This window comes from Pyrgilauda ruficollis, unplaced genomic scaffold, assembly GCF_017590135.1.
Source record: "Pyrgilauda ruficollis isolate IOZ18807 unplaced genomic scaffold, ASM1759013v1 scaffold43, whole genome shotgun sequence".
NCBI lineage: Eukaryota > Metazoa > Chordata > Aves > Passeriformes > Passeridae > Pyrgilauda > Pyrgilauda ruficollis.
In genome coordinates this window covers 11,283,636-11,335,603 of record NW_024525823.1, presented here as the reverse complement: position 1 = coordinate 11,335,603, position 51,968 = coordinate 11,283,636, and the positions used below count along the sequence as shown (strand labels likewise).

General features: G+C 42.4%; 1 protein-coding gene across 1 annotated transcript; it reads right to left on the bottom strand.

The window, feature by feature from the left end:
- Positions 1–2,559: 2,559 nt before the first annotated feature.
- DCBLD1 (discoidin, CUB and LCCL domain containing 1) lies at positions 2,560–48,509 on the bottom strand. Its single transcript, XM_041478203.1, has 15 exons — positions 48,182–48,509; positions 32,867–33,079; positions 23,397–23,534; positions 22,775–22,826; positions 21,967–22,039; positions 20,183–20,316; positions 16,354–16,394; positions 14,874–15,089; positions 13,678–13,802; positions 11,997–12,144; positions 11,802–11,918; positions 10,239–10,329; positions 9,176–9,225; positions 7,505–7,624; positions 2,560–5,021 (listed from the first exon to the last, which is right to left on the bottom strand). Exons 1-15 carry the CDS (start codon positions 48,435–48,437, stop codon positions 4,504–4,506), a joined length of 2,292 nt encoding a protein of 763 aa, XP_041334137.1. The 5' UTR covers positions 48,438–48,509; the 3' UTR covers positions 2,560–4,503.
- Between the last annotated feature and the right edge of the window lie 3,459 nt (positions 48,510–51,968).

Below are 51,968 nucleotides of genomic sequence, written 5' to 3'. Positions count from 1 at the left end.
GGTGGGTAATATTACTGTCTGGGTCTTTTCTCCCTTTGTTTTATGGCAAACATCACCATCTTCTCTCCTATTTTCCACTCCTCATTAAGGAAGACTCCTGATGACTTCCCTGTCACTGCTCAGACATCACCCATTTGTGTGTTTCTGTATTGTTTGTTTTAAGTTGGTCTTGGTGTTTCTCTTCAGCCTACAGTTTTGGCTCCCTCCCTACCTTTTTGCCTGCTTTCTAGTAGGCAACATACATGTGTTTTCAAAGTCTATTATTGTCTGTTGTCATCTGATTTGGCTGAGAGACTGTTACAAGCTTTGAATAATTTATTATGTTTGTAAGTTTTCTCATTCTTTTTGGTAGCACAGATTTAGTAGGAGGAAGTGCTGGATATTCAGGGTACTGTTCCTCTTTGAGTTAGCCAAAAATAAAGATTATTAATATATTAATAATACAATGGAACTTTTCCAGTAAAGTCTATTAAAAATTCTGTGTCTAATCAAAATTATGGATTCTTGAGGTCTATTCAGGGTGATTATTCAGGGCACAAATGCCTTAGTAACACTACAGTGTCATTTTTGTTGACTTTCATTTTTTACCATGGCAAAAAAATATGTTGTGCTTTAACTTGATTAAGTTGTCTCCTTCCTGGATTTCTCTTTTTTATACTTGTGACTATACAAAAATAAACAGGATGATAATCTCTTAGATGTCACATGGCAGAGCAGTAGCTGTGCTGTGAGTGTCTAAGTAATGAATTAACTCAGCCCAGAACAAGAGGTTACTAAATAACCTTTGCCTACTGTAGATGGCAAAGGTTTCTCAGGACTTACAGCCACTTAATGTGAGGCAAAGCCTAAAGAAATTGGTGATGTTTGAATGAAAGTCTCCAAATTCTCATGTCCAGACTATACAATGAGATAGCACAGAAAATTAGATGTGAGGCATCCTCCTTATCATGGGTAGAAGGAATTTTCTCCAACTAAGGATGGCTTCCCTCTTGTCTTTATCTAGTTTAGAAATACTTTATCCAGCTGGAAATGCATGCTAACATTTTTTTGGTATGAGTTGTAGGTAGCTGACACCATTTTTTACACTTTCTTACCTCAAGAGCCGCCTCCTTCAGTTCCCTCGGTCAGATGTGCAGTTACAGGGCTGCCCCTGTTCCCAGCAAAGTCAGTGACCTGCTGTCAATACCAATGGCACAGGCAGGTCCTAAGTGCCAGGAGCAGTTAATATTTAACCTTCTTGTGGACTCTGGCTTGGCTTTTCTGTTCCAACCCACTAGGAGTGCCTGCTCGGGGAAGAAGTTTGGTATCAAAACACCACTGAAAGTCTCCCCTCACTGGAGGATCCGACTCTTTTCCCAATCTCTGTAGAGATGCTGGAGAGACATCCAGAGCTGACAGGCCTTCTGAGTGTGGAAATATCCCAAAATGGCGAGTACTCTAACCTTCACTGTGGAATAAAGGTTTTTAAACCTGTGACTTTTTATAAGGCTGCCTGTGCTATACCTGCATCTGGCTTTTGCAGTGAGGACAGGCTGATGCAGACAAGCTGGAGTTTGATGTATCAGCATGTAAAAAACCATTCAGAGGATGCACATGAGGATGGGCACTGGTAAGATTCAGGCAATCCTCTTTCATGCCTATACCAGGATTTTGTATCTCTATCACTATTAGGATAGAGAGATGTAGGGTAGGAAGTTCCTTTGCCTATCTGCTGCTAGGGTTGCTAAAAATTTCCTAGGGCAACGTGGAGAGGCCCAAGGCTTTTAGTGTTAACCATGCTCAGCACTCAGATGTGAACCATGAAGCACCACGGCAATGACCAGATGTGCTGCCTCTGTCCCTGTCAGCACTAAGCCGCTGTGAAGGGAAGCTGAAGATGTTTGAGGATGCATTTTAACCCAGCTTTGCAGGTTTATTGGTTACTTTTGACAGGGGTGGGGATGAAGGCAAGGTGTAAATTGAGACCAAACTTTCCATTAGGCTAAATCAGCTGTGTTAAGATGGATTTGAATGACAGCAGAAATGGGCAGATCCTGCCAAGAAGATTTTGACACTTGTACCATGCTGCAAATGTGCCAAGCACGTGGCAGAAATATGCAAAAAGTTCATTATAATACAAGTGGTGTCATCTGCTGCCTGGTGCCCTTGCATTGCTGTGTTCCTTAGCTGCCTCATTAGGTGGGGAGTAGGCCTGATTACTGACTTGTTTGTCAAGTGACAAGTCAGGCTAATTAGTTGTGTGGGCAGAGGATTGGTTTCAAGCTCATCAGGAGGGCATCCTCATCCTTTCCTCAATCATATGCATCCTGCAGCGGGGTTTGGCGCAGGAGTTTGTTAGTGGCTTCTTCTTTTCTAGAGCTCATGGACAGAAAATTTGGGCTAAATGGGGCACAGAGAGAATCTTTTTTTAGCCTGTCACACTGGAGCCGTGAATTGCAGCAGCGCAACTGGCACTTTTGCAGGGCGTAAGGAACACTTCCTTGTCACCCTGCAGGGTATGTGGCGGGAGTGGGCGTGCAGTGATAATCGAGTCACCGAGTGAAGTGGCAGGCCTGTGTGGCTGATTTACAAATACCAGTGTTCTTTATTTACACAGACATGTAAACAACAGAAGGTAAACAACACCGCCCAGCTCGGTCTAACAAACAGGCTGCTGCTGTTTCACTTCAGGACCTGAGGTGTTTTAGACATTTCACAGAAACTGTATTGACAGCAAACACAGGAAGGCTACGAGGTTACCTTGACTCTTTCTCCTCTGCACGGGAATCGCATGCACGGTGCGGCAGCGCGGGGGAATGGCACCACCTGAGGCTGCAAAACAAGGGTATGCAAAGAACCCACTCAGAGCTCGCCTTAAGTTCGCGTCTGGCCAGAGTCAGCAGTATTTGTGAGCAGTACCACTGCAACCAGTCTGTCCTCTGACAGCACTTTCCACCCAGAGATCTGAAAGCACTCTGTGAACAGACCGATCAATCTTCGTTGCTTCCTTTGCAAATCATCCCGTTTATAAACAAGGAAATAAAGGGAGGGCCTTCAAAGAGCGGCTTTCCCAGAGCTCAGGTTTTACTGGTCTCGTTTCCCAACCTTGTGCTTTAAGTATAGCACCATTCTTTCTTCACAGAAGTTTATTGCTTCTTGACATTTTAGGGCACGCTTTTGAATTCAAAGAAATGCCCCAAGCACTGGAGGTAGAAGGGCAGTGGACGGTCCCAGTCATGACCAGAAGCTGCTCTGCTCCAAAGCTGCCCCTGCTGAAAGAGGAGCCAGCTACTGTGCGATACATTGCACCCAATCCCAAGCTTTTTCAAGTTTGTCTGAAAACGGAACTAAGGGAAACATTAGCTGCAAAAGAAAAACTATTCAAAACCAACAGTGCTGATGTGCTGTCTTTCAGATTTAACTGCAACAGTAACCCATACACACACTGTGTTTCAGTTAGTTGACATACTTCTAACAGAAATGTTACACTAAATTTGTAAGACAGAAAAATACCTAGTGGAGAAATGAAGAGTTCAGGAAGTTTGCTGCTTTGTGCCAAGGAACAAATTTCCTTAAAGTTTTAGCAGCAAAAGAATGAGCTAGGGCTTGAACAGCATTGAATTCTCAGCTGTAAATTCTGTAAATTCACATTTTGGTTACACACACACTTCCTAAATAAATAAAAAAAAAATTAAAATAATTTCTCCAGATTAACTGGTATTGGATATGGTGTTTGGTTCTGATTTTTTGGCTTGATTTCTTTTTTTCCTTTTTTTTTTTTTTTTTTTTTTTTTTTTTTTTTTTTTTCCTGTTATGGAGTGATAGCCATGGCTTGAACCCAAAACCAGTTTCAGCCTTTCTACCTGTTTTCTAACATGAATTGCAAGTTCGATGGGCTCAGCTTGTATGCTAGATCAAATTCAAGCCTGTGAGAATTGCTGCTAAAAAAGCAGCTGGGAAGTTGTGTTTGAGCACAGTATTTAAATACTCAGCTGCCTTCTCTCATGCACATTATGCAGCAAGAAGTTTAACTTCTATCCTTCCAGATAGAACTACAGCCCTATTTTCAGCTATCATAGGAAAGGAGATGAATCAACACAACCATAAGATACACCATTTACAGCTGCCAGTACAGCAGCAGGTAAGATAAAGACAGAAAAAGAGGACTGTTTTTCTTAAATAGTCATTCCTGCAATCCTTTCAAACCCCCAGGTGAAAAGGAAACCTAAGAAATTCTCCTTAAATAAAAGCTATGTACAAATTGCACACATTGCAAATGGAGCACTGAGATCAGTTACAGAAAATAAGATGTACAGTCTTCACTGATAACATCTCTCTTGCTATAAACAGTGATAAACAGCATATGCTTTCTTCAGATGTCAGAACCCAGCAAGACAGCAATATTATGTACACAGGGCTTGTTTGCCTTCTGCCTCCCACAGCAGAGTCCCTCCAAACTCTGTTTTCACTTCAGAAAGCTGTGCGGTGACGTTCCGGCGCACCGTGCCGCTCCTGCTCGGCAAATCACAAGAGAGCTGTCATTGCTGTCTGGCTTATGGGCTTTAGGCAGTCTCTGGGCGTGGAGTAACCCTCGCCCCCCAGAGCAGTTTGCTGGGGCTTCTGGTAGTCTGTGCTGTAGCTCACGGAGGTCAGAACACCATTAACTTTGGGTTTGTCGTAGTTTATGACACTCTGGGGTGTCTGATAGTCTCCGTTCCTGGTGTCGGTTTTGCACGAGCTGGAGAAGCTGCCAGTGGTAAGGGAATGTATCTGAGATGAGGCGACAGGAACGTTGTAGCCGTTCTCAGGGGAGAAATTATTTTCTCTTGCTATATGCCGCTCTATGATGGGGGTGGCGTACTCGGGCTCTTGGCTGGTCAGGGGCAGAGCATATTCGTGCCTGTTAGCTCTGTGAGGGCAGTGATAGTGATTTTCAAACTCAGAACTCCCCCTTCTTCCTTCCTCTTTGGTGTCCATGGGGCGAAAAGTAGATCCTTTACGTGTTACCGTCCCAGTTCCGATCATGAGAGGCTGCTGATAATCTAAAAGGAAGCATGAAATGCTCAATAAGGCATAGATTGGTTATCTTATGTATATAGTACTTATGCATAGATAGGTATTTTATGTTGAAAAACTACTCTGTGATTGTATCGAAAGTGTGGTTACTGGGCATGTGAGGAAACCTTTTCCCAAGAGCGATCCTGTAACCTCCTTCAGCGAGCAAGAGTTGCAGAAGATGGCAGAAGCTCTTCCACAGAGAAGCTCCAATCTGCCACCTCTTTTTCTACTCCCTCCCTCCCTCCCTTTCCCTACCTACCCTCCCCAAATAAATTAACATGTCTGAAGTATACTTGAAAGCCCTAAAAAAGAGTGAGGTCAACAAAATATTAGCACCAAACTGGACAAAGGACATTGCATGAAGATCCACAAGCAAGAAGTTCTCCAAAATGAGTGTTCCACTTTTGGAATAATTAAAATGCCCAGAGGATTCTTAACGAGCCGGCTTTATTTAAAAGGCATCTCACAGCAGCTGACTGACAAGAAGGATGAAGTTAGGCAAAACGGCAGCCAAGAGAGTCAATGGAAGTGTGAAATGTGCTAAGCCAGCTCAGCACGGCTGCAGGCATGCCAAGGGGGACGAGCTTGGGGGGAGAAGCGGAAATGGTGCTGCTGGAGGGACTGGGCAGTCACCCAGTCAAGGGGGATGGCAGGGATAAAGCTGGCCTAAGGCAAACGGCCTGAGCAGGAGCAAGGAGTGAGATGGAGGAAACATGGCCTCAAGAAGTGCACGTTTGCACCTCCAGCTAAGGTAGGTGCCAGGCTGCCGTGTGAGGAGATCTGTACGAGAATGTTTTCTGAAAAAAACACGCAGTACTATTATGAGGAAAGTGAACGTTCTAACTTTCTCGCTTTGGCGCTGGTGACAATCTCTTACAGATACCAAGGGTGGCCTGAACAGCTCTAGTAAATGACACTGCTAAAGTATCGTGTTTTCAGGCAGGCGTGAAGAAGTTAGCTCGGTTTCTGTTCTGGCATCGCGGTTCATCTGACATGAGCGTCGAATTCGATCCCATATGTCCTGTGAATCTTTTTGGCAGTTTCTGGCTGTGTCCCAAACTTCAGCATGTAGGGTGAAGGTGTTATGATATTTCTCTAAGTAAGTAGTGCAGCGCTCCCCAGCATCACTGCCGCCATCCTCAGAAATCTCTCTCGCTCAGGATGGAGCATCGCGGCTTCCTCCTGGCTGCCTTTGGGAACCAGCAGGCAGCTGGGGGTCTGAAGTGAGGGAATTCCATGTAGCATGATAACCTATATGCAAACTGTGTGCTCCCTGCAATTAAATTATTAAGTGGCACATTTCTAGGTTGCATTCTTATTTCATGGTTTTTTAATTTTAAGGAGTCTGCAGGTGAAATGCTAAGGCTGGGAATATGCCTGAGCCAGGCTGACAGTTCAAACTTCCCACAAACACAGCAGGAGGGGATGGTGGAGAGAGCAAAGATTCCCCAGACATGGCCAGGGTACCGAAAAACCATATTTTGTGAGCAACCTTTATTCATTCTCTTTCCTTAAAGCTGCTTTATAGGTCTCTGCATATTTATATTGAAAGTTTCTATAAAGGATTGAAACTGTCTTTGAAAGATATTGAGAGAAGCACCATATGGAATTGCAGTAACCATCCATTTGTTTTTAAAATGTATTTTTCTGCCAAACACAATGAAGAAATTCTAAGGAATTTCTACGGTCTGGAGGCTAAAAACAGGAAACTAATCTTTCTTCAAGATTGCTGATCACTGATCCCATGAAATGGATGGTCTCACTAGCCTTACCAGACAGACTGGACTAGGCAGGGATAAGATGTGCTAAGAAGATGAATTAAAAAATCATCCCTTTGGGATGCAAATAGTACTGATGCTCTTTCATTGGGATTTGCTCTACCTAAACCTGGAGCCAAGGTAGCACAGGAGGAAGTGCTATGGTCAGCTTACTTCTTCCCTGCCTCCTCTTCAGGAAGCCTCATCTCCCAGATAGTTCAGGAAATCTGCACAGGGATCTGAGCACAACTTCCATCTAGGCATGAAATCCCACCGTAAACCAACTAAGTAATTTTTCTATTTGATCAGCAGCAAGGGGCATAATATTTTGTTCCATTTCCAGAGACACTCGTGTTTAAATAGAAACACAAAAATTAGTCAGCAAAGGGAAGCAATCCTACCCTAGGCACATTCTTGCACTTCATCCATGCCTGAGTGCCTTCCATCATTACCTTCAGCTGCAACTATTTCAGAGTCAGGAAATTTTTCCAACAACTCCACAAAAACAAAATTTCAAAACAGTGGGTCTTTCCCTCCCTAATATATTTAGCTACTTCACTATACATTTGGGATGAACATAAATAAATCTATTCCTGGGCCTCAGTTTGCATAAGAGCTGAAGCTTGTCACATTGCTGGGCCATCCCTCTCCCTGTTACTGGCTGTGCACTCAGAGCAAAAAGGGTGCATCTGAAGGGGAGCAGCTCTTACCTGCCATGTCACTGGTGACCAGATCCAGCTTTTGTGGTGTCTCCTTCTCGTTATTGTAGCTGATGGTAAATTCAGTTGACTGATGTCTGGTAAAGGGTTGCTTGATTTGTTTCCAACAACCTGTGAAAAAGAAATTAAAATAGAAGGCTTATCAACCAGTTAAATGCTTAGAATCAGAAGGCTTACCAGTAAGTTTAATTTTCAGTATACTCATTGCTGTCAATATATTGAAATAGTTGAAAAACATGACTAAAATGGGCTGTTTGTTTAAAAAAAGCCCCCTAAATATGGAGGGTGAAGGAAGAAGTGAATCATCAACTGGGATTTCCAAGTTTATATAAGATTTTTTGGCAAGAAGGGCTCAAACTCTGTAGGTTCCTACAGTGATGCCTTAACAAAGTATATTGATAAAATACCAACTTTAAGTCAGTTATGTTTTGGCATTGAATATGTGGTAAAAATAATACTTAAAATTTCTCCTTTTGCAGTAGATTGTGGCTTCAGTAGATTGTGGCTTTCAGTAGTGTGGCTTCAGATTCATTGGTATCTGAGCACCTGCATTCATCAATTAACTTGTTCTCACAACATCCTTGTAAGACAGAAAAGAAAAAATCCCCAGTGTCAGGGACTTGCTGGAGCCTGCACCAGGAGGTCTGGGGAGAGGTGAGTTTGACTCACAGCTTTGTAAGCCCCAAGCCTGGTTCACAAAGGCTTAGGAGCTTGATTTATGAAGCAGACATACAACAAATTAACTGACTGGGTAAGAGGCTATCTCCAATTTCTTGGGATTTGTCCTCATTAGCAAGTGAGAAAGGATTATGATGTGACCTTGAAAAATCATATTAGCAAATATGATGTTAAGTACAAATTAATTTTCTAATGAGGGCGAGCTGCAGTGGGTAACAGCATTCCTTTCACTGACGTCAGCACCTACTGAGGGATGAAATTTTGGAGCTGAGCTATTGCAAGAGACTTGTCAAGAGACATATGAAGTGCTCAGTGGTTTGGGTTTTTTATGGAAAGCCGAGTTTCAGAAGGATATTCCTCTACAGACCTGGCTGGCCAGGAAAAACATCCCAACTGCCAAGTTGATGGGAACCCCACTCTAGAAAACATTATTGAGCAAGACAAAGAAAATACTTCATCGGGATTTTGTAGTCATCTCCTAAAGCAGTGAGCTCAAGCCACTCCCTCATTCAATACAGGTCACTGTTGTTAGGCTTTATAAATACAGTTTCAGCTAGGGAGGGCAGTGAGAAGAAAATATTAAAGCCATAAAAAATTATTATCCCTTGCTCTCTTAGAGAAAGGCAATCCCCTCTGCTGTGGGGAAAAGAAAAGCAGTAATTTTCTGCAAAATAGGTATTTTGGAAGTGGGAAGGAAAAGGAGGGCACCTGGGAGCACTCTTACATGCTAATTTATACACTCTGTATAATAGATCTTTTGTTAATTGCCTTTCTGTCATAGAAACCAAATTATATTGTTTCTCAGGGCACTGTGCTAGGATGACACAAGTGGGACTATCATTTGCTGTTTCCCTTGTATGAAGAGGTGAATTTGAATGAGGAAATGTGGATGCTATTTCACAAGCATTAAATGCTTAGTTGCATAAACCCCTTCCTGCTGGCCCAGTGGCCAGGACAGGACAAAGTGCAGGATTCTCCACTAACCTGATTTCTGAGTACTGGATAATCCATAGGAAAGTCCTTTGGCTTCTCGCCTGCGAGGAGAGGAAAGGGTTTATGAACATCAGTACTTACAGCATTTCACCTTCATGCCTTAGCTCCAGCAGAGCCTTTTTATTTAGTTGCTGAGGACAAGGCTTCACTTCAAGTTCCTGGAGGCTGTTGTTTACTGGAACATCAGGCATGCAAACCAGCACTTTGACATTTTCTTTTTCTCCATCTATGCACAAGTTATGAGTGCTGGTGTTCAAATTTCCAGGGCTGGCACTCATCAGTTTGATGTGTCTATGTCTAGATGTGTCACTCTGGGCTGTGTTTGGGTCTGCTCTTCTGAATTCCTTGGCTACTTTATAGATTTACTGGGAATCCAGGGCAGAGCTGAGTGTCACTGGTGACAAAGCAGCATCACCAGAGTATTGCTTACACTTCCAAATCCCTGTCTGCTGACAGAAGCATTTCCTTGTTCAACATGCAAGTGCAGGTTCATAGGAATGGCCATCTAGCAGGAAGCACAGCTGGCAGTGATTCTTCCAGTCCTCAGTCTTGTGAGATGAAATAGCTTAAGTCTTAGCTGCTTACACCAGTGCATGTGCGTGATTCCACAGAGCTGAACTCTGCTTCCAGCCTGCTAGGTTAAGTGCTCTAACTTAAGGGACTGGGAAGCAGAAACACAACAGAAGGGAAATAAAGAAAATTATCCAGATAGATAGCTCAAATCTTCCTTCCCTTCACTGAATTTTTATTTGGCTTTGGTGTGGCAATTATCCTGTCTTTGACTGCTTTACACCTCAATGCTTGTGGGTATACGTAGGGTGAACAGTTGGTTATGCACAGTTCTGACCTGCTTTACCTTCATTTTTCTCTGACTAGGGGAGGCATACAGTAAGAAATACAATTTACAGAGACAACTGAGTTCTACTTAGAAGAAAGACTGACAAACAGGATCAATTCCCAGCTCCCTGGTAAGGAGGCTCTGGAAAGAGGGAAGAGTTGGACATGCTATCTAGGTACCCACAAATGCCTCCTTTGACAAAAATCATTATCTTACTTGCGTAGGGCTGCGCAGATACAAATTCCAGAGAACAAGAACAGAAACAGCACGATGAAGACGGGGACAATTATAGCTGTAAGCTTTAAACCTGTATGAGAAAAAAGAAGGGATAAAAGTTTAAAAGGTAAATTACTCTAAAGTTGGCAATTTTTACTACAGCAAAAGGTAGGTAATGCTGCAGGAATGCTTCTTGAAGAGAGCATGAAAATGTATAACTGTAAAACTAAAAGACAATCCTCAGCCATGGTAGCATGCCATGTAGCTGTGTGGAACAATGTTGAAACAAAGTAGTTGAATATACTTTCTCAAGGGCTACGCTTGACTTGGCATCTATATGCATCCTTACAAAGAGCAGTTCTTTCTTATTACACACTAGATGACTTTTAAAAAGCCACTCATACACACTCTGTTTGCAGTTGCTTATAAATCTGCCAAAGGAGACTGCAATTTTACATGCCAAGTAGCTGGCTCATGCTGAACTGGCTGAAACATTTCAGTCAAAATGGTTCAAAGATTCCATGAGGAAACCTAGGGAAAAACCTGTTTAGCCACTGTTAAATCCTAACACAACATGCTTTAGAGCAGGGATTTGAAAATTAGCAGTGGAGTGGCTCTTGTGTCAGGAGCGTGCCATTCCCTGTTTCTACAGACACTTCCCAGCTGTGAGAATAAGGCAGTAGAAGTGTCCACAGCGTATTTACAATTTAGCAGATGAAATCTCAGTAGATTTCATTTTCAGTGAATGTGGATATGGTTTAATCATACTGCTGCACAGATGAACTGAGCTTGCTTGCTCTTGGCAAGCAGTTTCATAGGGTTTTTTTTTTTCACTGATTTCTTCTTACAACTAGTTTTTTCACAGAGGTATTTCTACAACTCTCAGCTACCTAATGGGTAGTAGCATTTGGTACAGTGGGTCTGGCAATTTCTGCCTGGCTAGGAGCCCACCAAACAGTCAGTATAAGCACCAAATTTTGTTTGCTTTTTAAAGTCTAAGAAGTTAGCTCTACAACATTAAAGGATGAAGGCTGCAAATTCAGGGAGAATCACACAAATTAAGCATGTCTGAGCCCCCATAAATACAGGCATTATGGAAAAGTGTTTAATTACACAATCAGGCACAACTGTATGCTGCTTTCAGCTGGAAACTTGCTCTGGAAGGAGTCATGGTTGTGTGGAGAGAAGATAACACTTTAGTGAGACAACTGCTTCACATGCTAAAAAATTCTAAAATACAGGATGAGTGAGGAAGAACTCTCCCAAAAATTGCTACTGAGTGCTCACTGTATTCCCTTGAGCCACCCACCAAGCATGGCAAATCAACCAATATGACAGGGAAACCAAAGCCCAATGTTTAACACATCAAGGAAAATTAAGGCTTTCAATCTCTTTCTGTGCTTTAAGACAAAAAGAACCTATTGCTCCTCCCTCTTCTCTCTGTCATTATTAAAGTCTGAAGAGAAAATAAAAGTTTTGATTTGTGAGAAAGTTTAAAGTTCACTCAGACTGGGCTGAAGACATGATGCATCCTAGAGAAAATGCAGTGCTAGGTAGTGTTACCCAAGCTAGTTTCTTCGGAGGGGATGGGCTCTGTAACAGTCCTGTCTTCTTTTCCAAGGGAGGTTTCTGTGCTCTGACTCGGTTTCTGCCACATGGAATGCGTGAACGAACTGTTGGCTGCAAGAGAGAAGGGGGCATCAGTGGCACTGGGCAGCACAGGGGGCTTTAGAGGCACCATGCACTGCGTGCCCATACCTGGCATTATCCGACAGCCCATCAGCTCCAGCTTCAGTGCTATTCTTTGGTTCCAGGTCTGAGGGACAATCCGCACGTAACGGGCCACGATCGGAGGGATGAAGTTATTGCGCACTACGTCACCGGAGTTGGAGTTGCCTTGGAACACCTGCAACGAAAGGTGCACACGTTGTCTGCCCTGCTTTAAAACTCTCTTTCTTCAACGTGTTCCTGACATCCGACTTCAAAGATTTTCATCCTAAGACTAACACACTGATAACCTGGGATTCAGCCACAAGATTTTAGGAATTGAGAGTTCTGGAAAGAAATAATCTTTTTAGTTGTGCCAGATGATCACATTTTTCTGTTAGCTCAGAGGAGAAAGATTATCACCATTTCAATACTGTGTAATTCCCAGTTAATGTATGCTGATATAATGCTATAATTTTTTTATTTAAGAGCATTGCAGCACCCTTTCTTGGAAATAGTGAATAGAAACATAAAAAGGAAAACTTGAAGTGAACCATTTCTAGACATTTTAGTAAAATGGTCAGTTTTCTATATCAAGCTTGAAGATGACTATTAACTACATAGTTGTTACTGCATTTATATATTATTACCCAGAATCAGCTCAGCCCCTTGTGCAGAACAATCATCCTTGCAATATTAGTTCTTGGAGATGCTTCAGCCTGACCTAGGAAAACTTAAAACCCTGATGAGACAGAGAAGTGAGCTCAGCATGTCTTAGATAAAATGCCAGGCCATATAGGGTTCTGATGGGACAGGTTCTGTTATGCACCTTAGCTGAAACTAAGATTGTATGTGATACTTTCAAAGGATATTTGTATATAACAAGTTACTGTGGGAAACTGCAAGCCTGCATATTTTAAATAGCTAAACCTTTCCAGTTCACCCACTACTAGGCTGATTTGTCACTCTTTGGGCCAGCATCCCCTCAGTTTAACATTTTAAAAAATATTAACACCATTAATGTCGGAAATTCCTTGCCACGCAAGCTAAGAAAAGCAGGGCTAGCAGGAAAACTCTCTTCAGCTCTGCCAAGTTTTCAAAAACTGCCATCAGCCCTGAGGACGGCAGAGCCTTCTCCTGAGGCAAGCTGAGATCCCTCAGGAATGATGAGTGGAGGTCTGACTTTGAACACTGCGGGGACAGGGAGGAAGGCTTTTGGGATTTCTTTTGTTTGAAAGAAAACACAAAGTTTTCAGGGGAAAATGTTTTCAGACAAACTCCATCAGCAGCTCTGCCCTTCACCTGAGGGGTTGTTTCATTTGGCGGGGGGAGGTGAACTGACCATCCAAATGCTTTTGGAGCTGACCCTCAGCTTTGCTGGTGCCATACCAACAACAGCATCCCTGGCATGGGCAAACACTGAGCTGAGCTAAGGACTTGTCCCAACAGCTGCTGTACAGCTCCAATTACAGCACTTTTTTTAAAAAAGGGTGCAGACATACACATGCCTCCCTGTGTGTGTCCCACAGCTTCACCAATCCCTGGATAACTCCCTTGTTTTGACAAGCTCACTATCTACTCCATAGCCATAAATTACACAGGTGAAGACAGCCCAAGTCTAGACAAGTTTGAAACTCCTAATCATTCTTGACAGTGAAAGCCTGCCCTTCAATGTCAAGACAGCATAGGCATTATTGTTTTGTGTTTTCCTACCCTTCCCACTTTCCCTTACCTTTTCTTCATTGCTCAGAATCCCTTTGTAAGTTCTCCATTTTGAGTTGTTATTTTTATAGTTCATTGTAAATGTCTTCACATAAAAGTTGAAATTCATGGATCCAGAACCAGTGGTCTTAATCCCTTTTAAGAAAATGCAAGAAATATTTTCATTTGCTATGTGCCTGTTTTAAGGGAACATTTCCAAATGCAAACACAGAAGCCAAAACAATTTGGAAAACTTGGTCTTCAAGTAACGTGTTAGTTTATTTTTCAAACTGTGTTGAAATTGAGTTTAAAATTTGGGTGAAGAATAGAAATCTGTTTTAAATTGTGAACTTAGACCAATGGATATTTTTAACAGAGTACAAAAGGCTCAGGGAGCTGGGGCAGTTCAGCCTTGAGGAGAGATGACTGACGAGACCTCATCAATGACCATCAATACCTGAAAGGAGGGAGGGTGCCAAGAGGATGGAGCCAGGCTCTGCTCAGTGGTGCCAAGCAACAGGACAAGAGGTCATGGGCAGAATCTGGGAATGGGCAGAATGGAAAGGTCCACCTGAACACGAGGAAGAACTTCTTTACTGTGCGGGTGGCCAAGCACTGGAACAGGCTGCCCAAAGTGGTTGTGGAGGCTCTCTCACTGGAGATATCCAAGAACTACCTGGACGCAGTCCTGGGCTGTGTGCTCTAGGATTGCCCTGCTTGAGGCTGGACCATATGACCCACTGTGGTGCCTTCCAGTTTTACTCATTCTGTGATTCTGTGACTCCAAAATGAATAGTGCTTTTTGATATTATCGTCTGTATCGGCCATCTTTACATCTTTAGCAGCAACTGTAATTTACATTTTTGCAACTAAACCAGGAGATGGAAACAGGAATATCTTTCACCTAGGCCTTGTTTCAAAGGCTGTGACTTTCACATTTCTTACTGATTCCAGGTCATCTACCTAGACTCTACTGCTCCCTGTGTATTTTGTTATGTCAGCATCTTTACTGATCAGATATGCACAGTTGAGTTCAATCCTATATCCTCATAGGAAGACAAGTCTTGTAAACAGTTTCTTGTTTTAAACAGGAAAATAATATTCCTGAGCGCAGGACATTTCATTACATTTAACAAAAGAAGCATTGCATCAGTGCACTATCAGCTCTTCAGCTGCATTCAGTTTCCTCTCCAGCTGAAAGAGTCTAAAAACCAGAGAGCGACGTACCCGTTATTCTCTTCTTCTCTCCCAGGTCTATCTCCAGCCATTCGCGGGTGCTGCTGTGGTTAGAGGCCCAAGACCATCCCGGGACTTGTAGCCAAGCCTTGTCTGGGGACCACAGGAGTAGTTGCCCAAACTCATTGGTCTCCTCCCAGTAGGAAGATGCAGTAACCTGGCTCTTGGAGAGGAATCCCTCTTCCAGACTGAGAGATTTGTTGCAACCTAGGAGTCCCCACACAGACAGGCAGAAGGAGTTATTTTGCATTTTCACAGGATATTTTTATATTAGGCTAGCAACATTTGAAGACCACCCACAACAGCAAAGTCAGACATTGCTGAATCTAGTGCTAGCCTGATGCTCTCCATTAGCTGTGGTGTTTACCAGTCAATTTGTAGTGTATGATCCAGTACCAGAGTGCTGCAGTCCCAATCCTTTACCAGTCTAACTCCCACATACATGACACCTTCTGACTACATCTGCTATTTTTGCCATTTAGTTTTTTAATCTCTGCACTTTTGTCTCATTCCTGTGAAGACATTTTTTATTTTTAAATTTTTCCTTCTGAAACATAATATTTATGTTTTGAGATTGGCATTAACTAATTCTGCTGTACAAAACATATCACAGATGAAGGCACTGTACTGAGAGGAATACTTTACTGTAAATATTTCATGATTCCCACCTGCAATTAGGGCTAGGAAAGTTACTCATTAGAGAAGCTCCTTGATACTGCTGCCAAGATGTGATATCATGAAGATCATATCTGCGGGTAAGCACTACAAACTCCACCAAAGAACCCACAAAGTCTCTGCACATCAAGGTTCTTCAGAGAAAACAGGCCAGTGGAATATGGTTCAATGAAGTTAAAAATAATTCCTTGGCAGAGTCAAAGGCCTATACATGCTCTACAGTTTTCAGTAGAATAGTAAATTATTTTATCTCAAATGAGTGAAATATAATTCAAATGAACGAATGCGAACTTTCCCCCCTCTTTGCTGTGTTTTATGGAAATTAATGGCTTGACAGATTAAAAGAGGGTTTTGCATCGTGGAAAGCCATAAACAAAAATGCCTTCTGTATCAGTGCAATATAAATACATTTTCACTTCTCCTATGTTTTCTTTCTCTGCTTGTATGATGAAGATGGAAATTACAAATGTCTGAAGAAAAACTGCTTTCATTTTCTGTGGCCTAAAGTACATAAAAATGGGATTATCTGATTGTCATTTTTCATATGCTGGCACCAGAAATGTAACAGCAGAATACTATTTCTGTTTCTCATCTATGTGCGTATGACCGCACATATTCTGTGGGGTTTTTTTCTAGCTCATTTCAGATCCCTTCAATTTTTTTATTCACTTGCCAATTTTAAAAAACTGTTATCCTAAAATATCCTTCCTAGACACAGCCTGACATTCTCCTGATTATTTTTTAAAACTTTTACAGAAAATATTTAAATAGCTAAAAACAAAACAATTTTTCTTACCATTGGAAGTAAACGTAAATCGCTTATCTGACAGAGAACCACTGTAAGAAAAGAAAAAGGTAATTCAGCCTCTCATGAGGTGGTCACAGGAGTGCTGAGGTAGAGCTGCAGAATCACTGTTTATCCAGTAAAATATCTCTGGCCAGACAGCCACTTTCTCTGCCAGCTGGATACTGACCCCCTTAAGAGCACTCAAGTGCGTCTCTCACTGTGACTTTGTTCAGGTAATTTTTAAATGGTTTTGAGCATTTTTTAAAGCTTTAGAGTGATTTCCCATTGCATCACCCTGTTACTCTGGCTGCTTGTGAAAGAGTTACACTTGATGGAGACTAAACCACACCAGCTCTGGCCATTCCTGCTTGGGCTACAGGTGTGTCATAGGATGAAAGTGGGATGAAAACTCCTTATTTTAATCTGGGTGGAAACTAGCTCTGTTATAACCATGGCCAGCATCTCCCATCAGGAATGGTTCTTTATGCTCCATTAACCACATCTATGGATCCCTTTTCCTTCCTCCTTTTGACATGGACTGTTTTGCTTCAGGGGAAAAGCCATTTCTTGGGCCACTCCACACAGCCCTGCACAATGCAGTACAAGATAAAATCACCACTCTAAGGGAAAGCTGAGTTTTCCTTGGCCTCTCAGGGAGTTGCTTTCTAATTGCCAAAGAGATGCCCCTGAGGTTTCATTCCAGAAGCAATGACTCCAACTGGCTGCATTATAAAAAGAAAAGCCAGGGTTTTAATATGAAATTAGTTTGGATTTCTTGAAAATCTGCCCCCTCCGCTGTCACTTCAATTAGCTGCATGCATCACTGGTCCCTTTTGAAAAGCCTTGGCTAGCGTGACTAAGCAGTAAAACAACTTCTGCACTAAGCATGGAGACAGTTCCCTTTTAGGCTGCCCTTTCTTTGGTTTTGGCCAGGAAAACTTCCCCCAAGCTACTGTCTGCAGCCTTACCAGGGTGTTATATATTTTCCAGAGGTATATGTTTTGAACGCACTGCAAATGGGGAATAAGGAAGTAGTCCCATGTCAAGGTCAATAAAAACACTGCCTTTTTTTGTCACCGAGGGAAAACTAATGACTACAGGCAAAAGAAGCCCTTCAGAGCTCTAGGTGGGAGCTGATTTATTTGGGCATGTAGGCAGCTGAGTAGCTAGAAGGGGAAACACAAGCCCTCCCTCCCACATCTTCCCCACAGGCAGTCCTTAGGGACAATCAGATGCACTCTGCTCACTTCAAACCAGTTCACATCACAGCCAAAACAGTTGTTGATTTTTTAGTGAATGCAAAGCAATTCATTTCAAGAGAAAAGAAGAAAATAAATACCTAGGTAATCAGTAAAACCTACCCAAAACAGCATCACAGTGCTCCTTGAATACTTATAATGAAAAAAGTCAACCAGAACCCTTTCAAATAGAGGACTGCAAATTTAGCAAATAGAGGAGGTTAGCATTTCTAAGGTCCACAAAGCTATGAAATCAAGCTGATAAATTTCTACTGTAATTCACTAAAGAGAACAAGCCAATTCAGTAAGTGGTAATTCATCAAGCACACAGTCTCCTGCATTTTCAAAGGCAAACGATTCCACATGTGCAGACGTATAGTCACAGGCCAGGCCATGTTACAGCACCCTCCCTGTGTATTTGCACTGGGCTATCAGAACTGCCCAATAAATCCAGCCACTCGGGCTTCATTACAGCATCTGGGGGTGCAGGTCTGCACATGGGTCATGGGAAGTGAAAACCTCACACATGCTGGAGCCTAACAAACACACTGAGAGATGGAGTGGGGAGGCCAAGGTCAGCCCTTGCAGGGTGCTGGGTGAGCGAGACATAACTCCATGTTAACAACACAACACTAAACAGCTCGATGCACTCCAGCAGCAGCTTTTGATGAGGTCAATTTCGGCTGAAGTCCCTAAATAATTTAAACCCTTAATACTGAAATCCACTATAAATGAGATTTTAAAAGCTTGAGCAAGCTCTTATTTAAGGGCATCCAAAAAGCTCTTAAGGCACTGCTGCTCAAGCACCAATTTTTTCTTGCTGGCACTGGCTCATCTGCAGGATTTTCTTTCAGTGTGTAGGTACTGCAGAACAGGGAAGCCATGCAGCTCTGTAGATACCTCTTATAAAAGATTTTTTAAAGTACAAAATGCATTGGTCCATTTTCTTAATAAACAGGCCTACTGTTTCTAGGAGCCCTTTTTCATGTTTTGAAACAACAGCATTTCTCAACATCCTCCAATTTCCCTCTCCTGGGCTCACACCAACAGCTCATCTCTTCTAGAGACTGTCCCAGCTGCCAGGTGTGGCAGAAACATCCTAGGAAGCTCTGTGCTGACACTCCCATTTCTCAAACTCTGTGCCCTCTAGTTTGTAGGCAGTGAGCCTGTGGCTTCCTGCAGAAAGCTACTGTTGTCTCCTCGGGGCAATTCTGTCCCTTGGAGATGTGCATCGTGCTGGAGGAGTGCCTCTGTCTGCCCGGAGAGGCAGGAGAGCTACAGGGGCTCTGCTCCTCCTTATGGTGCTTGCTCAGGGGCCTCACATTAAATGGGATAAAGCTCCCAGCATATGCACACTTGCAGAATTACACACTTCATTCTTTACCCACTTGCTCTTGTACTGGGAAAAAAAAAATACAAATGGGAATCACAACTGCCTTTCATTATAAAATTTTATGTGCTACTGTCCAAATTGCTGCACTGGGATTATCAAGGGTCACAAGCATATGAATGTATGTGAACAGTTCTGTAGCATCTTTATATAAGGTACAAAATATTTAATTTAGGGTTTCACTAAGCCGGCACGTGTGATGGAAAGAATTTGCATTATTTGTTTTATGGAGGGGCTTGGTGCCTGACCAGAGCTTTCAGTCCTGCTTTGCTTGAGACAACTTTACATTCATTTTCTTTGGCAACTAATAGAAAATATTCAGGCTGTACAGTTCTTTGGCTATGATCTACATACTACCCAGCTTTGTATACTCCAGTGCCATTGTATATAAAGCATTTCAGTCTCTGCTGAAGTTTAAGCACAGCAACAAAGCACATGAATGCCTTTTTTTTAATGAATGAAACCATTATTGTAAAATTGTCAGGATGGTGTGAGAAATCAGGAAAATAGTATAAAAATTACATATTGCTTTAGCTCTCATAGGTTATGGAATGGAAATTTCCCTTCTTAAGAAAGAAAAAAAAAAGGCCTCATGTAAAATCCAGATAACATTTGAAAATTAAAAACTATAAACCAACAGGAATGACAGAAGCAGTTGCTGGAAGGTCTTACTGTGCTGGATAGAGATTAGAGGATTTATTTCTACTTCAACAGCAGTACAATTAAAAGTCAGAAGATAAGCAGTAAATATAACACCCTTACTATAAATATTCTAAAAGAGAAAAACTCTGAACATGTCAAAAGTACAGTGTTTAAGAAGTTGTTCATTAAATCCCCTATGGCTCAATGGCACTTTTTACCTACTCATTTTTCCTAGCCTTTTTTAAACTTCAACATGAACTTATCATGATTTATTAGCACATCGACTAAAGCTGTTTGTTACAGAACATCATACTCTCATGTATCTGCTAACAAAGTAATTTGTAAATATGTTTTGAAAGGAACAGAAAGGAAAAAAAAAAAAAAAAAGAAAATACCACTCTACGTGGTATAGAGCCACTGAAAACCTGGAACCTCTTCCCATCTCCATTGACAACACCATTTTAATAAAGCCCTAGAAACACTCCTAACATCTTTTTGTCCCCAAAACGGTGTCCCCACCTGCTTGTGCAGGTGGTGGCAGTGCCCTGTGCCCAGCCGTGGTACTCACTCGAGGGAGGGGACGCCGTTGGCGACGACGCCCTGGTAGCGGCTGATGCCCTTGTGCTGCGTGACGCTGATCTGCCCGCCCAGCTCGTCCGCCACCACGCCGGCGTGGATCGCAGATTTGCACAGCAGAGACGTCTGAAAGGCAGGAGCCAAGGCTCAGGAAATCGATCTGACAAACTGCTAATGCCTTCCCTGCCAAGCTACAACTATACAGGTGTTACAGTTCATAAAATCCAGCAAAGGCTCGAGAGAAATAAGAGGCAGGGGAGGGAGAAAGAGGAGTAATCTTTGTAAAATATACGTCTCCCAAAGTGATTTTTCTTTTCAAAAACAAATGATCTGCTTTGGAGAAGGTGCTGCAAGATTGTCACTCCTCAGGGAAAAAAAAGTCAAAGGCAAGGCAAATACTTCCTTGGGAAGATAAATCAACAATTCCTTGGTGTTCTTGCCTGAAGACAGACCTATCTATTACTGCACTTTAGGATTTGAATTATGGTGTACATTAGGGGTTTGGCTATGTGTTGAGTAGCTGCTTCTGAGTTTTAAGTGCAGCCCATTGCCCATTATCTCAGGTGGGATAGTGCTGAAAAATACAGGCAGGACAACTCATGTGCCAACTAGGTGGTAATAACAAGGCTAGGGCAAAGCAGGAAAGGGACAGAGAAAGGCAGAAAGGAGACTTTCCTAGAAGCTGCAGGCAGGTTCGTACTGGCCCAATTTGGGCTGTGCTACTGGACAAGCTGGGGTGCTGAGCTGTCCCCTCCAGGGAGGGGTGGGGAGAGTGGAGGCACAAATGCAGCACATCTCCAGGGGAGCCCTGCAGTTTCTTCCCATCACAAAATCCTCCTTAATGGTGGAGGGAATATTTCTTTTGCAAATTCCTCAGTGCAGATAAAATCTGCATGAGGTCATGCCATGTGCTGCTTTTCTGCCCTAATCATTGGAACCAAGGGCAGAAAAACTCCAGCTAATGAGAATGTAATGTGGCATTTCTTTGTTTCTTCAGCTCTGCCACTTTTCAGGCTGGAGCCAGCACGCTTGAATAACTGGATGAACAGGTTAAACGTGAGTGCTGACTTTTTGGAAACTCAGTGACTGTGATAGGGTTGGATTTTTCTTCAGTGGTATGATTAGGCTTACTCCTCTGTGAGAGAGGTAAAGATTTCACAGACATGACAAGAGAAGAGTCCAGGGAGAGGGGCACAGAGAGGGCAGGGCTCTGAGTCATATGAACTGTGGATAAATGCAACCACTTCAACTTTTTCAGTTTGAAGAACAAGAAGTTAAAACAACCCAGGAGGTCGGTAGTTACCAGTGGGATGTGGTTAGGCAGTGTTTAATATTTATTTCATCTCAGAGCATATGCTAGGAATAGTGCAGGCATAACCTTAGAGAAAGCCCACGTGTTACTGAAATGTATATTTTTCACATGTGGACACCAAACAAGTAAAAGCTAAAATCATAGAAATATTTTGTCCATGCACGAGCGCTGCCTCAGAAGGACAAACACTAGGCAGGCCTTTTCCAGAAAGCCAAAACCCACAAGTCAGTAGGTATATTTGACAGTCAGTGGACTTTGTTCTCACACAATTGATTTGTTTGTTTGAAAAGCGTCTCTGTGTGCTTATATACTGATAACTTACTTATATACTGATAATAAAAGGTATAGCAAAGCAGCCCAGAAGAATTACTAACAAAAATCAAGCAGCAAAAGTTGAAACCAGGTTGTTCTATTCTTGTTTCTTTTGTCTTTATAAATTTGCCCCAATTATCCTGTGTACTTACATCTCTGTATCCTTCTCCAATATTCCCGGAAATGTCACCCGCTATGTCTCTGCAGCCAGCAGGACAGTATCTGCTGTAGTGAGAGAAGAAAGGCTTGTTTAAGGCATGAACTGTAGTGACAATACACACAAACAAGCTCCTGTAAAAGAAATGCTCTCAAACCAATAAATATTTTAGCAGTAATTTCTCTAAATTACTGATGCTCTGTTAGTGAGTCTAGGAGCCAAATAAATGGGCCCTTGAGTTCATAGGTGGACTGAACTCAGTAGCACACAAAGAACCAGAAAAGCAGTTTAGCAAGGGCATTTATTTCTATTTAATTCTCTTGTTCTAGAAATGCTACCACACAAGTTTTCAGGGTAAGATAAGAAGCCTATATGCACATCCAGACAGCAGCCAAAAGAGCACAATTTATTACCATTTCAAACCTATCACAAAGTTCAAGGAACCGAGAAATTATAGCTTGTCCTCAGATAATCTTGTATCAGCTGGGACATGATCTGCTCCCAGAGGAAGCACTGGAATTTGAGGCTACTTTGAATTTCAAAGTGGAAACTCTTTTTACATACACCATGTATATGTATGCACTTAATGAGAATTGCTGAGAGCTCTGCAACTCTATTTCATCATTTTTCTGGGCCACAGTCTTCCATTCTGCACTACTGCTTCTCACAACCAAGCATTACACCATTACTCAAAAAAATTCACTTCTCCAGAAAACCAAGGCTCTTTAACATTTCCTGACAATTGAATCAGTTGACAGATACTGCAAAGCAAGCCAGAATGCAGAGCTGCAAACCCTCTTTACCTGAATTCAGCCTTTGTGTAGTGGTTGGCTCGTTCCAAGCAGGTGATTAGATCTGTGAAAATTTAAAAATTACAATTCCCATTGTAGGATGTAAAAATACAGACAAATATTTGCCAGAACGTGAAATTACATTTAAAGACCTCTCTATAGCAATAATACTTTAGCAATTCTATTAGACTGGAAGCAATAGCTGTGGTTTTCTGTCATTCTTTTCAACTCCCTCTTCTACTCTTCTTATGCTTTACACTTTCTTCAAAGTTGAACAGACCTCCAGAACATTAAATGCAGGAATGAAAACTTTAATCCTTCCTACCCCTCCATTCTATCACAGTATGACGGATGCTGGAGCTCAAAACACAGTGGAGCTTCAAGGAGAAGTCACTGTTTTCCCCTCCACTGGCCCTGTATTCCAAATAGTCTAGGTAGGATTTCGGCAGCTATTATACCTGGTTAATGTTACAGCTGTTTCTTGCACACATGCTATTAAAAATACCATGGCTCATGCTAATCTGGAAATACTTAGGAACAAACATTTAGGCTAAATCTCTATGTCTGTAAAGATGATAATTAAATAGGGGGAGCTATGCCACTAATCTTTTACTACTTTTGGATATCACCTTACCTGGATGATCACTGCTGGCATAGGACAACAAAAAGCCTCGTCCTGACACGTGGGATCCACTCTCAAAGTGAATAGTTGCCTCATTGCTATCCAGAATGATTTCTTTGGGAACAGGCATCACATTACCACAGTAAGGCCCTACAGACAGAACAAAGAAGATTTCAAAAGTTTAGATGACGTAATTAGGCTGGAAAAGTCTCATGATTAGCAGAGAATTTCATAACACGCTCATTCTCTTTCAGTATCAACCCAAATGTTGACAAAAGGGTTTTGGCTTCAGTCCTTTATGAGTATGAGCTCTAAGCTGCCCTGACAAGCAGTGGCCAGGATCCAGTTGTCTCTGCATGGCAGCAATTCCAGCATCCACATTTCTCATCACATAAGCCTTAAGAGAAGGATTAATGCCCTTCGACCTTTGAAGTACAGCGTGCTTACAGCCAGCAGTAACTCATTAGAGAAAATGACACTACATTCAAAAGCAATCCCAGGGATCTAGGCAGGGTCCCCGAGATAAACCCTCCAAATACACACAGCTCATGCCATTGTGGCACGGCAGCCAGTCAGAAAGGATTAGGATCAGAAACAGAGCACCTGGTTTTCAAGGACCTGCATGCCACAAGCCAAATTGTATACAAGGCAGTACACAATTGTATACTTCCCTTAGAACATTTCCTAAGCTTTTTCCACTTAAAAACACGTGGAAGAATATAGTTCAAGTCTCTAGAGTTTTAAACAAAAAAGAGAGGGAGAGAAAGGGGAAGATGAAGGGAGTGGGACAGGGAGACAACAGCCTTGTGCTTACATTGAATTAGATAAGGGTTTTATAGCTACCAACTGCAGTATCTTGGAACAGTCTTTGGGACACTCCTTTCTTGTGACAGCAGGCGTGCCCAGGACTCCTAGCAATTACATTTGCTTCCTCAGAAAGTCAGTTCCCAAGGGGAGTGTTCCTTTGAGACTGCCACAGTCTTTGCCATTGCCTTCTGTCACCGTACCTGGGTGCAAACACTTGTCCCTAGCTGCCCTTAGGCACAGATAATACAGAAAATTCAAAGCAGTTTGGATATACTTGTTCAAATTTATGAGTCTATGTACAATATAAACTGCAAAGAAGAGGTTTTTGTAAGATTGCAAACAGACTTTTTCCCCAAAGGAAAAAAAAATCCAAATGACCCTTTACAAGCTCTCAGCCCATCTGTTCTGCTGAGGTGAATGACAGCTTTTGTGTCCTAAAGCGAGCCTTTGGGATGAAAAACAACCACTTTGATTTTTCCTAGACAACCTCATCTTGGTGGTGGTGGTTACTTTAGGGTGACTTGGAACTGACATCTGAGACACAAGAAATTACATTCACATCATGACACAAATTTTATTATGAGTGATACCCATCATAACAGGCTCCTAAAAGCTTCTTCATTTTGCTTGATGCCCTGGGTTAGGGAAGGGGCTCTTTTCCAAATACTTCATTTGCGTTATAACAACTATAAGGTCAGCCTATAGAGTAGCCCAATCAGAGCCAACGAGAGCCAGCTGTCAACAGAATGGAACAAACAAAAGAAGGAACTCTTGTCCTTTTGGCTTAAAAATCATATGGTGAAGGCAGGCAGGCAGAGAAACAAGCGACGAGTGTGACATTTCCCTGGAGTACTCATGTGTTGAAAAATGACTCACGACTTAGTCAGAGAAAACAATGTCTATAAAAAGGGTTAAACAAATTGCTTAGGAAATGAACTTATCAAAAAGACAGCATCTGACACTGTGTCATACCAGTCAACTGCACGAGTGATTTATTTGAGAAGGTCTTTTGTGTCAGGTTGCAGTGGGAGAAGTGCTAACTTAGATATTATTTTTTGAGAGAGAAATGAGGAAAAGACAGGGAGCATTGCACGTCTTCAAAATAAAACACCTGAGAAAGCTTTAGTCCTTTTCTTCTCTCAAGGACTGTCTCTACTCATTTTCTCACAAGTGTTCTTTGGCTTTCTCCCTCGCAGCGATTGGCAGTGACCTATCTGCTCTGGAGGTATAATTTAGATGGCTGATTCACGCAACCACACATCAGCTGGATCAGGGATGAGTGTCTCCTCCAGTAGCAAGTCTACATATGTTCCAGATAATTATACAAACAAATCGTACATCATGAGCAAAACCAATAAAATAAAATAAAATACAAAATAGTCTAGACACACAGAACTGTATAATCCAAATTAAAGCAAGAAATTCAGAAGCAATCAGCTGAAGAAACCAACATTCAGTGTCTAAAGACAAGTTTCCAGTATTGAGTAATAAATCTAAAAAGGTTACCAAGCTATGGTTATCTTCTGCCAAGAGAAGTTCTGGCATACCAAGAGATTCCCAAAGGTAGCTCAAAAAAAAGGGAGCCTAGGATGAATTCCTTAAAGGATATAGAAGCAAGAAAGAGTATCTGTTCAAGGGAGGAATATTTTCCAAAGGTTTATAAGTTTTCTGCAAAGATTTGTAAGAAAAAAAAGGGTGGGGGTGGGCAGGTGGAATTTATTAATGCTACAAAACATTCACTCGTTCTTTTGTTTCAAACTGAGGAAGCCTTGCAAAACATTTCAATATATTTCTTGTCAACAATCCAGGTAATACCTTATCAGCACTACACTGTCAGGTCCTCAGACTTGCCTGAGCTGTCTATATAACTACTGTACAGCCACAGCGAAGATGAGAGATGATGGAGAAAGCCCTGGTGTGAAAATGAGAAACTTGCTTATAGGGTCCTGTTAATTTTTACTGCAGCATTTGGACTTGACTCTGGATAAATATTTAATTCCTAAACCTGGGACTTAGCCAGAAGTTTTTTAAGATCCCTTTTGAGAACTGCCAGATCACGTTATCAGTTTTTCATCTTCTAATGTTAGTTGTGAGGTGGGCTGTTTTGCATATTCGGCTTGAAAAACGAGTCATGAATGCTGATCTCTCTCAGCTTCCTGTTAAAGTGACTTGGCTGGAGCTCTGCTGGGGTAAGTAGGCAGGATTATTTGGTTTGTTTATAAGAACAAAGGAAAGAGTTTGATTTAATAAACAGATGTGTTACATGTGATGAAGCTGAGTAGGTGTTCTCCATATTTCCATATTACTATATCTGGATAGCAACAGGGACTTTCCTTCTTTCTGTGTCTCATTAAGAAGTTGACCCAACTGTGGTTCCGTCTGCTCACTCCAGATTACTTTTATACATATTTATAAAAATTCTGCAGGAGAGATATTAGGGGTCTAAGGATTTCAAGTATACTAATTTTAATATTCTCCATAATTAAACTAACTTTTAATGCCTTTCATGCAGAACATTTGATCTGCTGGCATAGTTTAGGTGACTTAAATAAAACACTTTTGTCTCCAAGCAGTATTAACATCCTGCAAGATACAGGGTAAATTGTCTCGTGGATATCCTTTGGCTGGCCCCTCTGGAGACTGAAGAGACTATTTTACACATTGTTTATTTTTTTCAATGTTAGCAATAGCCTACTGCTTTTGTCTTTTTCATAATAGTGTTGTTTTGCAAATCTGATGATCTTTACAGCATTGTCTGATTTTATGAGGTCTAGTTTACTTCTACAGTCAACCAGGCTCTGGCACAGCTCCTGAGCTTTCCTTGTTGAATTATGTTCCTTTATTTTTTCTACTTTCCTTAAGAAGTACTGTGCCCAGAGGACTCTTTTCTTTCACACCAGCTGGCAATGCCTACATGCTGTTTGTTTCTCCAGTTCTTAACACTTTCTGCCTCTTCTGTAAGGCTTTTGCTTCCTTTTAGAAGCAATTATTCCCTTTTCAGCTCTTGAATGGCCAGTTCACTATGCTCATTCTGTTTTCATATTCCTCAACTTCATTTGAAATCTGCAGCTTGACATTTGCAGAGGGCTTTAAGAAACTTGGTTTGGATATTAAATAATTATATCTTCTGTTCAACAGAGAATCTTCTCCCTTTTTTCAGTCTTTACTTGCAGAATAAGCTGTAGTTGGCAGGCAAGAGGCAACAATCCAGGGATGTGCTTCTAAAGGATTATCAGGTCTTAGTGCATTTGTTTGGGGAAAACTATGTTTTAAATTGTAGCCTTTTCTCAAATAAATCAATTTGGAATTACCTCAGTAGCTGGGGAAGAATAGGGGATGAGATGAACAGGGATTACACTTGTTTCACTTCAGACCTAAAAACCCATCCAGAGTGCAAGTCTTTCACAAGAAGTTCACAAAACCAGCAAGGATCTGCTGTATGAAAACACCTTCAGTCTCAAAATCCATCTCCATCCCACATTCACACAAATACTTTGACAAGCAGTAACTCTTCCTCTCCCCCTTACCAAGAGAGGTCCTCTTTGCTGACATGCACATGGTGCAGTGGGAACCAGCAGGACCCTGCAAGGACACAGAAAGTGCTGCTCTATGTCCTTCCTTGCAGGATGCAGGGAAGGTGGTGTTTAACTCTGCAGATATGAGATGACAGAGCAGTCAGGATGAGACAGCCTGGTTATTCAACATTTAACCCTGTGCAACACAGTCTGACCTCAGTCTGAGTGGTAAGCATTTCTAGTTTCAGGAAAAACAAATACAACTTTCAGTTAACGTTTCCAAAGGGTTGCCAAAGACTGCAATAAAGGAAAGAAAAAGGCATCTGAGTTAGGCTGGGGAAGTAATCACAGCTTTAAAATGGAGCATCTGGGCCACCTGCACAGGCTGGTCCGCCTACTTGACCTCAGGTGAGTTTTCCTCTTTTAACATGGTTGTGGTTTTAGCCAAATCCAAAGCCAGAAACACAGCAACAACCAGGAATCATGAGTGAAGAGCTGTAGTTTAACAAAAAACAGAGACTAACACACTGTATGCAGCTAACAGGAAAAAAGGCCAACTTGATAAAACACAATGCTGACAATTCTTTGTTGCATCAATCTTTCCAAAGCTGAAAACTCAGGAAACTGCAACCACTCAGGTGAAACCCAACTGTTAAAAGTGTTTTGACTGTTAAGAAACTGCTCAACTTGATCTTCAGCAAGAACTTGTCTGGGCATTTCTCTGGGTTTCCTGAAATACCAGAAACAATACAGTAATAACAAGTTTCCTTTGAGGAATGAAAAAGAAATCTGGACACACCCTTTATTCAAACAAGATATTTATTACAATACATAATAAGGGGCAACTGGTTTGATGAATCCCCTCAAGTCATAATGACAGGTAGGAGGCATCCAAAGGCACTGTACCTTTAGTGAGGGGGTGTGAGGAGAAGAAAGCATTTCCAGTAAATTCTCTATTTCACGTTAGTTACCAGCTGTAAATTATGCAAGAACAAGTCAACTGCACTAACTCTCCAAATTATTACTAGTCACTCAGCAGCTCTGACATCCACCCCAGAGGAACACATCAACCTCCTACTGACTGCAAGTGAATGAGGAAGTAAGTAGGCACTTATCTCTTCTTTTGGCTTTCTCTCCAGTCAAGACTGATGATCATCTCACAAAATTAAGGGAAAAAATACCAAGCCATTAGATGGGGAAGAGATAGAAAAAAGCAAAAAAAAGGGGGTCAAAAGAGGTACAGAAATTTGATAGAGACATGAAAAGAAGCAGACTAAAAGCAGTACCTGTCAAACTTTTAAAACATTTATGATCCACCTTCATAAGTAGTGCAAATTTTGTTCTTGAGAACCACAGGGCTGACATGGTTAATCTTGTTTTCACATATCCCTTTAACTAATTAAAAAATCAGAAGCTCTACTTCAGAGCTCAGTATTTTTAATATGCTCAGATAATGCAATTAACTTGAGAAGAAAAGCATTTCGGTAAAGGCTGCATCTTGTCTGCACTGTGACATTATGCTCATATTAATTTTCTGTGGGACAAAAAACACCATATTTTAATCCAGTCAAAAACTGTGCCTTTGAAACAGACCATGATCATCTATTTATTTCTCTTAGAGACAACCTGTGCAAAGCTGTGCTAATATTTAAATGTTTGTCAGACAAAGGTGACTCAGTTTCACCAAAACGGGTGTTAGACTCCCTTTGCTGACTGATGATTAATATTTTCACAGCTACGTCTGGATACAGAGCTAACAGCTTGAAAGAAAAGGCTTGCTGCAGGTTCCTTTCTCCAGTGAACACTAAAGAAAATAATTTGCAGAGTAATAACTCAGAGATACAGTGCCAAGACCCTGCATGACTCCAGTTTTAGAGCTTCATTAAGATTATTTAACTATCATTTTTAATTGCAATATTGGAGAAATATAAATTCAATAGCTGCTTTCATCAAAGGTCCATCAAAGCTGAGAAGTACCAAAGGTGAGAAGAACTTTAGTGTCACATTTGTGTTTTAGTTGAGAATGAGAAAGGCTTCAGTAGATCAGCTGAACTGCATGTTTTTCCAGGAATGAACCATACTCTTCCATCCATCTGCAGAATTCAAGGGATGTCCTGAACTTTTATAAAATCTGCATGTAGGTGCTCTAATCTGCAGTCAGCAACTTACTAAAGTAGCATCAATGTTCCCACTAACATAAATCAATTAATCCCTTCATTTGTATTTAACAGATTCCCTTTGCTGCATGGAACATAAATACCCCAAAGACAAATTGAGTTACTCCTTGCTGTATTGCAAGAATCCCTGCAGATGGTTATAATGATGAATGAATCACAATTATATGTAAAGACTGGAAGAAATCTGAAAGGAAAACAATACTTTATCATCTGGAGCCTTCTCCACACTAATTTTATATTTGTACGCATAATCTGGTATTTTGCCTCTGACCAATTTTCCAAGCTTCAGATATACTCCTCAACAGATGTTTTCATTCATACTGACATTCATACTGTTGTCTTCTGGAGAGTTGAAGAAATCAGCATGATATTTAAAACATATTTCCCTTTGGACCTTATTGTCTCATAATTGCAAACCTCCTAAATAAAGAGCAAAGTCTGCTCAGACTAATTTGAAACATGAGCAGTATTCACGTGATCATCTTTCATACTTTGCTTTTTAGGTTTTCCTTTTTAAACCCAGGTCAAATACAGAAAACACACAAAGATTAGTTTTTAATTGCTCAGATGTTTTCAGTGCTTACAAAATATTTTCAAGTCTCCATCATCCCATGAAAGAATTTTGATGTCTAAGGTCAGTATCTCCTCAGCCAGAGGGAAGATATTGACCTGCCTGTAGATGTTCATGAAGAGGGAAGGGTTGCAAAGAGGAGATCTGAGTTCAGAAACAGCTGTCTAAAAGGACACTTAACAGACTGAATGGATGTAGCAGGGCTTATTCACAGGGTTTCTTTCACTTGTATAAATGCTTATTGAAGCCCAAAGCTATAGGAAGACTGTTGAAAAAAATGACTTAGAGAAGCTCTAAATCTAATCTCATCTAAAAATTCACGTGTCTTTTAAAACATAAGCAACACAATGAATTTACGCCTATAGAACTATTTCCACATCCATTCTGCATGGATTTGCCTGAATGCAGAACAGACACTCTGTAGGTATGCTGGTGGGAAAGTCTACAGTGAGCTGCAGACCACAAAAACCATTACAGATGGTAAGTCTGTCTAAACTGTAAAACTGGTTTAATCAGATATGACCAAAATCTGCTAATTGTGCAGTTCACTACTGAGAATGCAAATTACAGTCCACATGCATCAGACGTTATTAATCAGATCTGAAAATGGGTGTGGGAATGCTTTAAAAAAATTAATTATGTGGACTTGATTGCATAATACACAGCTATTCTGTACTTATAGGCTGAATAACTGCAGTATAAATGATGCGAAGATGCCTTCAGGCTGATCTGTAAGGAGCCAGAATTTCAATCAACATCCAAGCTTCATTTTTCACTTCAAAAAACAGTATGTTGATTTATCCCTGTTTCCGAGAAGATTTAGATTAGAAATGTCAAGGGAGTATCAATAAAAATTATTCAAAGATATGCTAATGCAATAATAGCCACCTATTTCTTACTGCCAAGTACAGACAGACTACTTCAGGTGAACACCACTCATTTCTTAGTTATGAAATGGATCACAGGACCATAGAATGGCTTGGGTTGTAAGGGGTCTTAAAGAGCCTCTAATTCCAACCCTCCCTGACATGAGCAGGGACCTTCCACTAGATTAGGTTGGTCAGGTCCCCATCCAACCTGGCCTTGAACACTTCCAAGGACGGAGCGTCCACAACTTTTCTGGGCAACCTGTCACCACTTCTCACTTCTCAGTGAAGAAAGAAATAAATAACACTAAAAAATTCCAGCACACATGAACAGAGATGTTCCTTATGCCTCAAATCAAGCTCTGTGCTGGCTTAGATATCAGCATGTCACTGCCCACTCTTACTGAAGGTTGTTTCAAAATGTAATACCTCCCCCATGAGAACAATAATTACCTTTACCTTCCTTTGTGAGCAAGCCTTTAATACCTCACTTGATCTTCTCTTACCAGATGAGTGATAAGCCCATCATGCTGATAAATGAAAGGCAATCAACCTTCCTTACTACTAAGATATCCTATGAGATCTCATCTTTGGAGAGCCACATACTTTTCTGAGCCAAGCAGCGAGGTGGAAAACCTGCAGAGGCTCTGTGCAGCTCATATCTTCATCACATTTTTCCCTTGTATTAATTTTGTTTGTTAAGTCCAGGACAGTACATTTAGCCTCAGCTGACTGAAGGGCTACACAGCACACTCCCAGCAGGCAAAATTTTATGAACTGTCAATTCATGAGTTCATTCCTACAGTGCAGAACTTCTTGCAGCTTTGAATTTAAATTGGATTTCTGAAAAAGGGTGCATGACTTGAAAATCAGTTTGACTTTTCTAGAAAGTGCAGATCAAAAGTTTCTGTGACAACTGGTTGGGAAAACCATTTTGAGGAAGGCCTCATATTGTCCCTGGGGAGAATCCTGTTGCTGTTATGATTGTTTTAAGTGCACAGCTGTAGCAGATTATTTGCTTATCTTCCCATACAAATCTCTTACAAGAGCGCAGTCTGGCTGTATGCATTTAATATCAGCAAGTATTAAAGCCTGTACATTAGTAAGGTGGCTAACAGCTGGCAATAGTAAAGGTTATCTCCTCTCTGAGCCATGGACTGCCTAGGAATGGAGACACACAGGATCATTGACTCCAATTTCTTATCTTTGTCTAGTTTGTAAGGATGCTCTTCCCCCACACAAGAAGGGAACAGGGCTGATACAGACCTACAGACTTGCTGTACCAAAACTGTGATGGTCCAGCTCTGCAGGTGTGAAGGCAGAGCCCTCAGGAGCGCTGTGCCCGAGCCCCAGCAGCCGCTCTGCAGCACAGCATGGCAGTGCCACACCCAGGGGGACAATGGCTTCCCACACCGAGAACGAAACACCTCAATACAGAAAGGAGGAAGAGAGGAAAAAGGCTGACATTTATTGCATTTTGCTAAGCTGCCTTTTACTTACACTTTCACCAGTTCATGCATCGACCATGGCCTTGTCTCTTACATACCATGCAGTGTTGAAGAGCTCTGGATGGTAAGGTAGCTGGACTCGCATTTCTGTGATTCAATATCCAGGTCTCCAATTTTCAAGATCAGGCGTTTTCCTGGAGGCACTTGGATTTTCTTTTCACAAAGAGTGTAGTTTGGGTATGTCCCAGGATAGTTCTTGGATGCCAGTGTCCCACTGTCTTGGTACATCACTGTGTGCCCACATCCATCCCCTGCAGTAGGAGAACAGAAAGGAAGAGAAACAGAATGTATTCCTCAATTTAAAAATACGTAAGAAAATACTGGCTACATAATCATGTCTCATGCACTTTTCCCTTTTAAATAAGTATTTTGTAGTACTCCACCTCAGTTCTGCTGTTGTTGGAACATAGGTAGCTGAAATAAATATAGTCACATTTCTCTTGTACAGCAGTAGAAAGAAGGGTTGGAAACACCCATGAACTGGGGTGTATTTGACAGAGTGTCTCTCTGGCTTTCTGCCTTATAGCCAAACCCTACTAAATCCATGAAGATGCAATTCCACATGTAAAGAGCAGGATCCTTCCTTAAGTAGTTTTCTCCCAGTTTTCAGTCAGTGCTTTATTTCCAATAGTCATCCAATAGCAATAGCCATCTCAGAGAGGGTAACTGAGTCATACATGAAAGCACAGACGTGACTTAACTGCGTACTATCACAGACCTGACACATCTTATTTTCCTCTGGTTTTTCTTGTCCCACTTGCACAATACTAACAGCACAGGGTGAAGACACAAGAGGGTCTTCCAAAGTGGGGTGTGCACCATTAATGGTACACAGGCTGCTTTGCAGCAGCATGCCCAGAAATTCAGTGCTGCTGCCTCTGTGCTCAAGAGGTGAGGGTAGGGGCCCTCACAGTGTCTCTTCATGGCACTGTATAGGAGCCAGCTCAGCTTTGGAACCTTTCCTTGGTGGAGAGGCATCTGAGGAGCAGCTGCAGCAGATCAGAGGACAACAGGAAAAGGCACATGGAAATACATAGGGGGATGTGTGGACTGACATGGAAAACAGGAAGCATCCATAGAGGGGGAAGGAAGCAGGTATCAGATAAGAGACCTTGACTACTAAAGGAAGCAATTTTTACTGAACTATTTAAAAGCATACTAGTAACTAAAATTTGTATACTAAAGCTTAAGCCATTTTGTTCTGCTCAATCTTCCAAATAATGGAAATATTTGTGGACTAGTGTTGCATACACACACATGCAAGCAGTCCTGTTTCAGGTCATTTAGGGCATAGGCACACTTTCCATAGGAGTCTTGCATTCTGTTATCCTTTATCTTGGCAAAACTGAAGCTAATCCAATAAGTGTTAACAAAATAAAGAATCCTGCAGGGCTGGGAATTCACAATGTTCACTTTACCCAAAATTTTCCTTTTGGGGATATTTTGGTTAAACAGTTTTGGTCTGTGCCATTTTAATTACTATCTGAATTTCCTTCCAAAATCATTAGAAACAACAAACTTAAGGCTTGATAGGATTTTTAAAAAGGAAAAACTAGGAATGAAGTGTTGAAAAAGAAACATGCCATACCAAGGTGGGGGGAAAGTGGCATGCTGTGCTAAGATAAGCTCCAAGCTATCAAACTTTGACTTGCTACCATATAATTACACTGCCATTTCATCCAACTCACTCAACTGCTCTTTCACAAGCAATCACATTTATTTTGAAGCTTTGGCATTACTACTAGCTTTGTTGCCTAGTATTTATTTTTGTCATAGGTTCATGCTGGGAATAGAGGTGAATAGGAGACATAGATCAAAAATCACATCACCATAAAACATATTCAATATGTTTTTTTTCAGATCTCCTTTTTCACATGCTTTAAAAAACATCTGTTGTTCAGGGTTTTTAACCAAGCACTATTGACTTTAGGATGCCTAGGAAAACACTCAAGATGAAAGGCAAGCTGGCTTCATGAGCAAATCACCTTTTAATGGAAACTTTTGGCAACATGACTGAAGACATAAAGAACATTATGGCAGTTGAGCTGTCAGCTTCCTGAAGAGAGAGGGGTCCATAGAGGTCTAGGCAGTGTGAAACCAGATCAGCTCCAGCAGGACACAGGACAACCTTGATGCCCATGTAGCCAGCTGCTGTACAGTAAAAAAAGAACTGCCCATGGCCGTTAATTTAAGCTGCATGTTTCTAACGCTGAGAATTTATTTTAAAGAAACTGAAATATTGAGCTTTGTTTGCAACATATCCTTATTAGGGAAGAAAAGGCAAAACAACGGGAAAGTTACAGAACCACATGGGGATGAACTCCTTAAAATGAAAAGTCACAGACTTCATCTTACTGGGCTATGTTCTGCCCTCTGTCACCTTTGTACAATGCAAAGGATCTTTTGTGGTGCATCATGACAAGACCCTGATGACTGTCCAGGTCACAGAGCCTTATATTTCTGCAGAAAGTGTACAGGCAAAGCTGTGCATGAGAGCCCTCAGCCTGCCATCCTCCTCTGTAGAGGTTATATAAGGTCTTGTTCCCAGGGAAACTCTTTTTTTTTTTTTTTTTTTTTTTTTTTTTTTTTTTTTTTTTTTTTTTGTTAAATACGTCTTTGAGAGAGACCATTAACACCAGAATATCTTTTGAGCTAAGAAAGCAAAATGTTATTTTCTGACTTTTCCCTGGTGGAGCATGGCCATCCAAACACTCAGCTCAGCATCAGCCTACATCTACAACATCCCTTGCTGCCTCAGTTCCGCCTGCCTACCATGAAGCAAAAGCTAATGATAAAAGCTTGTTTGCCACTTGTTTGCCACAAGAACCAAAGTAATGTCCAAAAAGACACACCAAGTCCTATTAACTTCTGCTTCTTACAGAGAAAGCTGACTGCAGCTCTGAGTTCCAAGTTTCTCAGCAAGACTAAGATTTTTCTTTGCTCTGGTACACTGAAATTTGTTGGAAAACACACCCAAAAGAAGGAATCAGAAGGTATAGAAGGAAGGTAGAATAAAGCTCAGGATCTGACAAGTCAAAGAGCAAATTAATGACCAAATATTAGTAAAAAACTCTAAAATATAACATCATGTATAACAAGGGCTCAGAAAAGGAGGCAAGTTGTAAGGCATTCAAGCACATCCCTAGTCACATTATCAAATGGAAAATGTGAACAATACTGCCATTAGTTTTGTTCTTATTATTTTCCACAGGAAATTTTGATTTTCAGTAGAAATATGTTGGCCAAACTTAAAATACACTGAGTTGAAAACACAACTCCTTGTCTTTATGAAAACTATGGCTTAAACTCCTGGTGTCACACTCTTTCCTATAAGCACATCTCTTCTGGACAGAAATACCTTTATTTAACCAGTCAGTTTGACACAGACTTTCTTGCTGACACTAAATTTTCACTTATCATTACTTCTGAGAACGGTTTTCTATCACCCCATTTGGCAAGAAGCTGTCAGCCTTGCCTCAGACATCCAAGTTTCATCAGTTCTCACTGGACAGGAGCAAAGCAACATATTTGAGCACAAGGCACTAAACAACCAGAGAATCTAAACCTACTCAGATTTAATAAAATCTCTCCTCAGCACCAGGAGCTATTGAAAACACATCAAACATGCTTTGTAGAACAGGTTCCCATCGGCACTTGAATTAAGACCAAGATCATGATCTCTGAATCGTGGGCGACCACCTGCTGGCCTACCTGCAGGTTGTACCAGAGATCACACAGCACTGGAATTAAGGCTGTTTACCAGAGATAAAAATAATCTCCCACGGGAGATGATGGAAGCAACTCCCCAAGAAGAAAGAACCACAGCTGGCACCTTCTGCCACAGCAGCAGGCACACCACTCACACCTTGGCCTCTCTCACCTGATGCTTGCCAAGAGCAGGGCATGTTTGTAAACCCAAACCTGGGACCCCACCAGAAGACACCAGCACATGTGGCTGTGGAGAGGGCAAGAGGAGACACCAAGGAGCTGGCAGGTATCCTCATCCTCAGACACAGATGTAATGGATGCATGTGGGACAAGGTGGAGAAGAAGCTCCAAGCAGCTGTGTCTGGGCTGTGTCTGACCATGGCTGCTGGCCCACAGGCAGGAGGGCCCCCTCCACATCTAGCCTGCCCAGGAGGGACAGAGGTGATGAAATCAATGCCCACAAACAAGCTCTGGCCCCATCCTGTGACCTGCCTGGGACACAGCCCCTGACAGATACTGGGGCTTTAGCAGAGTGGTGGTGCCAGAAGCAGCACAGAGAATCCTGAAGATGATGCTGCTTCCTTCAGGTACCCTCCTGTCACCCAGAGCCACCTGACTGGACCGACTCTTTCCTTCCATCCCTTCCTAGGCCCAGCACACAATCTGAGCCATGGTGTCTCACTCCTCTCCCCCTGGGCTTCTCCAGCCTTTGGCTGCACACACGCGTGGCTGCACATAGAGCCTTCATGCAACCACTCAGCACATTCCCTCCTGAGACAGGCAAAAGGCTACAGTTTTTCAAATAAGTGCTCTACAAAGTTTTCACTTGCCGCACCTTTCAGAAACATGTTGATTCGGCCAACTACAAAACAGTTACAGTGTATGATATCAAAGCATTTTCAAAAGCATTGCTACAATTTCCTGGCAGCAAACAGCTGCCTTTTTCATCCTTCTGATTCACCCTCGCGAAGCAATTCATAACAGCCTTGGACTGACTCCAGGGCTAAATACATGTTATACCTAGGCGTGATCATGCACCCAGCCTGCGGCTCCCTGCCCTCTTCCATCCCATCCGACGAGCCCTGTGCGGCCCCAGCTTTTCCCACTTGGTCTCCCTGCTTACAGACTACTGCTGCCTGATGTCCCTTGGCTGCCCACTCTTTCCACTGGGATGAAGCCCCCCAAAGCAACTTTATTTCCCTCCCTGTCTCCTCTTGCCCAGTTTGACAACCTTTTAGAGGTCATCTTCATGGTGGGGCTTGGGAGAAGGCAAGCTCCCCCTACTCCACATGGGAACAGAGCTGTTGGGAGCTCATGCCCTGTCCTCTCTTCCTTTCCACTCCTTCCTTTGAGAGGAGAGCAGAAAACTGAGTTTGAATACCCAAACTCTGAATGCAGCCCAAATAATCAGCATTTTCTGAAGAGCCACTGCAGCAAACGGGCACAGTCAAAGGGAGCAGAATGCCATGGAGTCAAGGCAATGGCTCTGAGAGCTCTGATGAGAAGCCCCATAAGGAGAAAAGGGATTTGTCTCATCTTCCACATTGCTTTCACGGAAGTAATAACTCCAGCTTATTAAAAGCTACAATAATAACTGAATCAAGGAGTTTTGCATCTGTGCTTGAATATGATTTGAGTTATGCATAAGAACAGATACGTATCTAAGAAAGAAATCAACTCCTTCCAGTCAAACCTGTGCCCTCTCTGCTCATATGGGATAGGAGAAAAGAGAAAATCCAAGTTTTCTTGCCAGATGCCATCCAAATCTACTGCAGTGGTCTAAAAACACTTTAGGTTTTCATACAGCAACTCTAGCCTTCATCACTAACAGAACCATGCATGCTGCAAACACAAATAGGTTCACACCTTCACTGCTTTCTGAGGTGATGGAGTAAATGCAGAGCTAAGTGCTTCATCTCTAACCTCTCCACTGCCAAACCTGGGTCAAGAGCATCAACTTTTTACTGTGCCATTACCACAGAAGAGACACGTCCACACAGCCAGGACCAAAACCCTTCACTTCCACAGAGAACGGTGAGATGTCAGAGCTTTGTGCTTTTCCTGGCAGTGAGCTCAAACCAAGGGCAACACCACAGCCCTGATGCATTGCTGGGCAGGTGAGAACCCCCAGTCCTCCTTCCCAGCAGTGCTGGGGCCCAGAGCCACAGGCACCACGGGAGAGGTGGAGGGAGAAATGGCCACATATTTGGGGATTCCACAAACCCCTGGATTCAGGGCAAGTGCCATTTACACCAGCCAAACAACTGGCTGAGCCCTGCTTCAAAAGTATATATATCCACAGGAGGATTTTTTTTTTTTTTTAAGTCCAGCTTTACATACTTCACATTATTTTGTGGATACAGAAAAAACTATTTTCAAATAATGAAAGAAACTATTAAAAATTAAGGCGAGTCTATAATAAAAAAAAAAAAAAATAAAAGAAGTGACTGTCATCCTCCATGGCCTTCAAATCAGTATTAATATCTTTTGAAGGGAAAAATGCCCTATTGCAAAAGGAAAAACAAATAGCATGTAAATATTTTCTTTGAGTTGCATTTTAATTTAACTCCATTAGGAAGTCAGGAAACATTTTATCCTCTGTGCTGCAGCAGTTCCTGAGGACACTTATTTTGCTGCCCAAGCTAACCAAGTGGTGGCTGGCAGGAGGGCCGAGAGCAGGAAGGGAAGGTAGAGCAGCAGAAGAAACAAAGGAACACTGTGGAGTGCTGATTTTATTGCCCAAATTATTTACTTACCAACTTCAAAGGGATGCAAAAGGAGAAGGAGGCCAAACAAACCACAGCATGTTTTCCCCTCCTCTTCACAGACATTATTTACTGTAATGTCCCTCTTAAAGTAGAAATGAGAAAGAAGCAAATGACCTCCAATTGGTTCTGCGGCGGTTCCATAAATCACAAATTCCCACCACGTGCCCTGCCACAATCACCCCACAGCCATTCAGACTGCAGCTGGGAACTGCCTTTCCTCGGGATGTCCCCTGCAGCCAGCCTCACGAGATGCTCTGCCGCGAACATATGAAAAGTTATTTTGGTAACCAGTTGGATTGCCATCATCAGGTAAAGAAAAAAATCCCTGACAACCCTTTTGAATCTCTTATCTAGCAATGTAGCTTACATCCATATTACCATTTTTCAAAGTTTGAGTTTTTTAGCCATTGCAGCACAGCCATCTGGGGGTAGCCAGGGAAATGTTTCCAGCTACATGGCAGTGACTTTACAGGATTGCTATAATTGACCTGGGCAGCCTTTACTACCCCAGAAACCTCTCATCTTTGCAGAAGTTCTCAAAGACAAATACATACCAAGATCTGAGATTTTATTTATTTAGCTGCTAAAAGGTCAAAAGAAAGCAGATGCCATCCTGCTTATCTCCTTATAAGCAACTTCCATCAACATGAAGCCATGTCCACGAAGCCAGAACTTTACACTCAGCATGCAGGTTTGAAACCTGAACAAGTAGTAAAGTCTTTCTTACACTAACACAAATGTGAATCACGATCTGGTTCCACTGCAATCTGTGAAAGACAGACAGTACCAGAGTACATGTCAAAAATAAGTATGTTTTAGTCACTGCTTCCAGGACTTAGGCACTATACCCAAATGTAGCCCGCCAGAGAAGCAAGCTTCAGTACTGGAATTTGCTTTTCAGCACTCTAAATACAGCACTCTTGAGCTTGTGGGTGTGAGAAAACTTCTATGCCTTTTTAACTGCTGAAACAAAAGAGATTCATTATTTATTTACTGCAAGGCTTCATTTAAATATTTTTCAATGCTTTCCTTTTAGGAAGGTGGCATATTGCTGTGACTGACCATCTCAACATCTTATTGTTGTGCAGGTTTGGACAGATATGAGAATGGAGATACACGTGTATGGAAATTTCAGAGGAATCTTAGAGTCCCATTTTTGCAAAAGGGAAACTGATTTGTTTTCTAAATAAATAAACAATTACTATGAGATACATGTCCATATTACACACCTCAAGTGCAGAGAAGGCACCGAGTTCATTGCCAAGCACTTCTTGTACCTGCATGCTCAGAAAGAGCTGTGAAGGACTACAAATAAATGGGAAGATGGCCACATTCCTCCATCAGCCACCCCTGCAGAGCATCTCAGGACCCTGGTGATGGTTCAGAGCAATGAAGGCTATGAGGAGCAAATATCCCACAGACAGCAGTTTCTGCCCTGCCCCTCTGCCTACAGCATCCCAGAAATGTGTCAACAACACAGGGCTGGAGTAGGAGATGGAGCTCTCCCACCCTGTGCTGGGCTGTCCCTGGGTTGGGGGGACATGTGGCCATTAGGGCATCTCCTCCAGTTCTGCTGACTTGAGGCAAACATGAAGTTGGAATCTTGGATTTTTATTAAGGGCTTTTCAGGCAAAGTAGGAAATGCTAATCTTAACTAAGAGTCATATCATATGTATGCAAATTGTTTGCTCTACTTTCTCCATCTGTTTTCTTCCCAGGTTTTTCTCTGCGCTATGCTTTACTGGAGATTAACTTACAGTATATTGCACCAAATTTGGACTGTGTGGGAAACATATGCTGCAAGCTCAAGGCCAGACTCGAATATTGGGTTGCACAGGAATAGGAATATTCACAGCAGTGCTAAGGACTGACAAACCCACAGGGACAGGAAATTCAGTGACACCAGGGTAAGGAGAGGCTGAAGCAGAGCTGTTCCAGTTACAGTAGCAGGTGGGAAGGCAAGATTTCAAAACTGTTTTAATTTGGGCAAGAGGAAATGGCTGAACATGATAGAATGAAACCACACACTCCCCTCATTTTAATATGCAATTACCTTGTTAGTGTGATACACGTTGAGCAAGACAGTTATCAGTGATGGAGGATGGTCTTTTTTTCTGGCAATCAAACTTCTCCTGACTTACTTGAAAAATCATGCATCCACCTTTTATGCCAGTATGCCTAGGTGGAATATGTCACTTGTTGATAAGAAAGGACAAGAGAAAGGATGCTACTTCTCTCAAAGTGAATTATACAAACACCCCATTATCCCCAAGGTGTAAATCAACAAATATCTCAAGAGAAAACAAACTGGTTTGTGATGGAAACAATAATTGTCATTTATCAGGACAACAACAACAAAAAAAAAAAAAAATCCAAAAAATGGAAGAAAAAAAAACCCAAACAAACAAAAAAAAATCATGCCTTTTGACTCAGTGAACCCAGTGTCTAAGAAACTATTTCCTCCATGGTTACTGCAAACTAACAACAAATGTTTTTTTGCAATTCCAGTAGAAATGGAAGCAAAATTTTACTGATCTAAGATGAAGAAACAATCAAAGAACTACTCTGACCTGATGCACTGAAAGCAAGAATTGCCTTTGATCAGTATCGTCCCACAACCAGCCTGCTTGATACTCATCCTCAAGGTACTAAACAAAATGGTACATGCAGAAGATCCATAAGTTTTTGTGATCTTCCCAATTCATTGTGGTTACATATAGTTGCTGTGAAAGATGTTTTAAATTCAAAAAGAAAAAAAAAAGAAAAACAAAGGAAAGCAGCTACATCATTACTTAAGTACTACAGCGTTGGTTGTAGCACCACATGTGACCCACAGCATCACTTCTGTGTCTTCTGTGACACGTTAATGAGGCTGCATAAAAGGTATTTATGGATGTGAAAAACAGCAGAGAGAAGTATATTTTATGCCACCTTGTGTACACCACTAATACTGAAACTTCATAATTCCATTTTGACCAGATTTTTTTTGATTGACAGTAGTATTAAACAATCACATTCTCAACTTTTGAAACAGGATACAGTAGACAGTTTTTCACTCAGCCCAAGAGTGAAAGCCTCAGTGTAACTGCCTAGTTTACTTGGATCCAGTTTTAGTTTGCTTTCCACCTACAAAACACAGCAACTAAGTTTCATCTAAAAAAAAATAGTGGTTTAATTTTCAAAACACAAGCATTAGCAAGGACCATGAGTTTAAACACATCTCTTCTGTCTGTGCTAAAATGCTAGATCAGTAAGTGCCGATTCCTTGGGTTTGAAAATGTTAACATGACTGCTCAAAAAGCCTGCAGGAGCTCAGAGGCACTTGAACTTCAATTCCCCTGTAGCATGCTGACATAAGAAACATGGGCTAATACAAACCCCTGCCTTTGGGAGAAAGCTGACACAACAGGGAAGGCAACAGCTCAAATGTGAGCCACGAACCTCACTGCTAAAGCATCCCAGCAGAGGGAGACCCACAGGATAACTAAATTTATTTTACAAGTTAAAATATATTTTTGCAGACCTAGAGGACAAAGTGTGGACTTTTTTTTGTTGTTGTTGTTACGAGTTCATTTTACAAATGAGGCATTGCTGACTATTAAGATCAAAACAACATACCAACACAGAACTGGTGTGGCACCAGAGCAAAACACGAGTGAATTTCAGGCAGAAGCCACACATCCCCTTTCTGCAGTTGGTGCAGCTGCAACAACAAGGCTCAGGCACCTAACAAAGCTATTCTGTTCGGGTGGGTGAAGAAATCCACCTATGTTTCCAGCTTTTTGAAGTCTTTGCTGCTACTCCATGAAGAAAAGTTTTGTTTGATTTCTGACAGGACACACACAGGCCTTTGTATAGCATGAGGGATCACATCCAGAATTCCCCATGTGTTTTTGTAATTTGAAATAAAACAAACAAACAAAATTTTTATTCAGTAGACATGAACATCTGGAAGATGACATCAACATGACTTCAACTTTAATGTCAAAGCATTAGACTGAAATCCAATATTGTTGAACAATTTGTGGTGGAAATGCCAGAAACTCGAACATCATGGAATAAAACTGTGAGGGATATGAGGTTTCTGCAGAAACTGAAGGAAGAAACAATGTTTTAGAGCTTAACTAAATGCCTGAAGAACACAATGCAGTTACAGATGTAGCTTGGGCTGAAATGCATGATACTAAGTATAAAAGGGAACACCCTGGTCCTGTGGAAGGCCTGGGGACTGGGTTTCTAGCCTTGCCCTGCTCTGCTTTCCCCATTTATTCTCCTGTCCCTCATTATGGTTGGCTGGAAAGCACCTTCACTGAAGCTCTTTGGAGATGGGCAAATACTGCACAGCATGGGTGCCCTCCCATCCTTCTTTGTGCCTACGTGGGGGAGCAGAACGGAGCTGCCACCAGACAGCAGTCCCATCCCATCAGGGAAAGAGAAATAACAAATATGGTCACAGTGGGACTGGAAATCCTGCTCCAAAAGGATGAGAAAGTACCACCATCACCAAACTAAGCCTTCATGTCTTGGAAGGAAACTCCTGAGAGGCAAGTCCTGCCTCTGTGAAAAGAGGAGACAGGGAGAGAGGCAATAAAAGACCAAAATGCTTCCTCTCCTCAAAACACTCAGCTCCCAGGCCTAATTATACAGGATCAACAATCCTAACCAAAACTACTGGCAGCCTCTCTCTATGTACAAGCATGCAGCCAACCTCAAAATTGTGGCTTTAACACTCACACAATTTTCACAGGCAAAAATCAGTTTAATTAGATAGCTTGTAATTTATTTTGAAAGCAAAAGTGAAGGTATCTGTATACTCTTAAAACTAGTCAAACCACTATCCTTTTCTTTATTTAAGCATCACTATTAGCTTGTCCCAGTTTGAAGTTTCCCGCTCCCAGTTGTAACACTAATTAAACCTTTTGGGGAAGTTGTGCGCTCATTCTTATGCATTGCTATTAACATTTTTTATTGCAGTTAGTTGGGATCCAACACCATCCACTGAACCCAGTCAGAAGGATTTTATTTTGATTTTGTCTGGCTTGTTTTATTCTTAGCAGATGGTGCAAACCCATATGTTGATGAGTACATGCCACAGGAGAGCATCTGATCCGATAGAGCCAGCCCCAAACTACAGTGATGTCTGTGCTGAGGACTTCAGTGCCTGCCACCACACAGGACCACACTTCTCAGCATGGTGTGAGAGCTCAGATGGGCTTTCAAAACTATACCAGTCCTGGTATCTAAGATACTTTTGAAAAGGTACTTTAGGCATCTCTATACAGCAGCATGACTGTCCTCAAAAGTGGTATTTTTTCAAGCTAGTTTTTACTGTGCTACCCATGTAACTCAGGTGGACTAAAGGTGACACTTGTATTTGATAAATATAAAGGAGCATAGTTTTGCATATGCAAATCAACAAATAATTGTCGTTAAATATGATTCAACAGCCATGCAGGAAACAACTTTCCCAAAGCATCTTTTTCTCTCTGCATTGTCAGAGAGACTCCTGCTGCCCTCCCTGTCTTTGATTTTGTTTGAAATACATCCTCTGATAACCTAAAGAGAAGTACTTATGAAGAGCTCAGAGCTATTTATAGCAAAGTCTGTGTGACTGAAAACATTGCAGTTTTCTTGTGGTGGGTACTTGCATTGCTTATGAACTGCAACTGGAAAACTGTTGCCTCCCTCTTTAGCAATTCTAGTCAGCATTCCCAAGGCAAGAGAGAGGGAGCCAAGGAAGGAAACAGACATAAGGACAAAACGCAAACAAACTGAAAATTTACCAATCACTTATATTCAGAAACTGAAGCGGGGGGCGGGGGTTTGGGTACAAGAAAGACTCATCTCAATCTGCATTTCAAACTGCTGGAAATGGGCATACAAAGTGGATTAGCATGATCACACCAGTATTCTTCAGCAAGGGTTTTGTGCAAGCCCCTGAGAACAGGCATAATCTCTCGTAATTACTGGATACACTCTTGTCACATTGAATAACAACCTTTCCTCAAAACATATAATAGTCTACTCCCCATCGATTCTTCCAGCTGGGCGTTGGGTGCGATTGTCAACAGACCCAGGAATACAGCAAGCAAAGCTCACTCCTGGATGCTGATCTGCAAATCCCACATGAACTAGTTTCATAGCTGTGTTTTATTCGAAGTGAAAATAAATGAGGTACAGCAAGAGCAGTGGCTTAAATCTTGTACTTAATAGATTAAAATCCCTGTTCCTCTTATGCCTTCCCACAAACAAACAACCTTTGGGTCAGTTTTAAATCCTACTGGCCAGAAATGTGATAGAAAATGAGTCAAAACTCTGGAAGACTCAGATTCAACTCTGATTTCTGCTGCTCACAATTACATGGTTCAAGGTCTTGCTCAACAACACCAGAAGAAAAAAAAACAAGGAATGGTGAAAGGCAAAGATAACGTGTTCAGGTTTGGCTCCCTTCTGCTTGGGATTTAACCGCTGGGGGAGATTTTTAGAAGACATACCAGGATACAGGATGGCTGTGTGAAGTTGGCAGACAGAGAAAAAGGTATATTTTTTACTTGTCAGTAAAGAACTGGCAACTGAAACCCCAAAAGATTGGTGTACAGCAGAATAAAAAGAGAAAAGAACCGCCTTTTATTATAAATCCCAAAGCCATATATTACTCATGGACAGTCATAGATGTAGTATTTGTTCCCAGGTGAGACCTACTAAGTCTATAAATATTTTTTGAATTAAAATTGTTTCCCTTGATGTTCAGCCTTTCTTATCATTTTATAGACAACAAAATTCCACATTCATAGATTCCTCAGACAACACACACATTTAACATATTTTTAAGAACGGAAAGAATGCTGACACCTGAACTCTACACAACCACACTCAGATACAAGCCATTCTCTGAAATAACCAAGACACAGTGAAAAAAGGGGTCTTTCCTTAATTTGAAACCAAAGTAAAAGAACAGAAGGTATAACAGCCCTTTCATCCTTGTTCTGTAGCACGCCACAAGAAAAAGTTAAGAGGAAGGTAAAGTCAGCTCATGAGGAGTCAGAAAAATATAATGCTTCATTTTTTAAAATGGATATTTTAACACCAATATACTTAAACCACTGCATATTGCTTTGAACCAGCTGATGGGAAATACCAGTGGTGACAAGATACAGAATTATCTGAAACTCGAGCCTGATTCACTCTGGCACATCTCCTGCTCCATTACAACTTTTAAATCAAGTCAAGAAGCTTGTGTAACAGGAAGTTTGTATCCACTTATCCTTATCTCCTTTCTCCACTGGTGTGACTTTAGAACACTTAGCCCTTAATTTATAGGGTAATAGTAATAAACAAACACAGAAGAACTTCCCCCGTGGAGAAATGAAGTGTGTGTGGTGGGGAATCAACATGTTTTCTGCTTTCTAGACACTGGACAGATTATCTTGTAAATCTGAGTTTGGTCCAAAGAGAACCAGGCAGAATAGCACTCGTGTTTTTATTCTGTTGATTTGATAGTAGAAACATTTTTAACATGAATAAAACAACAGTGCTTTTACCGATTAATTTGGGAATGTGGACAAGAAGGGACATTCACACTTACTACTGTGTTACTGTACGCACAAAAACCCCCTGAAATCCCAGCAGACTTACTATTACTCACTTGCACCCCAAATGACTTTCTTCTCCCTGGTGCCATTGACTGAGGGGCAAGCAGTGGTGAAAGAGAAAACAAACAAAAAACCCCCTCAATACACTGATGAAAAGAGGGGATTAATGGAATGGTTTTTCCCTTGCTACATATATTTCCTGGAACATATCAAATTGGAATCCCAGCACACGGAGTACAGAACGGCAAAGCTACCAAGAAGCTGGCAAGTGGCAACACGACTCATACCAACTTCTCCCTTTGGTGGGGATGTGTACCAAAAATCTCTGTTAATAGGAGGTTATGGGAAGAACAGGTATAAATCAGCCGAAGTACTTTCTGCCAATGCCTGTATACAGCTAATGCACAGCGCTGGGTTCTGGAATGTGCAGCCAAGTCAGAACATTAATACAGGATTTCTAAGTTATCTGAATGCTCAAGCCCATTATGATGCTTAGTCTCCAGTACTAGCTAGTTTATCGGTAGCTGCCAGTGAAGTCTTCTAAGACTGGATGCATCAGGCCACGCAATGCAACAGCCAAGAGGCTGCAACTCCGCGGCCAGAGATGTCAGCTGTACTGGTCATTTACACAGGAAGCTTAAAAACACAGGGCAAAGAGGAACCCGCGCTCTATTTGCAACAAACCGCACTACCACAAAAAGGCTCGTAACATCCCCTCGAGATTCCTACGAAACTTTGTCCCGGCACGAGTAGGGGCATTGCACTCTCTCCCCGAGGCGGCGGGAGAGCAGAGCTGCCTGTACGCGGCCGTGGGACGGGGGCTGCCGGCCCCAGCGCCGCCGGAGCAGACGCGGAGCTGCCGCTGACCCAGCGCCGCCCGCCGCGCCCGGGGCTCCCGCCGGGGCTGAGGAGGCGCGGCCGCAGCCGGGCGCCCAGGTGGCCTCCCCCTGCTCGCAACTTTCCGGAGACTTTTTCGCCTCTTATCTGACTTATTATAATAAGACAAAAAAAGTCCTAATTAACAAAGATCAAAAAAGTCGTAGTATACGTTTACCGTAAGGCTGGTTACCACTTTAATCTCACAGCTACTCAGACACAGGGATAAACCCGGCGAGGATTAACCAGGTCAGCTATATACAGCCCTGAGAGCAGCTCAGGCTACGCTCCCGCAGAGCAGCGAGGCGAGGGCGGCGGGGGCAGCCCGCCGCAGCCCTCCGCTCGCCCCCAGCGCGGGGAGCCGCCGGGGCCGCGCCTGCCGACCCTCCCCGCCCGGCCCCGGACTCACCCAGCGTCTCCGCCCGCAGCCAGAGCGGGGCCGAGGCTCCGAGCAGCAGCGAGAGCAGCAGCGAGGGGGCCGCCCGCGCCCCCCCGGCGGGGCCCATGGCTCCGGCTCTCGGCGGGGCGGGCAAGGCACAACTTCCCCACTTCCCTCCTGCTCCTTTCTCCTCCTCTCCTCTTCCTCCTCCTTCTTCTCCTTCTCGTTGGGGCGGCTCCGGAGCCAGCCCGCGCTCCCGCGGAGGGGGGCGGCCACCTCCCGGCATCCTTCCCCCCCGCAGGTGTTTCTGCGGAGGCGGAGAAGGGGCCGTGCGGGGCTCCCTCTGGCCCCGTGCCCCGCCGGTGGCCGGGCTGCAGCGCTGCCGCCTCCCGCCTCCCCGGCCTGGGGCTGGGGGTGGAGAGAGGAAACGGGAGAAGGGGAAGCGCCACAATTCCCATTGGGCTGCCGCTCGGGGTATCTCCTCCTCCTGCCGTGGACCGAGGGGCCGGCGCGGCCCCGCCGCCCCCTCCCCTCGCCGAGTGCTGCCTCTCCCACCCGCCGCCGCTCTGGGGTGCTGCACCGGGGTCGCGGCGTTTCCCCAAACCCACGCAGCCCCCGGCATCGCCTGCGAGCCCCCGAAGTTGGCGAGCCATGTACATGCTCACATGCATATATACACGCGCTCGTATATACGAGTACGTTCTTGAGGAAACAGGATTATTTTGCCCTTCGCAGGCTAATTCCCAGGTGTCGCTCCCGCTGCAGGGGCGCGGGGGCGGACACGAGTGGGGCTGGCGGGCAGCGCAGCCGGACCGGGCAAGCGAGAGCAAAGCTGGGGTTGTGACCGGGCTTCCCGGTGCTGAGGAAGTGTCTCCACGCAGGTTTGCAAACCGCGTGGTTAGCCTGTGCCAGCATTGTCTGTTAGAATTATGGGCTGAATTAAATAGGAGTTTTCTAAAGTATGCTGTGGGCATCTCTCTGTCTGGGTGGGACCTTGACTGCCCGGCTCTGAAGAAACCTGTGGCACAGGGAGGGTTGCAGATGCATAACAGAGAACACAGTGCCAGCAGCTGCAGGAGACCTGAATGTTAAGCAGGCCCCAGTGGTTTGCCTTTTAAAAGTACCCTGGTGAATGGAAGGTGAGCTGTCTGACTCTGTACAGCCTTTTCAGGGATGGGTTGCCGTGAGGCAGGTGGATTCACACTGCTGGCAGGTCAGGAACACTGTGCTGCTATGTTAAAATGAAGTGCAGAATTAACTTGTATGTCAGAGACAACATCGCTAGATTTTATATTATGTTAGAAAAAGTCGAGTTTGGTAAACCTTTATTCTAATTGCGCTCTTGTTTTGTAAGTGTTAATGTCTGTTTTTTAACTTTTCAGACACCATATGTGATCAGGCATATTTTTTGCCATGTACCCAGTACATTATATTCTTGGTATATGTATTTAACACACGTTGTTAGTATTTGAGACTTACCCTTCTTTTCAAAGGAGAGTTTGAAATCTAGACTAAATGTTAGAGATTAAATAAGGCAGAGAGAGTGTTTGATAGTGCAGCAGTTTGGTAGTCAGGCTTATCCTCACTGGATTTTGCCAACAAATGCCAGCATCCTTCTGGCTGAAGGAGGTTGGGATAGGTCACTCTCTTCAAAACTCTGAAGGCTGAGCGACTTTTAAAGAAGAGTGTGTCCATGTGAATAAAAGTGGCCTGTTCTTGTTTGCTTCTTTGCTCCTCACAGATTGTCAGGAGCAAATCCATACAAATGAGAGTGATTACGGAGACAAAGGGGAGAAAGTCAAACTCTGCAACAGCCTCAAGACTGGATTTAAAGACCCCACAGGAGCGGTGAAAATATTGTGGTCACAGAAAATAGTTTTTCCAATACCACATTCTGGTCCAAAACCTACAGAAGAGACTCAGGATAAATGGAAACATGAGGGAGAGAGATGGATAGGATAATACATATGTTGCAAAACATATATACTCTGAAAGAGTGGTAGTTGTTGCAATATAACCACATATGAGCCTGCATTGTTTTGTATTAGTCTCAGCAGGCAATCAAAACCAGTCAGTCCTACATGCGTTGGTAATTACACTGATTTGTGTTCCATTAACTGAGATCTAGAATATATTCTCTAGTAATAGTGCCAGGTTCTAGTTCTATTTGTTAAGAGTTATCATAAATATGGACAGAACAGTCCTGTAGGTCAATCCCAACTAACCTTAGGGAAGCAGTACTGTGATAAACTTGCTTTGGTGATCTTGGGCAATTTAGTGTGCAAAACACTTTGCCATGGAGCTTGTAGATAATGCCACTAGTGCTGACCTCTCCACAGAACTTGGATGGTTGGTAATCGGTAGAGGTAGGTTAGGAGCCTTGGAAGGCCAAAACAGTTTTTGCCTGTCACACAGCTCTAGAGGCTCAGAACAAGAGGGGAGGTAGGTTGATAGATACCATGAAAGGAGGCTTTCTTCATCTCCTGGGCGCTGGAGGCTTGGCAGTGCCCTCTGAGACAGAGAGATAATGATTCAATTCGCAGTTATTTTTATTTCAATGATCCGTAGTGAAATGATAAGTCATGCCCTTGAGACTGGGGCTGTAAAATATCTGGGAGTGGTATTTATTTTCTGCTCATGACCAGTGAAGAGAGCACTGGTGGAGGGAAAGCGTGCAGGCTGCCTTTTCGATCTCGCCACTCTGGGCTCAGCCGGAGCTGGTCGCTTGTCCAAGGCCACGTGTTTCCTGTTGCAAACGTGGAGTGCTCAGGGGAAAGCCTTGCTCCTCTAGCCAGTGTTGGGAGCACAGCTTTCCTATGGATTTCAGCAGGATAATAATAATGCAATCAGTGAAGTAGCTTCTGTATTATTTATTTTGCTATTAAATTCTCATTACCATGCCCTCTCTCTGTCAGTTTTCAATATGCTGTAGGCAAGAAACTTACTGTCTGCTTCCAAGATTAAATAATCATTAAGATGAATGAAATAGTTTATAGCTCTCAAAGTTGCTATTCACAAGGAGGACTTGTGTAACCCCTGTCACCTTGATACATTGGTTCATGTGTACTTTTCCAAATTTCCCTTTGTAAGGAGGAGAGTTAAAACCAGTTTTTAAATAAATACTGTTTTAAAGGCAAGCGCTTTGAGTTAACTCAAAAGATTAGTTCAGAAAGAAGGCATACATTGAGCCCGACTAATATGTTGTCACACGGTGGGAACTTCACAACAGGAAAACCCCCTGCCAAACCACTTCTGACAGCTTTTTGCAACTGATTTTGGTCACCAACACTGACTTAATTTGGAAGAGACCAAATTCACCCAAACACATAGCTACTTTTTAGCATGAGCATAGGCCTTTCCTTTACAGGTAATTTCCCAAGGTTAGTTAGGAGTTAGGAGTATGTTTGTTGGAAATTATATTAACTGAGTCACCTACAACTAGATAATGTGTCTTATTTCATTGTGTGGATACTGTGCAGCCAGCTGCAAATGAGCCATTGAATTTTTACTCCACAGACCTTTGACCCCAGGATGAACAAACAGGGAGTGAGGACTTCAGGACCAAATCAGCTCAAAACATTTCAGAAGGTGGATGGTCAGTACAGGACATACCCAGGTTTCATTTGTAGACTTGTACAGTCTCTAGCGTCATGGATTTACTTTCTTGACCTATACTCTTTACATACTGTTGCATAATTGTACACGACACATAGAGAAAGAGCTGCTTTTAAGCAGATGTAAATCATCTGATGAGTCCTTGTTTTCCTCGTGTGATGTTAAACTGGTAGTTTGTCTGGGGCAAGGGGCAGGGGAGGAG

Bases quoted from the DNA above. Each gene is read 5' to 3' on its own strand.
- DCBLD1 (XM_041478203.1), bottom strand. From the start codon at position 48,437: ATGCCGGGAGGTGGCCGCCCCCCTCCGCGGGAGCGCGGGCTGGCTCCG. The intron at 13,803-14,873 runs GTACGTCGCTCT...TTTTCTTAAAAG, and splicing joins AGAGAAGAAGAGAATAACGG to GGATTAAGACCACTGGTTCT. The intron at 11,919-11,996 runs GTATGGGCACGC...TCTCTCTTGCAG, and splicing joins GGGCTGTCGGATAATGCCAG to CCAACAGTTCGTTCACGCAT.